The sequence below is a fragment of the Plectropomus leopardus genome, chromosome 18, assembly GCF_008729295.1.
Source record: "Plectropomus leopardus isolate mb chromosome 18, YSFRI_Pleo_2.0, whole genome shotgun sequence".
NCBI classification, from domain to species: domain Eukaryota; kingdom Metazoa; phylum Chordata; class Actinopteri; order Perciformes; family Serranidae; genus Plectropomus; species Plectropomus leopardus.
Window position 1 is genome coordinate 19,793,513 of NC_056480.1, and position 72,089 is coordinate 19,865,601.

The 72,089-nt window shown below is 38.8% G+C and overlaps 3 protein-coding genes across 6 annotated transcripts; all 3 read right to left on the reverse strand.

Moving 5' to 3' along the window:
* Positions 1-285: 285 nt before the first annotated feature.
* On the reverse strand, positions 286-46,133 carry spire1a (spire-type actin nucleation factor 1a). Of its 4 annotated transcripts, XM_042506288.1 has the most exons (19): positions 45,584-46,133; positions 40,596-40,627; positions 20,679-20,951; positions 18,017-18,142; positions 14,300-14,374; positions 14,025-14,189; positions 13,692-13,778; positions 13,059-13,188; positions 10,243-10,290; positions 8,643-8,797; positions 8,371-8,452; positions 8,122-8,264; positions 6,170-6,193; positions 5,406-5,435; positions 4,335-4,472; positions 4,153-4,223; positions 2,622-2,649; positions 2,308-2,471; positions 286-2,090 (listed from the first exon to the last, which is right to left on the reverse strand). In XM_042506288.1, the coding sequence occupies exons 1-19, from the start codon at positions 45,927-45,929 to the stop codon at positions 1,823-1,825; spliced, it is 2,385 nt and encodes a 794-aa protein (XP_042362222.1). In that variant the 5' UTR covers positions 45,930-46,133; the 3' UTR covers positions 286-1,822. The 4 variants fall into 4 exon arrangements, with proteins under 4 accessions (XP_042362222.1, XP_042362223.1, XP_042362225.1 ...); XM_042506289.1 differs by lacking the exon at positions 6,170-6,193 and having other exon boundaries at positions 45,584-46,131; XM_042506291.1 differs by lacking the exon at positions 10,243-10,290 and having other exon boundaries at positions 45,584-46,129.
* A 2,803-nt stretch (positions 46,134-48,936) lies between these two features.
* On the reverse strand, positions 48,937-53,328 carry si:ch211-215i13.3 (brain and acute leukemia cytoplasmic protein). The gene is made up of 3 exons (XM_042506016.1): positions 53,051-53,328; positions 51,983-52,107; positions 48,937-49,105 (listed from the first exon to the last, which is right to left on the reverse strand). Exons 1-3 carry the CDS (start codon positions 53,175-53,177, stop codon positions 48,980-48,982), a joined length of 378 nt encoding a protein of 125 aa, XP_042361950.1. The 5' UTR covers positions 53,178-53,328; the 3' UTR covers positions 48,937-48,979.
* A 1,496-nt stretch (positions 53,329-54,824) lies between these two features.
* On the reverse strand, positions 54,825-67,243 carry atp6v1c1b (ATPase H+ transporting V1 subunit C1b). The gene is made up of 13 exons (XM_042507147.1): positions 67,072-67,243; positions 65,222-65,402; positions 65,071-65,138; positions 64,812-64,897; positions 64,297-64,391; positions 64,025-64,116; positions 62,979-63,077; positions 61,504-61,572; positions 59,944-60,036; positions 59,417-59,510; positions 57,304-57,401; positions 57,020-57,143; positions 54,825-55,697 (listed from the first exon to the last, which is right to left on the reverse strand). Exons 2-13 carry the CDS (start codon positions 65,351-65,353, stop codon positions 55,599-55,601), a joined length of 1,149 nt encoding a protein of 382 aa, XP_042363081.1. The 5' UTR covers positions 65,354-65,402; positions 67,072-67,243; the 3' UTR covers positions 54,825-55,598.
* Between the last annotated feature and the right edge of the window lie 4,846 nt (positions 67,244-72,089).

Below are 72,089 nucleotides of genomic sequence, written 5' to 3' on the forward strand. Positions count from 1 at the left end.
AATGTTTTTTTTCTCAAACTTTTTTCATTTTTCCATGGACATTTTTCCTTGTCTTTTTTAAATCTAATTTTGCAATTTGCTCAGGGTTCAAGGTTTAAATACTTGAAAGTTTGTTGTCTGAAAGTTGTCTGAACACAGTGCAAGAAAAGCAATGCCATGCCAGGTTTCAAAGGGTTAATAATATATTTTCCTTGAATAAACAATGGTTGAATTTTATGACAGTTTTAAAACTAAGATTAACACCGGACTATCCATTCTGCAACAGAATATGTAAGTGAGTCAAAGTAAGAATCATGATGATTTTATTATAATTTTGTTGATAAAAACAAACAGATCACAGTACAGCATGCATACATTCCTTACAGAGGTCTAAATTAAAACGGGTCGGATGGTTTCAAAGGAAAATGGCATCGTTATTGAACAGGCTGGCTTCATGTTCATTTGGTAACAACTGTCACAAAACACACTGTATGAACATGTGTGTGTCTGGGTAAAAGTCTGTTGCAACACATTCATAAAGCATATTCAGTGACAGTTAAATACTTGCCTACATTCAAAGAGTTTTGTATTAGCCATATTTCCATTCTCGCTAACAACCTGCAGCCATTCACACACATTTTCATTCATGAGAAACTCTGGGAAATGGCACTATTGATCCCCCAAGAGGTGAAAAACACACCATTTTAATAATTATTAATTAAGACAAAAACCCAACATAAACAATAAATTGGTCCAATAAAAGTGCGATTTGCGATTTAGAGTCTTAACACTGAGGAGTTTATAAACTAGACAATAGAAATAAAATCTTGATATTACATTAACACAAATATAATACACTAATAATAAAGGTTTAATTTCAAATAAAGATACTCCAGAAGCAGACATCTTAAAACATGGTGAAATTATACTTCTACTTTGTTTTTTTTATATTAAATTTAAATTTGGAACAATTAAGATGTACAGCATTTACACATTCATAACCCTACATTTCTGTGCTTCTGTTGCCCAGCCTGGAACATGGAAAGGGCAGGAAACCAAAACCTTGGATTTACCCTAAAATGTCCCCCGTTGACTTTATCACACATATGTACAGTAGGTCCGTGACTACAAAGGCATTCAAATAAAGAAATTTTGGCACCAGGCACAGAATTGAACAAACATTAAAACCCAAACAAAAAAAATAATCTGACTATTCTCACCCTTCAATGTGTCGTCCTTAAAACATGACAGAACAGTGAATGTGCATTTAAACTGGCTAAAAAATGAATGATGTACATTTGGCATAATTGTTGCTGGAAGAATAAGAGAGAGGGGGGACAGGGCAGGAGCGGAGGTCTACCCCAACAGACCTGACGGGAGGATCTACAGTGCATTTCTGTCAAAAAGACAATCTGTTGTTCATCCTGAGTGCTAGAAGTAAACAGGAACTGGAAATAGCTAAGATTAGGGGCGGGCCTTTGAACTATTTACACGTTTATCACTGTAGCTTTTGGCTTTCTGTATCACCCGATCCTGCTCAAACATACATTCTCTTACCTGGTTTACAATAGCAACATCAGTAACTTATCATTTTAACCCACCGTGTCCTGAATTATCTCTTTTATAGAAACATGGCTCTCTTTTGTCTGGCAGCTACCGCACAGTCCTGACCAGTCACGACCAATCACAGCGTGCCAACTTTTCCTGAGACAGGGTAAGGTATTAAAAACCTTTACTAACTTTGGGAAGGGATGGACAAGCTTCATTCAGGGGATTTTTAAAAAAAAATTGAACGAGTAAGCTCTGGGAGAGGTATGAAAAGTGCACTGGGCGGTCTGACTGTCTATACCTCGTTGATGGTGCGCTCAGAGGGCCTGAAGTTGACCGAGTTAGATGACGACATGTAGAAGGACTGGGTTTTGCGATTGAGACGGGCACGTTTGGTGGCCACGCACAGGCTGCGCTTGCTGGAGGTGATGATCTCTGTGATGAACTTTTTGCAGTCTACGCAGATCTCCATGGTGACCCAGTCCTCGGTGAGCTCCTTGGGGAGCTCTGGTTCGTCCTGTGATCGTCCGTCTTTGCTGCTACTGCTGCTGTGTTTAGACAACCTGAGGACAGGAAGAAGTAATGTAGTATTGTAGAAGTATTTTTAACAAACTTCATTTACTTGACACACTTTTGGACCATGACCCACCAGGTGGGAACCACTGGTTTACACTACAGTTGACCAAATGGTTTCTTCTACTTTCACTCAGGAGCAAAACTCACCCTTTTATCTAAAAGAAATAATAATTTGACAATTTTGGGGATCTACAAGTAACGTACTTGTAAACGCTTCTGCGTAGGCTGTGTCGACTATGTCCAGACCCAAATGGGTTCTTTTCTGGCTCAGCAGGGGCAGACGCTCCACTCGCCTCATCTTTAGCAGCAGCACTGGGGCCCAAAGAATAAATGGGCAAGGTGGAGTAGGGCTTAGATGGCAGCCGCATCTGAAGTAAAAAGATAAACAATAAGGCAAAAATTAAAACAAAAAAATGCTTTTTTAGAGGTACTGTTAGTGCCAACAGTTGTCAAGCATGTCAACAAATTCTAAAGTTAATGTTCAAAAGTGTGTTTAATATATATCAATATCCGCCTACCTTTTTAGAGCACTGGGAACACACAGGCCTGGGGAAGATAAAAAAGAGCGGTTATGTTACTGAACAGATGCTGCACTTAAAACATGCCACGATTTACACTGCACTGCTATCATATTGTCTAACTCATGATGACAGTTCAAGTGAGGTGGAAGTGGATTAGAGAAATGAGAGATAGTGAGCCCAGCAATATTCCCAACTTGAATGAATTTCTGGAAAAGCTCTTTTGATTCTGTCTAAAGAAATAAATCGATGACAATGCTGATAAATCTGAAAGAATTATATTTTGGTGCTCATGGCTTACATAAAATAAACTGCACAGTTGAATAGTGGAGAATCTAACCAATCTAACCATGTGTGACATGTCCACGTCATAGACTGTATGTGGTATAAAGATGGACAACATGACCACTCCCCATAAGTGAAGCCACAACACTGCAATCACCCCGTGCAGGTTGGCTGCTGTGTTAGTTCTTGGGACATTGACCGAACTAAAATCTCAAAGGACATGCTAAATACATTTTTCTCAAAGACAGTTTCTGTCATTTAAGGTAGTTCTCATCACCCTGATGTTTGATCAGGCGTTAATTTTTCTGGTGTTTGGTTTTATCTAGTTATTTAATGCTGTAAAAAGGGGATTTGGCGCCATGATTGACAGCTGTGTGAGCCAATCTGTGTGCTCAGGAACAATGCCGCTGCTCGGGGTGGTCAGACAGGTGTTTGGGCAGAAACTCCACTACCACAGAGATCGCTACTGCACAGACTCTGGCTCCAAATGATGTGAGCAGCACAAGGTGGCAGCGGCTGTATCTGAGACATTTTGGCTTCACTTTTGCATAGCGGGGTTAAGTGTTTTTATCTACAGTTTATAGTCCATATTGACAAAAGTTTAAATCTGTGTTGTCATGTGCAATCCAAGACACTTATAGCTCTGATAAACTGGTCACCACCAGGCATTACAGCAGCTCACTTCACAACAACAAAATTACTGGCAACAGAATAAAATAAAAATAAACATCTGAAACATTATTAAAAATTATAGTAAATTAAGCAAGAACACTATGTTGTATTGAAGTGAAAAACAACTTGACAACAAGACGAATTGAATTTGTAACAATTTTAATTACCAGGTGTGTTGGGTCCATAAAATACAGAGGGCCTCGAGTCTCTCTCCTCTTTGACGTGTACGGGGGTCAGGTCTCTAATATCGTGGCCAGCTCTCATACACAGTTGGGTAAATGCGTTTTATTAAAATGATCATGTCCAGTCTTATGTTGGAGCGAATTCCTTGGGTCCATCGTTTTGGACCAGTGAAGACCTTTAGTCTTCAGAAATAACCGACGCCGAGTCAAGTGACATCACTTGAGGAAATATTCCAGATTTTATGCAGCTCTCTCTGTAGCCTCAAAAGTCTTTATAAAAACCTTTTTAACACATGCAGTATGATTTCCTTACTCCTGCAGATGACTGATGTGTAAAATAAGTAGAGTTCTCCTACAAATTGAGTAGTTCTATTAACGGTGACCCAACTTACCTTTTGCAGAACTGGCAGGTGTAGGACCAGGTAAAGAGAGAGAACCTCTTGGTCCGACAGGAAAAGCAAACCTAGAGAAAGCACGAGGTGAGGTGAAGCGGGTTCACAGAATCTGTTGCATTCAAATGACGACTAAAGAGTATTAGCACTGTGACGCCGAAAAATCGACATTTGTTACAGACCTTTCCTTTCTTGAGGGCGGTGTAGATGTCTTTGTACTGCTGAAACTTCTCCAGCTCGGCCTTGACCAGAACCTGCCTGATGTGCATCACCTCCTCCACTGTCAGAGCCAGACACTCCACCGGGTAGCAGAACTCCTCCTGAGGGAAACAACACATCACATCAGTAAACTACCCTTATATCTGCAGATTGGGAAAACGGTAACCCGAAACTGTGCAACAGCAAGAAGGGATGATATCAGCTGCCAATAAGACTGACACCCACTTAACCATAAAAAGCAAGCATGCGATGTAGATAATGAAGGTGAAAACACCAATCTTCTTTGCTCTGTGCCAACCACAGATGATGCTTTCACTGACATGACAGTTTGGCAACGAACAGAAGATACTGTACAGAGCATGCTGGTAATGTCCCGTCATGTTGGTGGTCCACAGCTTTTAGCTATCAATTTAAAGGTATAGTTTGGGGTTTTTTAAGTGGGTTTGTAAGGGGTAATTATCCATAGTCTATTACATGCAGTAGATGTCAGTTGGCAAGTGAATTTTTTCTTCTTTTGCAATTTTACTTTTGACTTTACTCAGTGGACCTATAACCTTACAATGAATATTTTATAACATTTTTTTCCATGCAACCAATTTGTACGTGGACCCCATCATGATGCAAGCTATGGCCCGCCACAAGATTTGTGACATAGTTGGGAGCCTACTCAACACTTTCAACATCTTTCATCCCAACGTCATAGCTTACTGCACCCAAAGTCTAGTGAAAATTCCTCAGGGAACTTCTTCATCAATCATTTACTCTCAGTGTCCTTCAGTTGACTTGGATTAGAAAATGTGAGACTCTGCTGTAAATCTTTATCATTTCTCAAGTTCCCTGAGCTATTTTCAGTATGCCGCAGATCTCCCTCTCACCCAAATGGTCAGGATGCAAAGTCACATTCATCTACAACAAGTTTGTACACTGGATGGGTACACACACACACACACACACACACACACACACACACACACACACACACACACACACACACACACACACACACACACACACACACAATAACAGTGACATACCGTGCCCTGAGCACCACTGGCGGCTTCAACCTGACCAGCAGACAGAGGGAACAGGACGTTCAAACAGAAGCACGACCTCATAATAACACAAGCTTCTCAAACATAGTACGCTTCATAAAGTTTAATACAAGATGAATCTATTAGAGGATATATTGAGAGGCTGCCAGTTAAGTCTTATTTACAGCCATCTTTCCCAAACATTAATACATTATTTCAAAAACTCTCTTCCTACATGAGCTCATACCATTACTATATCATCTTGTGTGGCATGAAATTAAATTTCACAACAGCATAGCTTCATAACACAGTCCCAAGGCTTCAGTGAGATGGCCACCTTCATATCTCATGATCTCAGGATCACAATCCGAGTCTGATCTCCATCTTTTCCTGTATGTCTATCCAAGCAAGGACATACAGTATCTGTGTAAGTGAAGGGTGTATACAGATTTCATATTCTTCTATTTTTACCCTCTTATTTGTATTTTGTAGTATTTTTATCCTCATTCATTCATCACTTTTTTTTCTTTTTTCCCTTGCTTGACTCTTGAGCAGCTGTAACTTGTCGATCCTGCAAATATGGGTTTAATCAAGTTATATCTATTATATCTTACAAATCCATGCAAGTCTTCCCCCAAATCTTCTTCCCCGTTTCACCCTTATATGTCCCACTCTCAGTATTTCTACTGATCTAATACAGGGAAAAAATGGCATTATGGATTTAAAAATGGGTTGATGATAGATGGACAGAGGGTTGACCAGGTTACCTTGGTGCTGGGATCAGCCATCATCTGCAGCATTATGTAAAATCAGAAAGGACTGCCATTAAATCTTTGGGCCATGACAGCTGACCAGTGTAAACATTTTAATGAGATATGAGTAAGAGAAAGGGAGGGGAACTGCAACAAAGATCTTACTGTTCTACATCTACTAGAGACACTTAACTCCCAGTATTTATATAAAGGCAAGGCGTGTTTGAGCATATGCTTGTATCGACACAGGAAAAGAAATACGGCTTCACATTTAGGAAAATACTCATTGATTCTATCATGAAAAGAATGACTAGGAAATAAGAGGCTTTTGATTGCTACGATCTGTCATGAAGAAGTTTAATTATTCTCATTTTTAAGGCAAGGCAGGATGTCATCACCAATATGAAAAGCAAGAGGTAAAAAGAAATATATAAAAATGGCGTGACAACTATTCCCAGGGGACTGGTCTCCAATGAGGATTTAAGCATTATTTCTTCTGATCTATGATGAGTAAAACTGGAGCCTCTGGTTAGGCGCCAGAGGCCTGCCATTAAACTAGTAAGTGGTGAAACTGAACCAATTCCATCTAAACCCTCTTCATACAGCGGCCGGTCCTGTGGTTTCAATTACATCCATCAACCTCACTAGAATCATACGACCGGCACAGATTTACTCAGACAACCAGTGACCTCATGGCAAGTGAATGTCCGGTCACAGGACGGGAGTAAAGTCAACAGATATATTGTATGTATCTCCAGTGTTTTTGGCAGATTCAGATCAGAGTTCAAATGATTTGTTGTTCTACAAACTCTGCAGTTCATATGAATGCCTGTACTTAACCACTCTGTACTCTTCTATTATTACATAATATATAACAGCTTAGTTCAAAGCTGGAGTTTGAGACTTTTACATATAAATTAACTCCTGTGACGTTCAAGCTCTTGCCAAACGAGTTCAGACAATGCTGTTAATCATCATCAGGGTAAGCTGTCTGTATTTCACTGTATACAGGAGTTGAGATTTCCCATGCAGGAGCACAGGAAGCAACATGTTTCAAGTCAACCAGCAAGAGAGGGCAGGAAGGGGGAAGAGACCATAGGGACGGAGTAGCAGCAAAGAATATGGCAGAAGATATGCTATAAAATCCTGAGGAGCGTCCAACAAAAGGCTCTGGATTGGATGAACTAGGTAAAAAAGAAAGTCAGTGTTCAAATGCAGGATTTAAGTAAAAAATAAAAATAAAAATAAAAATAAGGATTCAAGAGAGGGCTTCTGGAGGCAGGAGAGGGGGGACAAAAGTTCTGCACTCCAGCTATATTCATCTAACATAAATGTATTTGAACTGATGCCATGACATCTGCTATGCCATTAAACCTTGAAACTTGAGAAAATTGGCAATGAGCAAGACATTTTTTAAAAAATTACAAAAAATGACTTCAAAAATAGCATAAACTTAATTTTAGAAACAGTCAGAAAGAAGAAAGAGCATAAATAAAAAGTAAATAAATGAATTACTTAAGAATAAAAAGAATAACTATCTTTTTATATATTCTTTCTGTAACATAATGTAAGGACTGTGGATATAAATGTATATTAATGAAAATTATATATGCATTTTTTGTTCTAATAATTCATTTTTACTCTTAATCACTTTTCACCTTTTACAAATTTCTTGCATTTTGAGGGCCATTTCTTGCTTAATTACTGATTGCCCTTTTCCCCATATTTTTGACAGAAATCAAACCAATGTGCTCATGTTTTAGAGGTTTTAAATGGTTGTGAAAGGCGTCAGAATACAGAACGAGAACACTTCTGACGATTCTGGTTTAAAAGGGTTGATAAAATGTATTAGTAAATCCAGGTGAGAAGTTGAAGCTCTGTCATTAACCTCAAAGCTTCATTCATTTATTTATTCGTCCAGGCCGTGATGGCTAATCCAACAGAGGTATCTCCCACAGTTGACTTACCAAAGACTTGGAGCTCTGTCTGGATGGAGCTACAAAGGGGCAGACACTGGTGGGGGCCTCCTTCTCGATAGAGTGCCGCCTCTGTGGAGACTGACGCTTGTCTGGCTGCGGGGTGGCAGAGACGGGCAGGAACTTTGGAGGAGCTGGAGACGTGGGACAGAAAAGAACAACGCATGAAAATACGGCTGAGGAGCTAACATTGCAAGCACAACTTCCATATGTTTGTAGGAGTCACAAAGCAGCTTTTACCTTTCTTCCCTATGACAGGCTCAGGTGACGTGTCCTCCATCAAAGACGGGGACATACTGGAGCTGCTCCGCGTGGGTTCCTCCTGTCAACCAGAAGATTACGCTTATTTAATCACAATATATTGATAGCTTTGGATATTCAAAATATTGCATGAAAAAGCAAAATGTAATTAGGGTTTGACTTTCTGCTTGTGGATTTTTCATGCGGCTAAACTGGAACTGGCTTAAGGGGGCAATGATCATCTTATGGACACAGACAAAAAGACATCTCACATCAGATTCGGAGCTGTCCAGCTCAGCCAGCGTGGGCGCTCTGAGCAGCCTCTTCCTTTGGCTAAGGGGCTGCACTCCACCTTGATTGGGTGCCAGGGTGCCACTGGCCAGAGACTGGGTGCTGACAGCCAGTTTCCTCGGTGCATCAGGAGTGTCTGTGGGTGAAAGATGTGATTGTATGATAAGTGAACTATAAATTCTAATGAATCACCTTCTTATCTAACAGCTGGCCATCATACCTCTTGTGTAAACTATGGGTGTCTTGGGTGTATTGTTACTAAAATACCAGAGTCAATTTGCGCAGGCCACATGGTGACCAAGATAAGCCCCAACTATAAAGATTTCTTCCTCAGTCATTTCATCTAGACAAAAGAACTTAAATTCCTTCAATGTATTTTGTTGCTAAGGTCAAAATGTCCAAATGAAACACACACATTAACCAAATTTTCAGAAAAATAATTCATGTGCATTTTCAGTCCACTACTGTAATGCCAATATTTGGAGATGGTTCATCAAAATAAGCAGGTGAAGATAAATCTTCAGTCAGGAGAAGAAGAAGAGGAGGTCACAACAAGATGATGAAATTAAAAGAGCGCCAATCAAACCTCAAACAAAGAGATGTATGTTAACAGAGCACCAGTGTGCTTACTTGTGCTTGTCTGAAGTCATCCAGACGATTCTGACGGCGTACAGTTGCTTATGCAATGACGGTGCGTCATGACTGTATGTCACCATTTATTCGTTAAATCTGTTACCATTTCATTGATAATATACAAACTTTTTCACTTCCCCCAAGCATAAAAACATTTTTGCATATTCATATTGTACCCCATTTCCATAACTTAATTTACTTAGTTTAAAACAGGTTGGCCTATATAAAAATACAGTCCTACATTATTTAGCACATTTCCAAGGCATCTGACTGACATCTATACATATTTGGTTGGATAACCAGGTATCATTAGCCTATGTGTTGTATAAGAAACCTGTTCATCACTAACCTTATCTATGGGGGAGATTAATTTGGAGAGGACAGTGTGATGCTGCTATACTGTATGACTGTACTCCAACTCAAGTTAAAATGAACTATGACCCGCTGCACAGCAGCTTTTAGGCATTTGCCGGCCTCTGTCATTATGTGGTAGCGTGTTTCTGTTCCCAAGAAGGGGAGCAAAGCAAAAGATGCTGATCTGATCCATGTGTATCATGTGATGCTAGTGATGCTTCACTGGTCACTTGTTTCACATGATACTTATGACTATTGCACTACAATCAGTACTACAGGGAACAGATTTTGTGTAATGTTAAGACATGTTTTGGGATTTTTATGAACATGTTTTAAACAACAATCAAAATAATGTATGTTTAAAACTTTTCCAAAACATTCTATCAATTCAAAACTATTCCCAGGCCTGGAAAATATTTATTCTAATTTCATATTTTTTCCAGGAATTTTATGACCCATGGAAATTCTACAATTGTGAAGTTTTCTTTTTTTTGTGTGTTTTGTTTTTTTGCATTTCCACACAGGTTATTTTATGCCCATATTCAAAATGCGCATAAAAAGAGGTGGATGGAAATGCGCCTAATGCTTCTTTACCTGAGCTGCGAAACAAGTCCTGAGGAGTGCTGATGCTTTTCCCTGCACCTGTAAAGGAATTAAGGGAATGTAACCTTCGGTCAGACCACACACACATTCATAATTTCATTCCTGACACTAGACTTGTACCACAGGGAGGACTTGACAGCAACAAGCATCTGTCAGACCAGGTGTGAATTAAGGGGATGCTGTGTAGTTGTGGGCTACGCTCAAACAAATATGTTGTGCACAGCTGGAAAGCATGGAGGGAGGGGTGAGTAAAGGGGAAGTGCCGGGGGAAGCAGAGAACGACAATGAGTGCAGCCACGGTGCAAAAGGTTATTCTCGTACATCCATGTGGATTATGGTCATCCTGTGAAAGTGTAGTGCGTCATTCAGACGGTCATCTCCCATTCAACTTTTCATCTGAGGTAGGCTGTGGACACCAGTGTTATGTAATGTGTCATATTCCTCAGTGAGAGCGGATTAGGGTGACAAGCAGGGCAGACTGGCTGCAGGGGCAGAGTGATGATGTGTAATCTCACCCTACTGGCTCTGGCTCAACGGCTATCCCTCTTCACCTAGACTACAGATGGCCCCTGTGAGTCACTACTACATCCAGGGCACGCAGTCAAACTTATATCATTCATGGCATGACTAAAATATAGAGTACATGATTTGAAGCTGTTATGTTTTTAATTCTACCCCTCAGCAAACACCAAGGTGACTATTTTACACATTGTGAGATTAAGGCAACGTTCAGAGTTCAGGCAAATCACTTTTGTTTCTGAAATCAGGTCATGATATTCCGTCTGCCCTGTTATTTGGAGTGTGAAGAACATAGGCGTCAGTAACTCCGTAGTTACGTGATATGGTTTTTCACCTAGGAAGCATGAGAAATTATGCTGTCATTTCACCCCCTAAACAATCGCACTGTCAAGTTCTGGTGCAGATGTCCTCTGTCACGCCAGATAAACACAGTGAAGGAGGAAACTGGTAAACGTTGCGATATTCTGTGCTAACGTCATGGCAGGCTTCACTGTGCAGAGGTGTGGTGCTAACCGTCACTCTGGATTTCATATTGTTGTTGTGTTGCTGGTGACAGAAGAAACACTTTGCTGCCATTTACACCTCACATTAAATTGTGTTCCATATCCATATTGTATCTAGATACGATTGAACCTGATTACATTTACACCTGATATTAGCATGCGTCTCAGGTGTCCACTTTGACATTGATTGCTCTGTCCAGAACCTTAATGCATTCAAAAACCCGCCTGTCAACAATATTCGTTGATTATAATAAGAATTAAAAACATTTTTTGAAAATTTCAATACTGATATCCATTTTATTACCTGCATTTTCAGAAAAATACTGGCCTAAAAATACAACAAATACTTTTTAAAACACATTTAACACATTACATAATTGTGTTGTGGTCACAATGCATTCCTGACCACCTCCAGTGGCGTCTGCAGAATCGGATCACAGTCCATCCTAATATGTTTTGAGTACATTTGGTCAAGCACGATCTGATAGCAATCAAATAACCTGAAACGAATTTTAAAGCAGGGTGTAAAGGGGGTCTCTGAAAACCAATTTGAGTGACCAGAGTGTCCAGACTGAGAAGCATCTCTAAAAATCCAACTGGAATCGCATTTCATTTTTAATTTATTTTTTGCTGTCCATACTTTCTAAAATTAATCTGGATTCAATCTGAATATGCCCAAAACAGATTTGAGCTAGCAGTCTCAACAAGCCCCATGTTGATCCATCTTTTCCTCAAGTGCAGTTGGTGTCTGTAATCACAACAGCCAGTAAGTAACAGTAGTGTGTCATACACACACACTTGAAGACAAGCACCAACTAACAGAAAAGGGTGTGTGTGTGTGTGTGTGTGTGTGTGTGTGTGTGTGTGTGTGTGTTAGCAGGAGCTAACCCTAAAATAGCCTGGAATGAAGCACACGGTACAACAATGGGAACACAATAGGTGACGTGAAACTTTACCTGATGAGTCAAAGCTGTAAGACATGCTAAGAGGTCGCATGACTGACAGATATGCCCATGTTTGAAATAAAAGAAAATGGGAGCAAATAGAAGAAAAAGAAACCCATGAGAGTTCAAATGGATGAAAGTCAATGAATCATCCATGTTTATAAAACATATTTGCAAAAATAGACAGTTTCTGAAAATCTAACATTAAAAAGTATGGAAGTATGTTAAGGAAGGACCTAAATAGCCTCCCATGTGTATGATTATGCAAGCGCTGCTCCATATTACCCTCTTAAATCCCCTACAAAAGGTGTCTTGTGTAGCACTGTGCAGTAAATGCTGACAACATATTTACTGTTTTTATCTGATTAAAGCCTTAAATAGTTTGAAATATTACATCAAACCGACCAATTATGATGGATTATTGACCTCCTATGCACCGCTGGCTTTTTATCATATTTTTAGTTAGTTCACAACAAACAACTTATCAGTCCAAGAGCACATTTCTGAGTAACCACAACATTTACTTTAGCAGTGCAGGTTTAGCAAACAACATAAAGCTCACAGCTGCAGTTAAAGTGATCCTTGTTTAAACACTATGACACTTCTGATTAAGTGAACACATCAATGTAGGAAGAGGGCTGTTTAAATAATCATGATGGATGTGGTTAAGCCATGGTTAATGGTTATTGCCCTGAGTGGAGGGGTTAGGCTCATATGGCAGCAAGTTAACACACATACTCTCACTGATTAGAAACAGTCGAGGCGTATCTCCAGATTTTGTTTATTGGCTATTTGTGCATGCATGCATATATGTCAATGTGTGTGATTGTTAGCAGCTTACCCAGGCGGCTTCTGCGGATCATGTCGGGGGAGACGGGCCTGAGCTTCCTCTCAGCTTTGATGTCCTCCAGCAGTCGTTCGTGGAGGCTCCGGGGACGTGGCGGGTGGGGTTTCAGTTTACGGGCTGCAACCTGTCATGACAACCACCACATGAAGTGAATATTCAACATTCAACCACAGTGAGATATTTTCCCTCTCAAAATATCCCAAGAAGGAGTGCACGCTTTGTAATTCAGGGTTCCCACGGTAATGGAAAACTTGAAAAAGTCATGGAATTTCACAATTTTCCAGGGCTGGAAAAGTCATGGAATCATTGAAAGTTTAAGAAAAGTCATGGAATGTTTTTTGTGTGCATGAAACTGTTACAGTAATCTTTTGTGGTAACCTTTCACATAATGAAACAAAATGGAAAAATATATTTTCTGTAGCTGTCGACATAACGTGGCTTTAATATGCGTCAGTGTGCGACAGCATTTTGTTACCATCAAGTTTCTGCATTTTCTTCCCACATTTTGTCTCTCTCTTAGTGTAAGCTGATATCAGTACGACATAGTGAATGCAGCACTTTTGTGTCACAAATGTTGGGGAATATATCATCTGACATGTAAGCGGCACCATGCTGTGTACTACTTACAGGGTTGAGAGGTGGTCGCGACCTGATGAATTCAAGAATGATTTCATGCGCACTCTTCTTTAACCTTGGTGGGATGTCTCCATTCACCTGAAATAACATTGTTAAATATGATGAGATTTGATGTCTTTGTTCTGAAGTACTTGCCCTGGGGAGATTGTTGCAACCTGCAGAGATAATTGATATTGCAGCATGACAACATTAAGTATCGTGATTATTATTAACATGAAAGGAAAAAACAAAAACATGTCATGGCTGAGTGTTGGTCTCGAGTTATTCCAAATAAAGTGAGAAAGGCTCTATAGAAATAAACCCTTATCTTGACTTTTCCCTCACCATGACTTTTCGCAGCTTGTAGCGTTTGGAGCGGATGTCATCCATCAGCATTTCGTACGGTGTGAGCTGGTATTCGATGGGTAATGGGTTATACTGACGCTCCTGAACCTTCTTCAGTTTAACACCATCTCGTAGATCTCGCATCACCTGCACCCAGAACCGAGCCTGGCAAGGAAAAAGGAAGATGTAATATGATAAAATACTACAATGCATTAGTTATGCACTTTCTAACACATGGTCACTGGTCTAGTTTAGTAAGTAAATATTCTTTTTACCCAATCTGCATTTTGTAGCTCATTTAGGTCTTTAACAGGTTCCTCCCGATTCTCGCCTTCCATTCTCCGCAGGTTCTAGACAAGAAAAGGGACAGAAAAAAACATAAAGAGAGAGGAGAATTACAGCAAAATTTAAAAAGTATTTGTGATACTCAAAAGGTGTACAACTATATTTACAATGCTTTTTTCCAACTATTTTTATTTGCTATCAAAGCAGAAATGGTACAATATTTACATGTTTATTTATCACCATATTTTTTCTTTTACTGTTATAGTAGTAAGTAAAATGAATAGATAAAGAGCATTTACAGTGCTGACTTTAGCTGAGTTGAGGTCACTGGCAAACTGCCCATATTGTCAAAGCAGTCTGGTTAATTAAATCAATGGATGTTGTTTCACATGAGCAGGTCGATATCAGTCTCATCCTATATTGACAGAGTACCAGCGAGGTAAAAAAAAAAAAAGGGGAGCCAATAGTCGACTAATGGCTGCTATTAAAAGCCTGCCTGCTGGATCCTCTCTAAACAAACTAGTGACTGAAGACTGGACCAGCTCAAATGTCAAACTGGGTAAGGTTAAGGTTTGCTCTCCTTGTTTTCAGCTGCATGTGGCGAGTCTAGATGTTGTAAACAGTTACTCTGCTATCACACTATCCTTTCAGTTAGATTGTTTTCCACTGAATGTATGACTCTGCGCCTAATGAGAACAGACAATGTAGCTGCCCAGACCCGATAGACAGGAGACAGAGTGCAGTTATAGCAGCTCCACCACTGAAGGAATACAGACACTTTTAGTGTTCATTTATCACAAACACAGTGAAATACACATATAATAAATACAAATCTGAATTTAGTTTTTCAAAAGTTGTTTCAGGCCACATGACTCTAGGATGATCAACGATTTCCCTCTCAGATCAAAAAACCATAAGCCTACAGAATCCTCTGCTGACAGTTGCTTTCTTCTTATCATCCTCACATCTATTCATCCACAACCGTGTTTACTGCAGAAACACATTCCCTCTTCCCACGTATCATCTTTTTTCCCACCTATCTGACCTTTCCCTTTCTCCCCTAATATCCTAACGCATTTCTGCCGTCAAATTACCATCCAAGGACTTTTCTTTCTTTCTTTTTTTAACAGTGACAACATTTAACCTGTCATTCACCGACACCTCTCACGATAAATTCCAGTTTTGGTTTATTTCTAGCCTGGCAGAGCAGACGGGGGGAATCCAATGAGAAGAAGCTGATAAACACTGACAGGGAAGACAGAAAAACAACAACAGTGAGAGAAACTAAAAGAAAGACTCACTGACTGACCTCCTAATTTGTAAGCATGTGTGATGCTGTGTATGGTTACTTATTAGCAACTAGCCAGTGACATTCGGTGCAAAGAGGCCCCTGCAGCCTGGTGGTCCCCTCCTGTAAGCTCCTTAAATAGCAGTAATAAGGTTAAACTTGATTCTATAACCATGTATTACATAAGGTTGTTTGCATGACTCACGCCACTGTATTTGGTGTACATATTGCGCAGCAAGCAAATCAACCAGGAAACACAAAGTTGTACTGGTATGTGTACAAGGATTTCACTTGATGTCTATTTTGAGTGCTTGAGTGGGGTGGGGCAAAGGTTTTTCCCACAAGCTCTGTACTACACTTTAAGTCTTTACAAAGGTTGCCCATTAAAATGTATGCATTATTATTATTATTCTGTCAGCCAGGTGCAAATGTAACGTGTAACAGGACCGACCTATCAAAGAAAGTGCAGTTGTTCTCGAATGAGAATGGAGTCCATATCCAACACATTACACTTTTGCACGAAATATTCACGTCAGAGAAATTTCTTGCAGTATGTATTTTATGCCAATAATTCCTAAAACAAACTGTGATAGTATTTTTTCTTAAATTAGACACACTGGCTTTTTTACAAAATCTGGGTATGCTCAAGCTGCATGTGACATCTTCCATGGTGTACTGGTGTAAAAAGCATTTCTTTCATGCTTAAAATGAAAGGTGAAATGATAGATTATTTTAATTAGGAAGAATGGGCTTATTTGGGATTTGTTTTAGGTAAGAACATAATTTAAGCACATGTTAGGGCTGACATGTTTCTGAATTGTATAATATAAAATTGAAATTACAATAAAACAGTTACTGTTATATTTATATCATATATAAATTATACATTAACTTAAATAAATTAAATATTTACTTAATATATAATTATATTATGTATACATTATATGAAATTATACATTTATTTTAGTTTTCATTATTTTACAAAGCATTATGGTCCTTTAAAATAAATAAAAACTACATTAACACTTCAGTCTACATCAATGCTAGTAATTGGGAACCGTGCCATCCAATAAGCACTGACTGATCACACTATCCATAGACCCATTGTATGCCTGCAATATATTTTGAGCCTTAGATGTGATTGAATCTTTTTTTAAAATTCATCAGTAGTGCGCCCCTCTCCAGTTAAAGCGTTCACTGAATGAGCAAAAACATCCCTTGTATTTTTAATTGTATAATTTTGTATCCATAACTGACGCCACTGAATAAGAATGCTTGTTTGGCAGGAGAAATACCTACAACTCTATACCATGGGGTTTTTTGATTGTTTGTTTGTTTGTTTGTTTTATGTTTGGAATCTGGCGCCCCACCCTCTTAAGACTTTTGTTTGGGCATTCCTCACATAATTCTCTCAACTCTTCTTTTCAGTCTGTGTGTGCACACAACCCTGCAGTCTCATGCCCTTTAACAGGGACTGGCGGGACATTTACCTATGCAAATTACAGCTTTCAGTTTATGAAGACATAATTATAAAAACACAGGCGCAAACAACTCTGCAGCTTAAAAAAAAAACCCATAAATCTGACGTATACTTTTCGTAGGATCTTTCTCATGAACGAATTTAGGAAAAAAAAACTATTGGTGTATGAGGCCCAATGAATTCCAGCATGTCGTGATTAACAACTGATTAATCGCCTAAAGCATGCTGTCTGTTAGAAGCTCTATAGGAGGAATCCCTCAATAATCATACTGAATTACCCTAGTATCAATACCTTACGTACATAAATAAATGAGAAACAGGATGCCAGATCACGTCCACCGAGAGTTATATCATGCCAAGTTATCTACGTAATGAGAAGTTGGCCCGACAAGGGGCTCAGACAAGGACAGCCACACATTTTCAATCCTTCTGGACCATTACTTCTTCATGGGCTGTTTTATTGTTATTGTGCCGTTTCTGGGCACCACTCTGGTATTCTCTTTTCCAAGCGTTAGAGTCTGTTGGCCTAAGAGGTCTTTATTAAACACAGTAAATCCACTTACCAAGCAGAGTGGTAAATGCTCTAGGACAAGAAGGTCTGGTGTTTTATCATATTCTCTTATCTGTTCTGTGCCTCCAAGCTCAATCTCCTCTATCACTTTCTTTCATATTTTAACTTGCTTTGTGACATGCAAATGAGTAGAGTGTTTTCAGTTTGACTCATGGACAAAATTAGCTGACTTTGGGAATATAGATGAGTGACAATTACTAAAAGTAAGTGTAAATGTTACTCATCACTTTTGAAGTAAGTTTAGGTGACTCACTTTACAAGTGTATTATCATGGTAGAAAATATTCAAGTGGGTAAGCAGAAGGCATTGTTTGTGTTTCTTCTTTATCAATAACTCAAAGATATCACATGCCACAGTTTTTTTTTTACCTCCTTGGCACTCTTGATCTTCTCCAGAAAGGTGTGAAGTTCCCTGGTTTCAGCATAGAGAGCACGACACACAGCCTGGTAATGGCTGGGGGCGTCTGATGGGCTGGGAAGGTGGGAAGAACATAACTGTGGAGGAGAGAGGGGAGGGGACTGGTTATATATAGTGGTACCTCTTTGGGCTATATAATTGACTTATCCTTATATAAAAATCATAAATTAAACATGAAAAACGAAACATGTATATATTAGTATCCTGTATAAATGATGCATATAATAGGTTTCTTATATAGTTAAGCAATTAATCACAAAAAGACTCGTACAAATGCATGAAGAAATCATGTACATAGAGACAATTTTTCAGGCAAAATTTTATGGAAATATACACCATTTGGTGGCCACGTCCCAGTGATGGTAATATTATCCGGAACTTCTTACTTGGCTACAATACCTTGAGAAATATCTATATTTGGTTCCACAATGAAAAACTGACATTGAAGGGATACAAGTTAAGTTTTTTTCTTAAAAGATAAATATATCAAGGCTACGACATGACAACTACAACTTTTCTCTTCTTTGTCATTAGCAGAGAACAGCAGAATGACGGCAGTAAATGTTATCAATCAGCAAGAACGAGAAAGCTGCTGGTACCACTGTATTGATACGGTGAAAAATGTGATCTATTAATGCGTTCTGACAACACAACTAGATACCGTGGCTGACCCAAATACTTCATTGCTTCAAAGCGTCAGTCTGTGCCATGGTAATCAGTGTCTAAATTAGTATTTCAGTGCTTTGTTATTTGTTTTGTTTTTTAACCGGTAAACTGGTGGAAGAAACTTATAAGAGGTAGCAAGTGTCAGACACAGATGAGGCCAGTGTCAGCGCAATCATCAACCCCTGCTTCAAGCAATGAAAGTGGCCGGCTGACGAGGAAAAGGTGAGACAAACTGTGGACAGTTATAGGAAATAAACATTTACTGAAAGCGTCATGTCATGTCATGTCTCATTGTGGCCACTGAAGAGTTCTTCAGGTATTTCAGTCTGGACCAAAGTCGTGGTCTTGCAGGCCTATATAACCATGCTGCTGTGGCTAAAAACAGTGCATAGCATTGCTTTCAACAGAATAAACCTGATTGTCCAGCCAGAGTGACGCTGCCTGACTAGCAGCACTTATGCACCATTTAAAGCTCTGACCCTTATGGCATGTGACTGTGATTGTAAAGATAATAATGGCTGCCTAGCATTGTAATGGATGACCTGTCAAATTATCTCCGTGACATGAAAGGAGGAAACCAGATGAATGACATATTTTCATGTTCTCCTGAAGGGCTTGGCTAGCCACAGGAATGACTGCCTCAGCAGTAGGTGTCTTCTTCCATGTCCACTGAAGGAGAATTCACAGGTAATAATGACACCTGAGCAGTGAGTCTCTTTACGACCATGCTTCAAATACCGCTGCATCGGTGGTTTCCATTGTTAGCACTATAAACAATGATAAAGCATGAGCCTTGTTGCAAAAAATGAAGAAAAGCTGTTGGTTAACTGTATGTGGCAATGTCTCAGTTTGGAGAATTTGTTTTAATGAACTTGGCGGCCTCCTTTGTGTAAAATCATTTGTCTTTGATGTGCTATAATTAAATGGGCTACAACCCAAACTCCAGATTGACAGCTTTGGTAAGAGGATGACAGCTCATGCAGCCACTCCTCAGTTCACTCCATTTCACTTGAGCAATGAGGAAACCCATTCAGCACATTCAACGTCTAACTATTACTGTCTTAGTGGGATGCTTCACTAGCAAGCCCTGTCATCTTTTGTCAGCTCCGCATTGGCTGAACCCTCGCCAACCTAAACTCCCCCCAGCTGACACAACAGTAGAGTAAAGGAAGGAGGTCAGCCAGGAATGTGCTGCATTATCTACTCCAGCCATGACATGCCAACATATAGACGTTTACACTCAAGAGAGTGATTGTTGGAGAAATGATGAGCCAGCCGAGGCGAGGCACGCACTGTTTGTGCACTACACCGGGTTCATTATATGGAGGGAACAGGCTGTGAGAGTTTCTAAGCCTATTCCCCAAATACCAGCATGTTTACACAGCTATTATTGTCAGTCTCATATTCGGAAGCTGTTTGGGGAATTTACAGCGTGACGGCCCCCATCAGGGGAATTTGTTCTGAGCCGGAGTGATGACGATGTGTGGATGAAGTGCCCTAATAACAAACCTGATATAGAAGTGGGATAAAGGAGGAAATATTCAAAGCAAAAGAAGAATCTGTACATTTAATACACATATGATAACTTCAGTCATTCAGTCAGATCCCTCAAACCATGACTGAAGACCAGAGTATTGATAAGTGCTGAAGTTATACGTTTTGCTATCAGTATAGGAGAAATGAAGAAAATATTTTTCTTTTACAGTTTTTATCTCACCAAGTCTGGTTCTAATTTGCAACAGGATTAAGAAATTTGTCTGCATGTCATCCCCTCTCTCTCCCCCTTTCACGCTTAAGCTGTCCTATCAGAATAAAGGCAAAAAGCCAAAAAATAATCTTAAAAAACTCCACACACTGCTGCTGAAGGACACAACGCGGAGTTCTGCCAGCGCTATGGTTATGGACTCCAAAAACCTCAGAAAACACAAAAATCAAGCCATGACGTACCGTTATGAGGTCTCGATAGCTGCGAATGCTGCTGACTGAGCTGGTGGGGGTGGCAGAGACAGGCTCCTCTTCCCCCTCTTCTTCCTCCTCACCCTCATCCTCCTCCTCTGTGGCTTCATAGCCCTCGTCAGGACAGGGGTCACTCTCCGTTTTTTCAGGGTTGGTCATCATGTCGATCAGATGCTCCAGTGGCGGGCTGAGTTCTCGCTCCTCGTTTTCTTTGAGGCCATAGTCGAGAGCTTTATAAATCATGACACCCAGTGAGTCAATAACCTGTGGGACAAATGGACAAATGGGATGTCATAGGTTTTAATTGTGTACTGAAAAATAAATATGTACATGTTATAGACTTTAGTACAATAAAAGTAGAGTTTCTACAGAAAAAAGAACAGGACAGGACTCTACTTTAAGCTAAAATTGATATCCCTGCTTTCCACAATATCAGATTTTTTTCATCTAAGCTATATATGAATGAAAAAATTTGAGGATGAATCAGATATACACACAAAGATGTGTTCTTAAATTTGAAAATTAAGTAGGGAACCTAAGACACTTTTCCTATTTAGCAAGGGTAGAGACATTATGTTTTTCCAATCCACTGACACTTGTTTACTTCCTGTAATGTTTGCCAGCATTATGTTCTTTCCAGCTGAGAGACTACACTCAATTTCATGTCGCCCCTGCTGCTCTTTAATTAATGGCACACCAGCACATCCTCGTGGACCAGACCCAATTTCTTACTACCTCTGTCACATACACAACTCTATCTACAACAAACTCACCTAAACAGACATGAAGACAGTTCATGTCCTCGACCCAGATGTGAAACGAGGCCACAGTGTTCCTCCAAACAGCGTGATTATTACCATAATCTGGGGATGATTTCATTTCAGCGCTGCTTCCCCTCATTAACTAGCAGCGGATGACCCATCTTTTTTTTTTTGCAGCTTGTTCTCAAACAACCAACAGGCTATGCTGACAAAAAGTTGTTCTTTTACTTCAGCATGAAAAGTTGGCGCTGCTGCTCAATATCCCCTCCAGACAACTTAATCAAAGCATTGCTCTCAGTTCAACAAGTGTTTGAGAGCAAGAGGAGCTAAATATTCTGCGCTGGACAGCAGCTCACTGAGGAAGGACTCTCGAGCCGCCGGTTCTTGTCAGTTGCTACATGCATAAGTCATTTGGACCTTTGCTGACTTAAAATATTTAGTGATGAAATAATAAAAGTAATGACAAATCTTTTCATTTCTACACTTCATCCATTTTAACTGATACTTCGAGTGCAATTTGTCACCTAATCTTCAACTGACATATCAACTCAAGCCCACAGGAACCGCTCCAGGCTTTAAAGCCAATTTTATAGCGGACAGTGGTGGAATTACAACAATAAGGTCCGTCAAACGATGCCTTAGGCCACAGAAGACTTTTCCCATAGACTTACATTGTGAAAGAGACATCTGGAAATCACAGGATGCATTTCTTTGAGTGTCACAACTACTGGGACTTGATCCATTCAGTCCGTTAGCACGTTGAATGTCCAGATGACACGCAAGATTTATTCATTTTATCCCCATTTGAGTTAGCGAAAGGCTTCACAGGCACTTGGCTAGAAGAGATACAGGCAATTTTCATACTTTTTTTTTTTTTAGCTTAATGCGCCACAGAGCAACTTTCATAGGATTGAATGTGGCCCCGCCTCAAACCATATCCAGCTCTCTTTATACTTCAGCTACTTTCAGTGCTTGAACTTGAACTGCATCTTGAATTCTTTACAGTCATCACAACTGATACTTCGACTTCACTCAGAACTCACTTTAATACTTCACCTTTATTCACAACTTATATTTTAAATGCCATTAAGGTTAAGTTTCCATATAATATTCAGCATTTGCAAATGTCTTGCATTTTCCTGATACAGTATAATAGCTCCATAGTAGCAATCACAGCCTGCAAGAAAACATTCTGTAGCTTGAATCCCTGTTCCTTATTTTCAGTTGCGCAAACAGAGCACCCTTCATTGTTTTCTATACATCCAAAAAGACATGTGTGGTTGCAATCTGTTTGTTTGTGCACAAGGAACACCTAAAAAATATTTCAAAGTTGCGTTTTTGAGGTCATAAAATGATGAGCTAACTGTCCCTTTAAATGTTGCAGACCGCAACACATTGTTGTACTGCGTGTTCTTATCCAGAAAGGAATGGAGTGACATTGTTGAGAAAGGGAGGTGTCCAAATAAAACTTGATGCGGGTGAAGCTGCTGCAGGGTGAGGTGCCAGAGAACAGCACCTGGCTGTGGTGCCTGGGAGTGTACCCAACAGAAGGTAAGGGTGTTGACTGAGCATGTTTGGGATCATTAACTGCAGCCACAGAGGCAAGAAAATCATTACATAACTCGCATGTCACACTGAAGTCAAAGTGGCGCCACAACTTTTGGATAAGTCACTAAGATGTTTCCATTCTTTCCACATGAATTTTTCTTAACCTAATACATTGCTCTCACTAAACAGTGAAAATTGCTCTTGGGTCCTGTCTATTATATTTTCTTCTACCTTTTGGCCTCTCATTCACACAACAGGTAATTTCTTTTAGAGGGCCCGATCACACCGAGACATCATGACAAGTGTGACCACTCCAAAAACGTCTTTGAAGCAGATCTGGACAAACACCTGGGAGCACCTATGGAGCGTGGCTGCGTGTGCACTGCCAAAAGTGACATTGATGAGCAGTGCGACTCCACACCTTGAGCAGAAAAGCTGAAAATATTTTAACTTTTATATATTCCAAAAAAACACCAGAAAAACATGTTGCACAGCAGCAGGAGAGGAACACCAAACAAGTGTGCTGTAGCATAGGGAGACAATGGTTTTACTGGCGACGCTTCTCTAGCGACAAGTCTTGGTGTGATCGGCCCCTAAGGTGCACAAAACTCCTGTTGATTTGCATCACTGTTAATATGTTAACCAGAGCATTGGGAAACAGTGAAATCATTTACTCATGCCAATTGCTACATCAGAATTACTAACCGGGCCTTTTTTTTCTCTTTTTTTTATATGGAAGGGACAATATCAGCTTTCAAAAATATCTGTATACATGTAAATAGAGCCTCAAATTTTAAGTTAAACTAGCATGTGGAAACTTCCACGTTTATCCACATCTTTTCTCTGCATTTACAAGGTGTAGACATTACAGTTCTACCTCGCCTGGCTGACAGGCGGGGGGGGGGGGGGTTGCCTGTCTCTGTTCTATTACAAAGGTGAGAAGCTTTTATAACACTAAAACAGCAGGGTTTGGTGGTGTCATGTTAGTGTTCAAGTCACGACAGCCTTGTGAGAGAAACGGTATATATAAAAACTTAGTGGAAATAATACAATAAAAAAATAAGGACATTTGTTTTCATTCATTTCAGTCTTTTAAACAGAGTAAAGTGCACAAAACGTTTGAGCAGCACAGTGAGTCTATTTCTGAGTTTCTTTCATTACAAACTGCTATTGGATTGTGGTTCTTTTTCTTTATGGATCAAATGCCTGAATTGTCAGTTCATCTCAGCTCAATAGTCAACATCTTTCTATAAATAAAAGAACCAGAACTTAAAATATCAACACCATAAAAGTAGCAACAGCCTCCATTCTTTATTTTCTGACACTAACCTAACCTATTGATCGGATTCTTTTCTGGAGAAAGATCCTTTTTTTTTTGTTTTGTCTTGTACGGTTATCATTTATCAACCATCTCTATGTGCAGCTGATAATCCTGTTCCAGGGCTAAAATAAATATCCTACTCCTTAGTGTCTCATTATGTAACCTTATAATCCATCTGTAGGACAACATGCGCTGTAGTGGGCGGAGATATGAGGGAGTTCTGGAGTGACAGACAGCACAAGGGGTCTCATTCATTGGCCATGGAGATGCAAAGGTTTACACTGGACCGTGTATAATCAACAATCACCAATAATCAAGTGTGGAAAATCTTCCTGTATCCATGTGTAATATAAGAGGTTGCATTCAAATTTGCTATACTGCCAAGGCATGGGTAGATTCAGCAGTTATTGTTTCAATCCAATTTCCTCACCAAAACAAAATAGCTTGTAATAATTAACTGCTCATTGGTTCAACAGTAGCTGCACTGAAGGGCTTAATACATCATTAATTAAAGCACTCTGTACAATAATCTCGTTTATGTTATCCAAGGTTTAGACGCTCCAGAGCATAAATAATGACAGCTTGGACTCAATTCGCCAAATGCACAGTTACAGGGCCAAAGCTAACACCTGCCAAGCACCGAATGCAAGTAGATTTTCCATTTGGCGAGTAAATCTAGAAGGGCTATCTGCCACGGTACTGGGTTAATCTTTGTACTAAAAGAGTCATCTGATAAAAATAACCATGATCTGCCACGTTTTGGTGTGATTCACAGAAACGTTGCGTCTATCCTCCGCTGTCTGTTTCAGAGTTTGACACACGTGCGCACGCAGATACACAAACACGTCTAAACATTACAGCAAAACTGGCCTTCTGAAGCCACTAATTTTGTGGCACTTTTTACTGTATGGCACATCAGTTTCTTTGCTAAACTATCACTTGTCTGAAGATGAGGAGGTTTGGTTTTAGTTTATTTAAATGATTAAGAATCTGGCCACAAAACCTTCAAATTAGTTTTTACGTTTGATCCTTAGGTGCAAAAGACTATATTTTTCTAATATTATGATTTTTTTTTTTTTACCAAAATCTAGTTTTATTTTTTTCTTCAATGTAGCACAAATACTATGTTTATACGTCATAAGCAGTTGATCAATATGTTTCAAATTTTGTTGGGTCCTCTCCTTTCAGTTTTTATTCAACAGAATACCTTATTATCTCAATAAAATGTACCCAAACTAATATATATGTGTCACAAAAAGGCAATTTCTGATTTTGGCTGCTAAAAATATGCTTGACCAGTGAAACTGTTCAACTACTAGACCTTTGGCTGATGAGACAAGAAGTTAATTTCGGACACTTTAGTCCAGATACAAACAGCTATAAAAAAAAAAAAAAAAGCAACAAAAAAAACCAAACAAAAAACGAGGGGAGGCTGGATAAATCCACCCTGTTACTCAACCAACATGGCAGTGTTACAACAGCATTGTGACTTCAAAATATAGAATGACAGTAACTCATAAGTTTATGGCAGGTGGAACGGGGAAGAGGCATCCTAAGATGAAAAATTACAGCTAAGTTTTCTAATCACACCTTACAATCTCATATGAAGACTTGTGACTCAGAGAAATGAGGCACGGAGCCAAAGCAGAGGGGCAGGAGGAGGGAGGAGGAAGGAGGAAGGAGGAAGGAGGGGGGAACAAGTATGCGGATAAGCAGTTGGGAAAGACAGCCAGAAAATCCACCGCTGTGTTTCAGGCACAGGCAGAAATGTTTGGTAGCAAACCACTAATTGAAACCAGGCTCCACCCAGGAAAGGTGGACGCCTGCCATGGTGGATGAAACACTCATATGTTCCCATCGCTGTGGTCTTGGCCAACCACAGGTAGCACAGGATGCCGCCTACATTTTCAAATGCTTATTAGGAAATGTAGCGAGATGAGTCATCTGGGTGTCACAGAAAAAACTGCATCTTATGTGTGTATGTTTGTATCAGTGTGACATAAACACTCTACAAAAAAAATCCATTCAGAATATACTCAACTTTTCTCACGCTCCACAAACAAAGAACGATGCTTATCACTTGTATGACATCATTGCCCATTTTCCAACAATGAGGGGCTTTATAATACGGTATCTCCTTCTCACATGAAGACCAGTGTCAGAGGCATCATCTCGAGACTCAGTGGCCAATAGGAGGAGAATTTTTTACTCATGAATAACCTTTTTCTTCTGAAGGAACGCAGTGTTTCATACAGAGTCTTCATTGCTAGACCTAATTCCCAATAAGCATAAACAGTACAAAATAGCTCATAAACAGCATAATAGTAAAAATTCAAATTATGGATAAAATTGTACAAATTGATATGGAAACAATATCCTCGTGAAGTGGACATTTTTCGACAAACATGACCTTGTTATTGTGCCCACTCAAAACAATTATAGCCGTTTTTTCCACTCAACAATTAAAAATTGGTCAAGCTGTTCACTTAGCAAACACTGGCCTTTTCATGATCAAAAGGAAATAAAGAGGGGCACATAATCAAAAACATCTGTTTGGTCTGATGTGGGGCCAAAAGGCTCAAGCAGGCAAGCAAGCCAGCTTGATCACTCATGAGTACAGATGCTGTCTCAGGCTTAACCTCAAGCAGCCTTTGGCTCAAGGCTGTGTGCTGCTGCCCGGGGGAGTTTTAACGTGTGCTGCTTTCTTACCCAGAACTTGCTTGGAAAAGTGATTCATTCCCAACCTGACAACCCCTAGTTAGATGAAGTTTAAATAAATAAAGTCACTGTACTTTTTTCTGCTTTGTCGTTGTGCTGCATGTTTTAGTTCAGGTTTCCATCACTGAGCCTTTTTTTTTTTTTTTTTAAATAACAAAACGCTCTAAGAGACCTGTTTAATTCACATTGGACAAACTGTGAAGACAAATAATTGAAAAAACAAAATTAGGTTGAAAAATAGACATCTATATTCTCAGTTGTATAAGATGGCTTGACAAGGAGTGCAAGAGAAGCTACCACGATGGGGAAAGCATCAGTGAGTCCACCAGAAAGCAAATGGGCAAAGAATGAGCCGTTTGTGTGAATGCTATGGTGCTCTTTAACACAAACACACGAGAGGAAAAAGTCAGGCGTGAGTGCTGCTGAGTCTTTCAGCACATCATTCAGTTTATACAGAAATAAACAACTACTTACAGTTTTCCTTTAAAGCCACAGTTTGTAACTTTAATTAATAAAAAAGAGTCATATTTAAATTGTCACAATAGTCACACAAAAATATTTTTTTTAATTTAAAATAAATTATATTATTTTGCCGACTTTACTGCCTTGTAGTGCTTGTAATGTCAATCACCTCATGAACAGCTTCAAACTAGGCAGCACTGATTAAAAATGAATCAAGATTCTGTTACTGCATTGCCTATTTCTTGCCTTAAATGTGTTAAGAGACATATTTTTGTGTACTGTTTTGCTGTAAATTCAGAAAGTTGCTCCAGTAACAGAATCTTGATTCATAATTGATCACTTTGCCCACAGTTCTCCAGCAGTAATTGATGTGATTGACAGTGGCATTAGAGACTCCTTGGCTCTGACTGGTTGTTTTTGTTCAGCCGCAGCAGGTTCTAGTGAATGCCTTCAGAAGCAGTAGGAAGAGGAGGAGGGACATGATTTTTCTCATGAATTGCACATCTCATGTACTTTGTATTGAAACAGTTTCAGCTTTTAAATTCATAAAATTTACCAATGGTAGCTTTAATCAATTATCAATTTTTATTAGTTGTCAAGTCGATGTATATGCAAATCTCTAATACCGCTGATGCATGAAATGTGGATGTACATTTTTGCAGGTAATTTCAGAGTTAAAACTAATGAAAACTTTTTTGAACCTTTCTTTTTACAAGTGGGTGGCACGGTAGTGTTGTGGTTAATACTGTTGCTGTACAGCAAAACTATCCCGGGTTCAAGCCCGAGGTGGAGGTTCATAACTTGGGTGGGCAGACCCTTCTGTGTGGAGTTTGCGTGTTCTCCCCATGTGAGCATGGGTTTCCTCCAGGTTCTCCAGCTTCTTCCCAAAGACCAAAGACATGCAGTTCAGGTTAACTGACATCTCTAAATTGGCCGTAGGTGTCAATGTGAGCGTGAATGGTTGTCTGTTTCTATGTGTCAGCACTGTGATAGTATGGCGACCTATCCAGGGTGTACCCCACCTTTGCCCAGTGTCAGCCAGGATAGGCTCCAGCCCACCTGCGACCCCTAAGAGGATAAGCAGTTATGTCTAATGAATGAAAAAAAAGTAATAACAATTCATTTGGAGGCAAAAGTCTGCATTGTAAGTCTGTACATCTTGCAGACTACAACATCAGGTCTGACATTATTGTCTGGGTTGAAGTTAACACGATCGCATGCCTTTGCAGTTGCAGCCCAAGGCAACAGTGTGGCCGTCTGAGTTGACAAAACAGTCAGCTAAGCAGCCTTCAGCATTTGGTGCGGTAGTAGAGTAAAGCCATCAAAACACAGACAGTTACATAAGCAGAGCTAAATCTAGAGGTCTTCCACCGCAGGAGTGGATGCTCTGCCTCCTCCGGGCTGAAGCATCCCTGTTCATAGTGAGACAGAACAGGATGCTGCTCTTTCATATCTGCTGGTCAGTCCGCATTCATCTGTGAAGTCAGCTGGAAATAGCTGAGAACTGAAGAAATGTCCCTCTGGATCAAACTGCCATCACTGACATTATGTGACATCATTTCGAAGTGGCATTAAAAGCTGACACTAAAGATCCAGGTATAGCAAAGATAATTCTTTCAAACAAAAAAACATCTCCAGATAAAACCCCCAAACACTGAGAACACATTTTTTTCAAGATTAAATAGTCTTAGCAACACATGATACACACTGCAGTTATGTGCCAAAAATATTCTCCCAAAAGGACAAACATTATTCATCACCTGCAAAATAACTCTTACAGAGTTTGATCTAAAAGAATCCCCACAGTGGCACTAGACAAATCTGATCGGCAGCAGAGAAAAGACTGGCTTTTGCACAAAACCCATTTGTCTTATTCCAGAAAACCACACAGGACTATCTAGCAGCTATTGCAAAATATATGTGACAAAAAGATCTGATGACCTCCTAAACTTGACAGACTGAAGAGAAAATGCAACTCATCTCTCAGGCCTGACTGAAGCCAGAGAAAATCAGAAATAGATTTCTCCTGTGTTGGATATAAATAGATGAAACTGACTCAAATAGCTCAAACTGCTCAATAAACTGCATCCTTGTGGTTTTGTGCTTGCTGTGGATATCCCTGTATAGGCAAAAAATATAACCTCAGGGGGCTGTAATATGAGCTGCATGGGTGCTTTTAAGTGAAGCTAAAGTCACAAAAATCAATTGACTGCTTAAAAGCAGGATGCAACAATTGGGTCACTGGTAAATGTCATGTCATGCAGGGATAAAACCGGGTGCCAGTCACTCCAAATCAAAAGCTACAGACAACTGATGCAAAAAAACCCACACATTCAAAAGAATCTGCAGCCATAATCAAGAATTATGTAAAAAAGGACATCTCTCCCTTTGACAATGTGCAGTGTGACGTCGGAGCTCACAAGACACAGTCTTTGTAGAGACAGAGCTTATTGCCTACAGTGACTGGTATATGGGGACACACACACACACACACACACACACACACACACACCACACACACACACACAACACAGAAGCCTCACACACAGACACATGCAGTCCCTGTTCAACCAGCTGCAGTGTGGAAGCCAGCACTGTAGTGCAGGGCTGTTTGAGTGACAGGTTGTCTATGGGGCGTTGCTGCAGTCTGAGAGTCAGATCCATCAGTTGCTCCTCCACAGTTCTGCCTTCTTATTTAATTTTGGCCACCTTTGATTAAAAAAATGCAACGCAGCAACCACTGAAATGCTGAACTTTAGGCTTTAAAATAACAGTCCAAAAAAATCAATGGGTGACATCACAGTTGCTAATATCCATTATTATGCACCAGGGATGACATTTTTCTGTAGGCTGACACTCCAGTTAGTATCGCCCTGGTTCCCTTGAGAACAATGGAATTTTTCCACTGGATTATTGCAGAAAATAAGATTTGTGGCAAACAAACATTTATGGTACTTACTTGTGTTGTTCAGAAAGATAATCTCCACAGATGAACAAAGCCTAAAATAATTTTGAAGCCTAAATGCATTCACCAGTAAAAAGTAAAAAGCTAACAGCAGGCTATAGATGAACTACACCACAGTTGCATGACTTAACATCGCCAACAAAAGAAGGCTGTCAAACCGCGTTTGATGTGATGACATACTGTCGTCTCTTTTAACCACTATTTAGCAACCACCTTTTTTGGGGTGCAGAAAAGCTTCAAAGTTCACATGTGGGTTATTTACTGACATATTTTATGTCATAGAACAATACGTGAAACTCTCTTAAGCTTGTGTGAACCACAGACCTTATTTCAGGCGTCTAACCAAAAACCCATTCAAAAATCCCATTGACTTCAAGACGAGGGAACCAGGAGGCGAGTTCGTAAATCCCTTGGATGGCGAAGGAATAGCCCATCGTACTCTTCCTCTGATTGGTTTACTCTGACACTCTTACTCCAACCCTAACCAATCCATTAATGTAACTACTTTTAATTTTTCATATGCAGTCATGCTGACATTAGAATGTCATAACATGTGCCCCATGTAATATCTCATGAAAACATTGGATGAAATGTACTTGCTAGCGTGTCCTGTAAAATGTACCTAAAGTCACCTAAAACACACATCCAAGGTATACCCAAAGTTCTTGTTCCACCTTCTATGTACACATGGTCTAAGTTGAATGGCAACACTAAGGTTTTTCCACCAAAGTCAGAATGTCATGGTAATGGTGCTGATTTAAAATGAGAAATTGTCAGATAATATTTATTTAATATTTTTTTATTTATTTTTTATTTATTTTTTATTTAGGGGGGTGGGGGGTGGGGGGTGGGGGTCGGGGATTATTGGTTGATGGGGTGGGGGGGGGATTTTTTTTTCAATTTCAGGTAACCGGATCACCCGGAGATTACCCTTGTTTGTGTTTTGTTTTTTTGAGGGAACCGGATCACCCGGAGATTACCCTTGTTTGTGTTTTGTTTTTTTGAGGGAAACCGGATCACCCGGAAAAAAACCCTCGAGAAGAGAAAGGATGTTACTCCCCTCTCCTCTCCTTCGCCTTCCTCTCCCTGCTTCTCTTTCTTTTCTCTTTCTTTCATCTCCTTCCTCTCCTCTTCTCCCTCTCTGCTGTTTCTTTCTTCTGTCTCTTCAATTCCTCCTTTTGTATTTTCTCATCTTCCTTTCTCTGTTTTTTCTCTCTCTCCTCTCTCTCCTTCCTCTCCTTCTTCAGCCTTTTTTCTTCCTCCTTCTTCATCTTTGCCTTCTCCTTATCAGTTTTTTTGGCAAGCTCCTGGAGGTTGTTGTTGTCCTGCGTCAGGAGCTTAATTGTCTCATCCATGTGACCGTTTTTCTGGCGCAACTCCTCCTCCTTCTCACTGCTGGCTTTCAGCAGCTCCTGGAGGCTGAGGTTGCGCACCTCAAGGTCAGTCTTGTCCTTTGTCAGGAGTTTGATACTCTCCTCCATCTGGCGCATTTGTCGGCCCAACTCCTCTTCCTTCATACTGCTGTCTTTTTGGAGCTCCTGGAGGCTGAGGTGATGCTCCTGGAGGCTGAGGTGACGCTCCTGGAGGCTGAGGTGACGATCCTGGAGGCTGAGGTAACGCTCCTGGAGGCTGGTATTCTCTTCTGTCAGGAGCTTGATGGTTTTCCTCCATCTGGCGCGTTTGTTGGCGCAACTCCTCTTCCCTCATGCTGCTGTCTTTTTGGAGCTCCTGGAGGCCGAGGTGTCGATCCTGGAGGCTGAGGTGACGCTCCTGGAGGCTGGTATTCTCTACTGTCAGGAGCTTGATGGTTTCCTCCATCTGGCGCGTTTGTTGGCGCAACTCCTCTTCCCTCATGCTGCTGTCTTTTTGGAGCTCCTGGAGGGCGAGGTGTCGATCCTGGAGGTTGGTGTTTTGTTCTGTCAGGAGCTTGATGGTTTCCTCCATTTGACAGACTTTGTTTTGCCATCCCCTCTCTGGCAAAGCTCGCCTCCTTTGCAGCCAGCTCGGTGTTCATGCGAGCTTCCAGAGCGGTGAGTGTTACCGTCCACTCTGCCTCGCTCTGGATGTGCTTCATGTCTTTCTCTTGGAGCTTGGTCTCACACTCCAAGAGTCTGGCTTCAAGAGCATTCTTGTTGGTGGTAAATTGTGCCACTAGAGTGTCCTTTTCCAGGCGAACCTGGCGCAACTCTTTGTCGTGGTTGTCCTGCAGACTTTTGGCTTTGGAGCTCATCTCCTCCACCTTTGCCGAAAACATGCTCTCCCACTCTGCTTGGGAGGCCGCAAAATTGGCTGAGGCAAGTCTCAGTTGTTGCTCAAGGGAGCAGATCAGCTCATCTTTTTCTTCCAACAACTTTTTGGTATCAATCTCTGCCTCCTGAGAGTGGTGGTCTTTCAGTCCCTGAGACAGACTTTGTTGAAGTGAGCGAATCACCTCGTCCTTTTCTCTGGCCAATTTTTTCTTTTCACCCTCGGCCACTTTTCTGATGGCTCGCTCTGACTTAAGAGCCTTCAGGATTTTCTGTTTTTCTAGGTCCATGAGGGTGATCTGTTGCTGCAGAGAAGCAACGTCCATGGGCAGCTCACAGACATTCTGTAGGTCTTGGATCTGTGTGCTGGGAGTGGGAGTGGAGGGTTCACTCACCTGCACCTCCTGAACTGAGCTGTCCTGGTTTTGCATGTTGTACTTAAAGTTACTAAAAGTAACAAACGTGATGTGTGAGAAAAAGTCCAGCCAAAGTCAGCCTGACACTGCAAACTTCAAACTTCAACTACTTGGAAGTAGTGTTTTTTGTCCAAAGTAAATGCGGGCCAGACTAGATCAATGGCTGAAGGAAGGTTTCTCGAAGATGTCGATGAAGAAAATACTTGTCACTGAAGGGATGACAGTCGCTTTGCAAGCTGAGATATCTAATGCAGTACCGGAGTCTTGCCGAAGAAATCTGAAGAGAACATAAGATTCTGAGGGCTAAATGTATGCTGAACATTCCGTTACATCATAAAGGATAGAATGTGATGTCTTTCAACTCTAAAAATATGACATCGCACTTTGACATCACACTGTGACATCACACTGTGACATCACACTGCGACATCACACTGTGACATCACACTGCATGGTCACATGATCTCTCCCACTCCTGGTCACATGACACACACACACTAACACACACACATATATATATATATATATATATATGCAAGCATGCACATATACATATACATAGTATATGTATATATATATATATATATATATATATTTATAAATACCCTCATGGCATACTTTGAAGCTTTTATGTTTCTTTCAAAAGATGGCTGCTAACAAGTGGCTAAATGAAACTTCGAAATGTCATCACACCAACCCGTGCTGAACACGGATTTACAACCTTGTAGTGGCAGTGACATTATTGTAGTGTAGTTCATTTTAGCCGAGCAATAGCCCAACGTAGCCTACGATAGGATGTTTAGTTAGTGTCTTTTAAACAGTGTTACAAAAACAAAATATTATATTTTCTCTATTCTAACCAAAAAAAAAAAAACAACAATGTTTGTGTTTTACAGAAAAGGGTTTGGCCTAAAGCAGACAAGCCTTGACAATGCATAACCAGTTTTTCATGTCAGTTCCATGAGAACAGAATCTAGACAATAAAATGGGACAGGGTGTGTTTTAAGACAATCAGAAAATAATCATCTATGATGAAGGCTTGCCTTGCAGTGAGGTGCTTCACAACTGATGACAATCACCAAAATAATCATTTTTTGTATTATTACCTAGGATTGAGGAATCTGTCTTTGTTTTTTCAGCCCTGTGATGGTCTGTCTGACTGTCCAGGGCCAGCTTGGATTGTCCCCTCATGGCCCGTAAAGACATTAAAAATGGATGAATGGATCAAGGAACCTTGATTGTTAGGTTTTTTTAATTCATGGTATTGACCAAAACCAGAAATGCCAAGCTAGTTATTATGGCTTATTATAGCTTATATTATGGCTTTCTATGGATATTACGATGTCCTGTGATTAGTTTTGTCCACCCATAGCTTCAACACCTTAAATGGCTATTGAAGTGGACTGGGAATATTTTTTTATTGCAGATGTAATGTTAAAAACTATTAAATCAGAATTTTGTATTTATTTATTTAAAAACAAAATTCAAGTTGTAACTTAATGAAAGTGGCTCGAAAACTTTTTTTTCCACCTTGAGTTTAGGATTTCAAGTCCACTCCTGTGGACAAATTCAGAGTGATAAGATTGTGTGTCTGTGGACCTGTCGGCTGAACAAATATGATACAAACTTTTCAAGGTGAGTATCAATTCATTTACATATGACTTCTTCAAAATCAATGAATTTGGGCCCATTCTTAGTTATGATATGACAAACAGTGGACTAATGCAGGATAGTAACTTTACATCAGCTATAGTTGATGGAATATGTTGTATTTTCTACACATAAATAACAACAGACATATTTAGCAGTGTTATTATGCCATCCTGTTGTTAAGTTAAATTGGCACAACTGCAATTTATAATGAAAAAAAGTTGTTTGTTTTTTTTGTTGAATGAATGTATTTCTTAAAAAAAAAACATGAAAAAAGCTACAAACTACTAAAGGAAATCTAATTTGAGCAACTTAATTTCTTAAGTTTTCAACTTAAAAACTCCACTTCATAAACATAATGGTCATTAAGTGCATAACATTTGCAATTCTACTTAAACACCAAAGAAAAGCTACATGGAACAACCTAATTTTGATACCAATTATTAACTGGTAAGTAAAAATACTTTGATTATGGAGGAAAAGCTAATTCCTGTAACTCAATGTCTCAATGTACTTTGTTGGTTGATCCAAAAGATTGCTCTTTTTTGAAACTTTTTTGTTGTTGAGTAAGAACATTTGTTTTTAGAGCTCTGGTGGGGGTCATCCAGAGAACTGCCACTTTACTCTAAAAGATTTGACTGAATAACTCAGAATCTGTGTGGAACAGCTTCATCGAACTTTTTGATCTGTAGAAAAGCACTGAAAGTATTCAAAGTACTGAAAGCAATAGTATATTCTGCCTGATCCCATGTCTATGTAGGGAGATTAAAATAATGAATGAAGTCACTGTTGATGTGCCACATGCATAACATGCACACAGCATCTCTCATATATTGACACATGTATGACTCCTGTTTGATGGAAACAGGTGTTAATATAAAGTCAATGGAAAGACACCATACATGCTGGAAACAAACTGAGCATCGGGATTAATGTTTTTTTTTTTTTGTTGTTTTTTTTCTGTGACAGCAAAACAATGTTATTGGCAAGATCGAATCTGACCCATTATAGTCTCTGGCTTAATTATGTAAAAAGCATTTTTTTCATGGACATGGCAACGAAACGAATAGAATTATTAATTTGTTCTCACACAATTAGTACTCACTGTTTCTCTAGCAGCGCTTGTCAAGAGTGTCTCCCGCTGTGTGTCAGCTGCAGCACATCTAGAGAAACAGTGGCTCACTGATTTTTTACGCGTGATGCGCACATTTGTCAGCAGAAATAAAAAGTGAAAATGGTGTTTTGATGATTATATTGACCATATAACACTTTTTACTGCAGTTTAAAAGTCTCTGTCACAGAGATAAGGAAATACAAAGACGTCTGTTTTACTCCAACTTCCCTACTTCCCTGTCAAAACAAAAGCCCTCTGACAGCATCTCTATGCACAGAATCCAATTCGTTACTTATACAAGGCATTTTATTTTGAAACATTTACAGGACAATGTTGTCGGCTGTGCGGGGGCATTCACGACTTCATAAATGAGGGGTATTTGTGCTTATAAATGTGGAAATACAGAACTAATATCTGCGATATGCAGCAGTGAAATTGCAACAACGCTACATGCATGAACACCACATGAAACACGCTGCTGCTCGGCAAGCCTGACGTCAAACTGAACATACGGCGTTATTTGTCGAAGTAAGGAAACATAACAGAATTTTGTAAAAGGTGTCAACATTTAGTTTTTGAATTGTTTCATATTTGAATTTGTAAGTATTTTTTTATTAAATATTATTTTGACAGCTCAGGGATGTTCAAGCAACCCCCTATTTATGCACTGCATTTTTTGCACTGTTGTCAATTATAAGCTGTTTTTCAGCAAAGTGATGGGAGAAAAAAAATGCTTATTTTCTTATTATTTCTATTTTTTTTTTTTTTTAATCCAAATCACTGATTAATTGAAAAAATAATCGACCGATTTATCAATTATCAAAATAATTGTTAGTTGCAGCCCTACTGTAAACTATTTACATGCAAAAATATGCTCTGCTCCACTGAATCAGAGCCAAGCTGCCACATAAATCTAACCATCTGGAAAAAGGATAAGTGAGAACGATGATGATCCAATTTAAATCTGAAATTTGATCAAGCAGAAAATGTATCAAGCAGCAAATAAGTTGTTTAGGTTAATTTGCGTTACTTGACATGGCATGTGTTTTGGTGCAACAATTAGGCATCGCAATGTTGATGTTGAAAGAATAATATCTTGCAGCCCTCAGCTGACACATATGGGAATTATGTTACGTCAACAGCTAAATTACAAGAAAATACATTTGAAATTATGTTACATAGATGGTTATCCATAGACAATTATTTAACAATTACTTCTTTTTCATTGTTTAACACAAAACAAAATTCCATGTCTTCTCCAAAACATTCAATGATTTTTACTAATTCCATGACGTTTCCAGGCCTGGAAAATGAGATTGTGAAATTCCATGACTTTTCCAGGTTTTTCATGTCCGTGAGAACCCTGCATATAATTGAGAATACAACCTTTAGATTCTTCGCATTAACGACCATTTGCTCACTGCCTCACTGATGACTGAAACTATTAGGATCAATTTCCAAATCCAAGGCGTTACCTCATACGTGATTCTGGTGAACTAATTGTCTTGGCCCAAAACTGAGCAACAGGGACTGAAGTAGACCTGGCAAACTTGAGAAGCAGTAATAGGATACTACAACTAATCTCACCTTAATCTTCAATTGAAGATAAACTGGGTTAAGCTCGTCCTTAAGGATACAACAGAAGGTGCAGGTGTCACACAAATTCTTTTCCTCCAAGAATCATTTACGACTACACATGAAGGTGACAACAGAGCACCACAAGAAAAAAGCTTAGTCATCAGCAGTTTCAAGTAACAAATTAATACTGAAGTTACTGATGATTCCAAACACACGTTCTATGGCAGAAGTGAGCAAAAGTGGGTCAACTCAAGACAAGCTGGTGATTAGCTACGAATGACTCAAGAGTCAAGAGGCAGGACAGGTTTGAGCAAGTGGCCCTGGCTGATTGCCTCATTGGCTGACTCATCTACACAAGGGATTGATACACAACGCCAAAACACGAAGGACGCAGGACTATGACCAAAATGTGACCATGTGTGAGAGGACTGCTGTGTGATATCAATCTAAAGGAAAAAACTGTGCCTGTGTGTTGCTGTGTGCAGAGCACTAAATCAATTTCCCTGAATGATACAAATATAATTAGGTCACGGAAAAAGCAGCGGGAGGATTTTTAGTTCCAGCTGATGTTCTCTCTGAACATTTGTTAACATGAAAGGGATACTTTAACAATTTTCAGCCAGTTGGTATCTTAACAATGTGGGTAGTATGTGTAAATGAAATGTGGCAAACTTCACTTTATCTTACCAGTCTCGTTGGCTCTAGGGCTGTTGCTTGAACTACAGATTGTAATTTGTCACCACCACAGACACAAAGAGTACTGAAGTGGATCAAAAGAGTTGCCCCTTTCTTTCTCAAACTCAGACCAAACTACAGAACTGGGCAGTGCTTATCAAATATAAACCACGACTCTGTTACTTATTTCCTATTTCTAGCCTAAGAGGTAATCAGAAACATATTTTAGTGCATTTTTTGGCTATAATACGAGAGTTTGTAAACAGGAAGCTGGCATCATACTAATTTCTTGTATTGCAAAAACTACACCAATTTCTTGCCTAAAATGTTTTCAGAAACATTTATTCTTACTGTTTAATTGTAATGCGAGATTGTTTATAAGCAGTCAGACATATTATTTTTCCCTGTCAAAATGGATAAGCTTGCACTGCATCACCCACAAGCAGGAGCGTTTATTGGTCTGGTGCTACTAAGTGCATTCTGGTAGTTGTGTTTTTTACCTCTTGAGCAAAAGAATACGCCACAGTTCTTTCCTTTGTTAACTTTTGGTTATTTGGAATCAATTTCAAAAGTATTTGCATCCTTCTACCGCACTGACAGCTCAATTTTTGGAAAAGACCATATTTCCAGCAGTGAAATACTTCTTTAAGCATGCATTTTTTTAAAAACACAAATTAAACAGGGCAACTGAAACAAAGCTATAGTCTACAGCAATGCTATCAGCTCCGCTGAAAGGTTGTTGTGCTTTGAGCTAAATGCTAAATCTGGCATGCTAACATGTTCATAATAATAACGCTAACAATTCTTTGTTTACCAGCTATAGTGTTTACTATATTAGTTTCACATGTTCGCATGCCATAATCAGCATTAAAGACAAAGTACAGCTGAGGCTGAATGTCATTAGTTTTGCAGACTTAAAACTTAAATTAAAAATTGGGTGGACAGCAATGTCATCTATCATGGCAATCCATCCAATATTTTTGAGACATTTCACCAATATATCTTAGACCCTGAATGTCACAGCAATCCATCCAGTAATCGTTGAGATATTTTAGTCTGGACCAAAATGTTGGACCGACCATTGTTTTTTATTTTATTTTATCATTTATTTATTTTTTGTTTGCATGTGACAAAAACTGATTTAGAGAAACAAGCAACTGACTCTGACAGAGAGCTCAGACAAGTGACAAGTAATTATATTTGTGCTTAAGCTATCAATCCACGAGACTAAAAAATATACAAATATAATTTTTTTAAGCAACGTGTGTCCACAAGGCTTGGCCATGCGGTTGATTCTGTGGAAACGTCAAGCTGATGCTCCTAAATAACAATTGGGCAAGATGTTAGGATTTTCCAACAACTCAAACACACCCTGTTACTCACAGTAACATGCAAAGCTAATGATGCAAGGAGCAACCTGGTATCAAATAGCAAAACATCCCGTCAACAGAAGCAGAGGAGGAGGAGAGGGAGAGGGCTGTCAGCTGAGGCAGAGGAATTCCATTTTCAACTAAGCCATGCAAAAACACACACGTACTGTGCGTGCCTGTGATCACATGAACTTCAAGGCAAACATGACAGACGATCACACTGCACACAGTTGACAGAAGACTCTCTGTGTAATTTGTCTATGTACATATAATGACGCTTTGAGAGAAACTTTTCCTCCCAGAACTATGTAATGTACCTTGCCTGACCAAACAAACACTGGAGACATGACCTCCTCACGTGCTTTTGGTGATGAGTGTATAATAGTGCAGGGAGTAATGCATTCATGAACAAAAAGAGATGAAGTTGTGCTCTCTTTTATGTGCTCTTCTGCATCAGAGTGCAGCAAACACAATAACTACGGAACAAAGAAGAGAGTGCTATTTGCAGAGAGCTCACTCCCACTCACTCGTGTTTGGTGCATCACAGGTCAGGGCTCAATCTCTGGTACAAATGCTTGACAGGTTGTCATGCTGACATGTTACAGTTAGAGAAATAACAATTTATTTTCATGTTGCAGACACAACAAGCATATTTCTACTACTTCCTTCAGACTAAAACCGACCCTACACACAAGAAAACACCAAAAGATTTCTCGAGCATTGATAATCTGTTCATGTTAAATGTCTTTCTGTATTGGCTCAATAGAGGACATGTTTTTCTCAAGGCCAGTGTCAACCATATTGCAACACAGTGGCCACACCAGCCTTATTGTGGTGGAATTGCTCACAAGTGGTGGGCAAGCTGTGAAAACAGATTCCGAAATAGTTTTGTATGTGTTAACGTGACTAAGTGAACTAAGCAATGCATGACCAATGTGGCGTGGAAAAAAAGCTGATAATTGCATTTGTTTTAATTGTTTTCTTGAGGGTAATAAAACTGATGGATCGGAAATTATAGCAAACCGCTCTACCGGTGCTTGCTGAAAAGGAAATCTGAACAAAGGAGATGTGATGTGAAACTCACCTCTAATGACGTGGGGGGCGGTTGGTATTTATCTGTAATGACAGAACATTGAGAGAGTTATTCACACTCATAAACACTGTGGATAGTTATTAATTGTGCAAACACACCCTCTGCATTATTTATGTGCACACTGTGTACAATTAAGCAAGACATCTTTAAAGACAGAGAAAACACACACCTCACACAGCGTTACAGAACATAAAATATTAAACTTGAGACTGGAGAGGAGAGAAAATGTAGGGGGAGCGTGATTACTCGACAGCGTTGAATAGGACTGTAAAACTACTGAGTAAATAAATGATTATGTTTTCTCTGCAGTCACTGCACACTGCCTCAGGCAAATGGAGGTGTCAAAACCTGACAATGGTGGCTGGTTGTGGTGATATGACAATTCCTTCATAATCGGGAGAGAGTCATCACCCTCTGTTCATCATTTCCATGGAAACCTCTCTCAAAATGGAAAATAAAAATCCTTAACCTCAACTGTGACCTTTAACATACAATAGAAGTCTTTTCTAAACAACAAAATAAAACACAGGAACCTACATGGACAGGAAAAACCTGAAGTTTCTCTTTCCATTTTTGGACAAAAGATAAAATGAAAGATTTGACAGTCTTATCTCTTGTTCTGTTACTGGCTTCTCCAGCACACTTGTACCTCTAGATTTTTACGTAAGAGCTTAAAGTACAGTCTTTCCCCACTCTGAATAATTACATATAGAACTGTTCCAATACCGTTTTTTTCCCTCCTGGTACCGATTTCAATACCTGAACTTGAATACCAAGTATTGATACAATCCCATTTAAAAAGAACAAAGAAATAAAGAAAGAGAAGAGAAGCAGTGCTAAACCTGTGTGGGTGTTGTTGTATGGTATGGGTCAGGTTAAACCCTAAACTGGATTTCCAGTGTAAAATATTGCCAAATTGCTGATATTTTATGAATGACTAACGTGACAGTATTAAGAGAAATCAGTCCTTCGCTGCTCTAAAAAAGAAGTCACCAATGGCTGCACAGAGCAACATGCTATGTAGGACAGTGATGAAGAACAAGAACAACTGATTTCTGAGAAAACTGCCCTTTTTTTAGGGTGTGACGCTACTAAAAAGTTTGTCGATAAATTATTTGGTATCGGATCTTGCGGACTCGCTGATTTGAGGCAAGTATTTCAAATACTACCTGTACAACTGTAATTACATACACTTTTAACAGCTAATCACTAGTACATGGTGATTGTACAAAGGCTACCTGCAGGTAAATCTAACATTAGGGGTGAAAGTACAAACAGAAAGATATATCTGCAGACTTTATCACCGGTCCAGAGTGTAAAATTAGGTCATTGCACATAAATGAGAAACTTTGACCAGATGTGTCATCTCTCTATATGCAAATATAAGCGCCATTTCAGTTTAAATCCAATTAATTGAGGAAGTAATTGAAAAAATTCTAATTATATGGGACTGCTCTGACTGCATTTTTGCTATGCAGAGGTTAAGGACACGTTCACGGTAAATAATGTTTTCATAGTGTAGCTCAATTCCATGCAGGTCACTATGACTTACAGCTAACAGACGGGAGGAAAAAAAAAATAAACAGCCATGCTCCAACACTCATCTGGGAAACACTGGGTCCTCTGTTTGTCCCAGCCAAGGAGAGATGGCTTGGCCTACAGCGATTAAGTCACAGTGGGCATATTTGGAGCAGTGTGCAGTGTCACCCAGACTATCCTATTCAAAGAAAAGGGTTCACAGAGAGCAGGGTACAGATGGGTAGATGTACGGTTTTTTAACTAACTTGATTTTTCAAAAGTTGCATCTTTTACGCATCACTGGCCTCCATAATAAAGAAACACAGAGCAGACTTTACATCCTTATTTACACCTGTTCAAAGACATAAATAACCAGATAAACTGTATACGTTACACCCAACTTAAAATACTGCATGCACCAAATCAACTAAAAAAAATCTCTGCACTGTAGGTATGAATCATTGAAAATCTTGGGGTAAACAAGTGCCTCATCTTCATGCAGCATTCAGGCTTCATTCATGCCTTAGGCAACATGAAGTGGGAGTGAATAAATTCTTCCCCATGCTCCGTGTGAATTGATCTCACTGCAGACTGACTCTGTGCTGCTTATTAGTCTCATTTTCCTTAGTATGTGTTGGCAAAAATGTACACTTTCTGTCATGTGTGGCTCCAAACAACATCTTGATACAAGCAGTAAGATAGGAAGTGTGACTTGAAGGCCTCAGTGTTGGTGGTCTGGTTGCTGGCCAAATAATGCTGCCTTGTCCCTGACTCATGTACAGGCCATACGTAGATTGCATAAGCACTGATTTTCTGCTGGGGTAGCAACCTCTGAAACTGGCCGTCACGCTACTGGAAGCTTAATCAGTCTCACGTCTCTCTCGTCTCCAGCCCTAAGAAGAATCAGGACAGGGCCGAGCCGTCCCAAAATACCTCAGCCACCAGCCAGAGGAGCAGCAAAGGACTCTCCCAATAATCTCCAAACTCATCAGCAGTCAGACTTCTAAAGTCTGTGCATCTAATCATCACGTTTATGCTATTTTTAGCAGCGGCAAGACTCTCAGCAGCCGCAATCTGTTTATACTGAGAGTGTAATTTCCACACACAGCAAACGGTCGGATAGATATGCTGAGGTGAGGGAGGGCTGGACTGAGGGGGTTTAGGGGAGGGGAAAATATGAAGAAAGGTGGCTAATCAGTTCCCAGGAGATATGGGATATAACCCTGATGCCTGAGGCTATGCTGACAGCCACACCTCCTGCTCGCACACCCTTTATCTCTCACGTATTAATGGAATGCAGTTAAAGGGTTACTTTGCCAATTTTCAACCAGCTTTGTCTCATAACTACGTGGGTAGTATGTGTAAATGACTATGGTAAACCTCCCTCCATCTTAACAAGTGCTCAGATCTCCCTGCTCATTTCTCAGTTCAAATGCGCAGAATGACACAGAACAGATTTTCACTGGCTCTAGGGCTGTTGCTTGAAATACAGATTTTATACATACAAATATTTATGCATTTCCGTACACTTGCTACCCAGGTAAAACTAGGCAGTGCTGATCAAATATAAACCAAGATTCTGTTACTGTATTCAGTATTTCTCGCCTAAAATGTTTTCAGAAATATATTTTCATGCGCTGCTTTACTGTAATATGAGAATTTTTGAAAGGGAAGTGGACGTTGTACTGTTGTAATGTAAAAACGAATCATGAAACTTGGAAACAAACTGTAAAACTATGCAGCGCTGATCAAATATGAATGATTATTTTACTGGATTGCCTATTTCTTGCCTAAAATGTTTTAGAAACATATTTAAGTGCACTGTCTGGCAGGAGGTGGGCGCCATATTTTTCCTGTATTGTAAAAACAGAGGCTGAAAAAGTGGAGATCAAATTTCAAAACTAAGCTGTGCTGATTAAACATGAACCAAGATTTGTTACTGTGTTGCCTATTTCTCATCTCAAATGTTTTTAGAAACTTATTTTAACTTACTATTTAACTGCAATACAAGACTGTCTGTTACCGCCATATAGGTTCCTGTATCAAACCCAAATGCATTCATCTTAATATCTGCATTTGACAAGCTGGTATGAGTTAAACTTTGGCATTTTTGCTTAAAGGATTATCAAAATTTCAGAGATTTCAAGCAGCTGAAACTGCTCTCTTTACAAATCCATTCAGTGTTTATTGTTCAGAAGGTGTTAATGTGAGCCAAATTATTCACAGGTCTTGTCTGTTCTGAAGCAAACTGAACAGGTAATTAAAACCAATGAAACCATTGAATAAAGCAGCACACATGGTGCAAAAAATGTTGGGGTTTATTTCTGCAGCTTATTGCAAAGCGGCTGCTAACTATGGTCGCTGTCACAAAAATGCAAAAGGCGCTAACACGAGCTAGTGTTCAGTTTGTCCATCCTGAGCTACTATAGAAACATCCTGGTCCAACATGGTATTCTCCGAAGTGGAGGACCTGCTCCATATGTACATATAAAAGGCTAATTTGAAGACAAGAAAAAAAAACGGTTTTTATTTTCAGGTGATTATACACCAAAGAAAACATACTTATTATATTATATTCAATTTCTGCCAATATGTACCCCTAATCCTACACACAGAACCTTTAATTAATACTATCTATAAATAAATGTCAGCTCTGAGATAAATAGTCAAGGTGAAACTCAATTGAGTGGCTCTTCTATATGCAGTCCACGTGCATGCTTGCTTCAACCTTGCTATTTTACCAAACTACAACGTGTTTCCACTGTGTTTAAACTCTCTCTCAGGTGCATGCAGCCCACACCAAGCATCTGCTCTGACCCCCACTTTTATCTGTGTCGTTACCTGAATATCACAACAAAAATAATGAGGCTGTTAGCAGCAATATGAGTCATCTATATTTGGCTTTTTTCCCCCAGTATTTCCCTAATGCTGGATATATAGCTTTGCTCTGGACTGGGCCCAAGGTGCTCTGCAGTTTGAATCCATCACATGGTTCATTGTTTACTGTAGCTAACTGACCCCTGCAGGAGCATGATTTCAAACATAAACCCATAGCAGCGTTTCTAAACCAGCCCTGCTAGCACAACCGTTTGATTGAAGTACTAATATGAGTCATGTTTATGATGTAAATTTTAGATTGTGCTGTGAGAACAAACCCTCTCTGTTAATAATTGATAATACAGCTTTCTTTGTATTTTTTTAATCCCCAGCAGCTATGCGGTGATCTGTGATGTATTTTTAATAATCGCATCGGGCGTCTGTAAACAAATTCACCACATGGCTGGAAGCAGAGAGCCACAACAATATGGCCTCTTTGTATGGATGCTCCGTTTGTGAGTGATGTGATAGGAAAAGCTTCATTGTTGGCAGTCTGTTGAGATAGCAGCCTGTCGTATTAGCTGCGTAGTTAGTCAAAATGTCCTACATGTCCAGAATAACCTGTCTGGTTTCGGTTCGTTTACCTGTGCTGTCTTCAAAGTGCAGTTTCACAGTCCCGTCTCTCCCAATCTTCACATCCCCAGGTCCCTCAATCCTCCTCGGACAGCCGCCGTCTGAAGCACCGGCAGACCTGGAGCTTTTCCGCCGATGTTTCTGCGCTAAAGTCCGACAACACTGATAACACACCGCCCATGCCTGCTCCTCGTTTATGGGCTGGTTGTACAATGTGAGGATGTCTTCCAAGGAGACCTCCGCGGCTCCGTCGCCGCAGTCCATGCTCACGTCCCCGGTGTTTAAATCGGCGGAGAAATCCCGGAGAATTGTCGGCGAAGTCAACATCCCGTCGTCAGTCCCCGGTCGCTTGGCCATCCTCACCTCATCATAACCACGCGACTTAAAGATAAAAAACTGTAAAAAAAAAAAAAAATAATAATAATAATAAATAAATGTGATTTTATATTTCAGAGTCCCACGGTCAGACGTTTGGCTTTCACTCAGCTGTTATCTCTCCGGTGTGAACGACGAGCACCAACGGCTCTCTGTGACCGACGGCTGGCTGACAGCACCGTCCGCGTGGCCTCAGTGCCCGCCGGTTAACTGTGCGTGACGTTCGCGTCAGTCATTTTGAAGGCCACGCAGCTTCCGCCATCAGGTGTGTAGTCCAAAATCCATATTTAAAAAATAAAATATTAGAATGTGTCTGAGATCGAAGGGTAAATTATAATTGTAGATTCTAATAGTTTGTGAAGTGGAAAGTAACTGCATGGATGGAGTTGTGTGCAAACGCAGGTGGAGGTGATTTCTTAAAGGAACAGTGTGTAGGATTTAGTGGCATCTAGCGGTGAGGAATGCAGATTGCAGCCAGCTGACACTCCTCCCATAAAGTGCCCCAGTAATGAGTCCTAAAACCAAGGAGTGTCAAAAGAGATGAAGTCATGGTCTCAAATGACATCACACTATTGAGGTATAACACATGCACGTGACACCTGGTCTGCAGTTGCCAAAAGGCTCAATAGATAGATAGCACAATGTCATAGAACAAAAAGGTCTGTGATAAAAGACCATAAACAAATATTTTCTACATGTAAATTCTCTATTGTTATATTTACCCTACATCCGTGTGAGTGTATCTAAAAGTTTTGTTGGGCAGAGTGCACTTAATGAGGCTAAAATTAGTGCACCCACCTGAGCAGACACTGTCCCTTTATTTCTAGCGCCATCTGCTTTAAGTCTCCAACATTGCAGCTCCAGTTGCACCCATGGGATTGCTATTATTTTTAAATCTAGGGATTGGATTTAGGCCTCAAAATTCCTAAAAGTTGGAACGTTTGGTGGCTGAGTCACAGCAGCCACAGGTTCAAGTCCAGCTCACATCCTTTGCTGCATGTCATCCTCTCTCTCTCCCCTTTTCACACTGTTGATCTGACATAAAGGCAAAAATGCCAAAAAAATCTCTAAAAAAAATAATCATAAAAGTGGTGCTCATTCATGAAGATTATCTTGCTTAACAATAACTGTAAGTATCATAAATCTTAGTTAACCACAGAGCTTTGTTTGTTGCCATCACTCTGATTATATTTTTTAAAAATCAAATAAATGCATATCTGCTTTTTTTCTAGGCCTCGTGTGCTGCTTTGGGATTTTCCTACTGGGGATTAATAAAGTTTCATTTCATTTTATTTTATCAAACTTTACAGATTGAGATTTTACTAAACATGGAATTGTTATGGAAGTATAGTGAATTGTTAAAGATAAATCTACCCAACAGTAGAAACAAGTAGGAGTAGTTACGTTTCCACATCTACAATAAAAAAATTGCTTACATTTTAATCCATCAGTAAAAATAATCAATTCTAGTACTAGAATCATAATAATGTAACACCTAACACTCACTCAAATTTTATGTTCTATCACTTACACTATTCTTATTCTTAAGTAAGGTTTTCAATGCAGAATTTTTACTTGTAATTTAGTACATTTTTACAGCAATATTGCTACATTTAATCAAGTAAAGGATCTTTGTACTTCTTTCACTGCTGCATATCATTTATATCAAGTTGTGCTCAGCACAACCGGAGTCTGAATGACAACGGTAAACACATCAATGAGTCGACAGGAATTAACATATAGCGAGACAATAACCTGTTAATGTATATGCTAATTTAATCCTGTTATTGTCTTTGCCTGTCGCTAACGAGAAATGACTGCACATATTACACCTTTCTGGGTTTCACAACTTAAGAAGCTGACAACAATTTTAATTCAAAGAAGAAGAATGTGGTTGATCTTGTGTGTTAAAATGTTGCTTTCTGTCACAAAAGTGGGCCTGTGCAAATCTCAACATTGTCCTCTTGGTTAACTCTTGACAAGCAGCAGTTATGAGCAGAAAATGTAAGATCAGACTCAGATTTTACTGACAAGACACAACTTTCCTCAGATATTCAAGCTCATCAACAACGCCATCTGCTGGTCATAAGTTTCACTTCCCTAAATCACTCTGAATATACTTGTCAGTGCAGTTTTTCTACGTTCATGTGTACTGAATAAGCATACAATTTTATTTATGACAGCTTGCTTTCCATTATGTTTGGGTGAAGACATTTTGCCACCAACACTGAATCAGTTTCAGATTGATTTAAACATGCAGATCAGTGTAAGCCACACAAATGAATCATTACAATACATTGTGTTAAATAATAAAGTGTAACATCAAATAACATAAAAAAAAGATGAAAGAGAGCACATAATACTGAACAAAACTCTTAAAGTAAAATCAGGAGCAGCTCAGATCAAGATGAGTTGTAGGCACATGCGGGTGTGTTTGTTTCTTTATCTTGCAAAGGCCGGAAAACACAGTCTTCAGCCTTTAAGCGTCAAACCTCCAAACCTCCGTGTCTAAACAGCACTTCAGGGTCTTTTAAATTAAAGTAATTTACAGCATCGACTGAGGTTAAACAGCATCGTCATTGTTTTTCATTCACAACAAAAGGAATATACTTGCACAAAGAACCGAAGCAAATTGTTAAGTAAGGAAGGCCCCACGCAGGAAACATTTGATGTGCAGACTGTGATTATCATGTGCATACGAGACGGTCTGTTCTTGTTTTCTTTAAATTGCCTTTACACAGTGACTCATTCCCTGACCAGCACCATAAGCATGGGAGAAAAGCGCGGTGGAGAGCGTGAGCACTGTTTGTGTGATCCACTCTCTGCTTCACTTCACGCATGCATTTGCAATGGCACAAAGATGCAGCATCCCGAGATCTTTGGATGGAGACATTACGCAGGTGCTTATGTTGTAAACCAGTGATAACAACAGCCGAGGTCACTAGCAAACATCATCCTCTGTAAATCACTGTCCCATCTTTTGGTTGTCTTTTCAAAGCTCAGGCCATCTTCCTCTCCACTGAGGCTTTTCTTCATCTTTCATCACACACGTTCCCAGGTTCAGCATCTCCACTGCTGTTGATACTGACGGGCTGCCCATCCTTAGACAAACCACCGGCCTCTTTTGATGCCCTCCTTTTGGACTCACGAGTGGTTTGCTGTGAAAAGAGTTTTGAATGTCATGTCATTTAAATGTCACCACACTGGACGGAGAGTGAGTGGGCAACAATGGCCAACTGAGACCTGAGTCACTGGAGCTGTGCCCATAAGAGGGAGGTTAAATTTAATAAATACACAACAGTCTATCTCTCAGTCACAGAGGAGGAACTGATTTTTTTCAGATCTTTTTGAAATGTTAAATGAGTTTTCGTCCAGAACTAAAAACATTGAAAACTCAGTCCCCGATAATAATCAGTTTAAAACATGCAGATTGAAAGTGCATGTGGTGTTTTCCATCTGTCTCTTTCTTTTTGCTATTTATGAGCATTAAAATAAATTGTAATTAAATTTTAACCAAGTGCAAATAAATATTTGGATTCGGTTTCTTTTGTGCTTTAGCTCTAACAATAAACGATTGGGGGGGAAATGGTTTGAAGAAAATGTAATAGCCATATATTGCCATGAATCCAGAATATTTTTTATATAACTTCTCAATGTTCACTATTTATACTTACAGCTACACACTGTTAAAATCCAACAAGTCGATCTTACTTAAAATAATCTTGGAAACCGCCTTTAAAAAGGAAAGTTATTATATCTATTAATTTTAATTTTATATATATATATACATATTTTATTTTTTATGTTGTAGTAATCTTTATTCTTAAGTTTACTCAAAAATTGGTTTAATTTCCTTTATTTTTTAAAGTTGTGGAAACTTTAAAATGACAAGTGACATTACCTTGTTCTGTCTTAGTTTAGGATTAGTAACTTCAGTAGATCAACCTTGTCTGACTTAACATGATCATCACAAAGTAGATTTTGCCAATGATACATTTAGGAGATCTGCAAGTTCTGTTTTGTTAAGAGAACACAAATATGATTGACTAGTTTGCAACCAGCAGAATACAGATATAGCAGCGCAGTAAACTTGGTTTGATCAAGTTGCTAAAACTTAGAGAGGTGATTTAATTAAACTAGTTATAGTTATATTTACTTACATTTTTCAAGGCAACTGGTTTCCTAGACTTTTTTTAAGTCAAATCAACTCAGGTTTTACAGTGTAGAGGTATAACAATTAGAGATGAAACAGTATGGGAATTTCATATTATGATTATTGTGACCAAAATGATCATGGTTATCAGTATGGTTATGACGTGCTGAAAATGTCCTCATAGAAGCCGACTGATATACACACTCATGGGCAGATACTGAGACCATGGGCCCCTGGGAACAGGTATGCGTAAGACCCCATCACCCCTACTACACATGAGCAAGACACACAGAATTTGTGTAAGTTTGCCTCTTTTTTGTTGTTTTGCATGTTGTTGGTATGCATCTTTTTGTGGTTTTGTGTCTCCCTGTGGTAAGATTGGTCTCTTTGTTGTCATTTTACATCTCTTTGGGATAACTTTGTGTCTTTTTTTATTTATTTTGTGGAGGTTCGTGATTATTTTGTAGCAAAAATTGTTACTGTTACTGTTACTTTGGGCCCCTGGGCCTGTGCCTGGTTCAGTAATCCATTCATGCAGACATTATGCAATGCACTATGCAATACTAAGCATTTTTTGTTTGAATGAACATTAAAATAATAACATAGCCAATAATTCATGTAAACATATGAAAACCATATAAATTGTTACTTAACATTAAGGCTAGCCTGTCTTTTAAATGCTTTCTCAGAAATTTGTGTCACTGAGGACAAGAAAGAGAGACCAGTCCAGGGTTTGCCTGCTGCTCACCTACTCTGTAAACAAGGGATTAGCAAAACAAACCCACTTTGCACACTGCACATGGTAACTGTGTCTGGGAGACTGGTGCTATCTTTGGTTGATGCTGGTCAGTATTTACTGTGGTTTTAATGACAAATACAATTTCAAACAGTAATACTAACATCGGGAATTTTACCGCAACAAGGATATTTATGACAATGCAATGTAAATATATTATTTCCATCAATAAATACACATAAAATTTCTGTAGGTCTGCATCTAATTATCATAGCTGATTAATCTATTGTCTAGCTCAGTCTTGTTTTTGTTTATTTCAATAAAATGTAAGACATTAGCAAAAACTACATCATTTCTTTTGTTCTAACTTGTTTCTTCGATCATCAGCCCAAAATACCAACACACTCACTTTCGTTTACTGACTCACCAGGATGTAACAGCCCACACACTCCCTCAGAATGCAACTTTCTTTTTCATTATTGATCAATGTACTGTTTTGTTTTGTTTTGTTTGGGTTTTTTTAGCATTTAATATTTTAGTTTAGAAAATGTCAGAAAATACTCACATCACAAATTCAAAGACCTAAAGGAGACATCAAAAACACAAATACTGTCATTTACAGTGGTGTAGTGGTAGTTGAGGTTTTAAAAGGATGTTTTAAACTTTTTGTTTCAGCTCTATACCTTTATCTATAGTCTTATACATCTATATGATATATCTTAAACCCCAACATTACATGGTAAACAGTGACACTGACATGTAGAATCTACAGCGTCTATACTGCTTGACTTTATTTGTATTTTCCTGAACATCTTTCCTGGAGTTCTCTGTGAATAACTTAAACTTACCTTGCTTCATCTTGCTACAAGATATACACCTATTGTCTGTCCTTCTTTCCCAAAAGCCTTTATGTTTTTCTGGCTCCTGTCACTTGGAATGGTTCAATAAAGAAAGTTAAATTGAGAAAAACAAAGTAAAACTGATATAAGGAATATTAAACTGGAGTCATATTGATATACATAAAGTTGATTCAGATTCTGCAGAGCACCTTGCAAAAGGGCTGCATATGAGAAGAGGACAGGTACAGTTTGTCATCCTCCTGGGTCTTCCAACATCACCATGTGTGCAAAGACAAGTGACACCTACTTCACTCAAGGAGCGTCTGGGTCTCCTCTGGTGGTTGGAGCCAGTAGATGTGAGGGCCTGCTTCCCACACTGGGTGCCTGTGTTTACCATCCTCTTCTCCCTCAGACTGGCCTCCAGAGCTTTACCTTTAGACAACAATTGAGAGTTAAGGTCAGCGATACTCAACTTATGGCCCACGGACCAAATCTGCAAAAACAGCATCAAAATAGAGGTTGTTAATCAAATACAGTGCTAGTCAAGGATCCCCACACAAAGGTCACAGGTCCTGGCTAAGCCCCCAATGTCCAAAAATCCTAGAAACATGCTAAAATCTTAGAAATGTTCTAAAATCCTACAAATGTCCTAAAATCTAGAAACATCCCAAAGCCAGAGGAACATAAACCTACACCTAAATAACCTAAAATCCTAGAAATGTGCTGAAATCCTGCAGCACCGGGTGGCTCAGGTGGTGGAGCGGACACCCCATATTCAGAGGCTATGTGTCTTCTTCTCAGCGGCCCTGGGTTCAAGTCTGACAAGTGGCCCTTTCCTGCATGTCATCCCCACTCTCTCTCATCTCCATTTCCTGTCATCTCCCTAGCTGTCCTATCAAATACAGGCCATAAAAGCCAAAAAAAAATAATGTAGAAAAGTGCTAAAATCCTAGAAAAGTCCTAAAGTCCCAGAAACATGCTAAAATTCTATAAATGTGATTAAAAGCTATAAATATGCTAAAATCCTAGAAACATCCTATAACCCTAGAACATCTTGAAGTCCTAGAAACATAGAAACTGGCCCCTGGCCTCCTGTCATTTTGCAAAAGTGTCCCCCAAGCAAAGCAAGTTGAATAGCTTATTTCTGGTTTATGTTCTGATATGAAACACAACCACATTCTTGCCTTCATCCAACATTGAGACAGCAATAAAGATAGAAACGTGGTCTGTCAGGGAGTTGACACCTGGTGTTTTGAGTGGTTCATTTGCTTTCTTGTGAGCCCTGCATGAATTATTTCCTCATGTGCACTGTGGCCTATATGGTTCATGCATTGACGGATCTTGCAGTTGAAGCAGACAAAACGGAGGCTCTTACTGTTTGCTACTGGCAGAGAGGTCTCCACGTCCGTGTTGGTGAGCCACGTCGATTCCGTTTCTCTGGTCCAGCTCTCATGGTACCTCGGCTCGATGATCGCGTCCGCCCGACTTCCTCCGCAACCCATCGGGAAAACATCCACGGCAGATGCAGCTGACACAGGCTAAACACGGCTTGGTTTGTCTCACAGCAGCCGCAGCATCCTTTCTAATGCATCTCTGCTACTGCAGCTCCATCAGTGTTTCCGCCTCCATCGTCAGTCCGAGCTGCTGCTGCTGCTGCTGGGTGATGCTGCTGCTCTCCACAGACAGCAGCTGACCAGCGTTAACATACACTATCTGCGTCATCCACCTACACCCACTCTGACCGCTGATTGGCTGAGAGGGACATCAACTTCAGATCATCATCATTATTATCATCATGCAAATATGCACTCATACCAATCACAGTCACTCTAACTCTTTAAGAAGCCTACCTCCATTTAGCATTCAGAGGCAGGAGCCACATAAAACAAATCCTTTTTTAATGTAGTTTGCAGTTGTTTGTAGTTATAACTTGTAGTTATGAAGTGTCTTACTATATTATAATTTAATTTGTTTTGTCATGCCAGCTTCCACTTACAGGAGTTGTGGGTGTTGATACATAGGCTGCATTCATAAAAACATACACACTCTTAGAAATAAAGGATTTTTCCCAATGGAGAACCCATTTTGGATCTTTTTATTGAGGTTCCCACTGGAACACTTTTAGAGGGAACTACCTAGCATATAATATAAAGGATAATACCTAGAACCATCTGTGAAAGGCTCCACCTAAAACTCCCTATGAGTGGTTCTAGAGAAAACCCTTCTATTGTATAATAGCTCCACCCAGAACCCTCTCTGGGGGTTCGATCCAGAACCTTAACATCCTCTTGCTGACAAAAACCTACCCGAGGTTCCACCGACAACCCTTTAATATTTCAAGGGTTTTATCTACAACCCACCCAGTGAGGCTCTAAAAATAGTAACTGATTACAGATTAGTTAAAGCCATAAGTGAAAACAAGCTTAAGGTTGCCAGGTTGGGGAAAAAACGTTTTTAAGCCATCTGTCTGTTCTAATAATGCAGTTGTAAATACTGTTAAATCTATAATAAAGGGTTCCTTTTTCTTATAAGCCATAATCTGCTTTTGTGAAATATTAGCCAGTAATTCAAAGTGTATATTAAAGATGATAATAAAACATATTTACTTCGCACTTAAATCATTGACTACACTCTACAAAAGGACAAACACATATTCATACACAAAATCATAAAGCAATAGAAAAAAAATCAAGTTAATAGTGAGAGAACACTATAAAAAAACTTATACCAATAAACTTGTATGTAAACATTGCCTACACATACACACACTTCAAATTATGAGAAAGTGGTTTTAATTAAAGCGTTAAAAAAGAAGAAAGCATGTGTAGAGATGGATAAACACCAGCCAAAAATATTTTTTTGTCATGAATTGGAAATATCTAAGTATAATGGCTCATAAGTGATCCATTATATATATTTTTATTTTAATGTATGTATTTAACCATTAGTCTCCTAGTGGAGAAATACTAAAAATAAAAACTCTTAAAACAACCTCTAATATCACCCAGGCAAACCATTTCAAAATGAAATAATTTCCCTTGTAAAACCTTATTAATGACTTTTTTGTCTCACATGGGATTGATGGGGATTTTGATGTTGGTATAAAATCAGCCCAAAACGGTTTATAACCTATAATCAGCATTAAAACATGACAGTTGGCCAAACTGAGATACATGTCACATAGAGTATTTATTTTTCACATTTATTTTAAATATATGGTGTAATTTTCAGTTATACTGACAATACAGTATTTGCACATAGACCTATCATTATTTTTTCTCAAACTGCTTAATATACAGAATTAATAGGAGCATACAATCAGCAAACATATTGCTTCTTTAAAACGATCTGTCTCATTTCACAGGATTATAGCTTCAGCCAGGGGGAAACGATGGTCAACATCAACTTGTAAACAGACATTCCTTACATGGAGCTAAAAACACATCACTTTCAAAAACTGAACAAACAAAAACATATTCACTGATTTTAGAGGCTTTAAATAAATACTATATTTAACATACATTTTAGTTTTCCCCACGTGTGTACCGTTTTGTTGCTTGAATAAAGTAGGAAAGGAAAAAACAAAAATAAAAATGCAGCATTTTACATGTCATTCGATGGGAATGTCAACCATTTTTCTGGGTGTAAACTGGGAAGATATTCACTTTTACAGTGTGGTACAAAGAGGAGACAATAAAGAAGACGGCCGATATTTGTCAAGTATATTAGAACAGAGGTTCCAACAACTTATTCAATATGGCCTCAGGAATGTACCAGAACCTTGAGAGAGGAAAGAGGATGAGAGCACAAAAGGTGAAAACAAAACAGGAAAAACAAGTTGGAGATAAATTAAAGCTTTGGGACGTGAACATGTCACATCAGAATATTACCGCACAGAGAGTGAGATGATGACGCCGATGTGTTTAGACTTTGAAATCCAGCAGGTTGCAGTCGATCTTGTAGTAAACGTAGGGGTAGTACTCCTGCTGGCTCAGGTTCAGCCCTGGGATGTCCATAGAGGCCTGCAGGCACGAAAGAGTCACAGCAAGAATTACACACACTTCATTCTTGTTTCTATGCATATTTCAATACATATTTTAAGTTTCCATGGGAGTTAAATGATAGTTTGTCTTAAATATTTAAGGCAACCAAGGTGATATCTCTCAAACAAACAGGAGGGAGGATTTGGTGCAAAGTGGTGATAACACCATCTAGGAGCCTGTAGGAGCCTCTTTGTTTCAGGGAATATAAGAGTTTACCCTTGTATGGTGAATGGGGTTATGTTTTCCGGGCTTCTGGAGAAAACTTCTGTGATGTCTGTTTACAAAAAGCATTTTGCATGCCTGAAACATGCTTAAACATGAAATGACATTCTGCACTGGTGAAGAAAAACAACCATCACTGAAAAATGTTTTATTGTCCCCAAGGGAAATATTTAGTGCTGTAACAAATGTAATTTTTTTACATTCAAAGCTTCTAGCAGCCCTTCACTATGCAACACAAAGTGGCCAATCACAGCGTAGCACTGGCCAGCTCTGACAATAGTGCAACAACAAGCTGTGTCCCATAGACTCTTGTGTATGAGTTTCAGATTTGCATTATTTTCAGGCTAGTTTTGCAGATTTTGAGCTAAAAATTGTGACTGGGGCGCGTGTGATAATCATACTTGTTACCTTGTTGCAAATAGTATAATACTAATAATATTAGTGTAGCCTATTTTTTATCCACGACTTTGCAAAAATACAGGAATTAAACAAAATTAATAGGTATGAGAGGGAAAAACTTGCACAGCATTCAAATTTTGATTTACAATTCGAATGTCAACGTTATGAATGAAAAGTTCACAAACATCCAAACAACAAAAAGGCTAGGTGCTGGACAATCGATATTACGAGAGAAAAAAAAACCAAAGTCTGCACACTAGATTATGCTCCCATGAATATTTAACATAATTCCTAATCAGACTAATCTGATGAAGAGCACGTAGCTTGAAACATCACCTCAGTGGTAATTATATAAAGTGTGGACTTTGTTTTTTCTTCTCAACATGAATGAAGCCTTGTAGCTTCAAGCTACTTGGTACAGCCTTAAAAACATTTGTTTTTATGCCAGGTTCAGACCACTTAGGAAAATGTATGTTTAACTATAGCAACAGACATAAAAGGTGCGTTAGTCCCTCCATCCTGATGCAACAGCCAGGCATCAGTTGCTAAATCACCCTTAACAAGGTTAACAAGTGATGATCTCAGTCTTTCTCAGGACCTTCATAGCAGAAAAATCAGAGACCTGCCTTCCTCCAATAATTTCACTTGCCACTTTATTTGAGTGTGTCAAAGAGACTCACATCAATGATGGCGGCGCTGCTGTCCAGGTGTTTGTACAGGTCGTACAGCACCTCTCTCAGCTTCTTCATGTTCTTCTTGTTGGGCTGCAGCAGCATGGCCTGGAAGTTCACTGGTAGCCCATATCTATGAGACACAAGAAGTCTGTCGGGCCGTCTTTCATCTTTTAACAAAAAAATTACATTGAGAGGACGGGTGGACGGATGACCACAGTATGGAAAGAGCAGCAGACTGATGAACTTCAGTGAGGGCGGTTCATGGCACAGCTGGGTCTTCACTTGCTTACCTGAGCACCGACTCCACAAACACACGCAGGGCTTTTATGTGAATCCACGCAATGAAAGCTTCACTGAAATTCACTTTCAGCCATCGTACCAAAGGCCCCTGGTTGGATAGAAAAACATTTTTAAATTATTTTCAATAAAGAAAAATACCTGTTAAGTAGCTGAAATGGTGCATTCCCAATATGGATGATTTTTTTTCCATTATGAATTACCAGTAAGCACTATGACAGATTAACTATACAATAATCACCTGGTTTCACCAGGAAAAGTAAAGGCTTGTCTTCTCAAATTACAACATTAAAGAAGAAATGAAAAAACACATCTCCAGCCAAATATCTATAAAGTGTAGCTTAGCTTTCATTGCTCGAAGGGACACTTCACATTTTTTGAAGTGGCGTTATATGAGGTTCGTATCTCTCGTTGTTGCATTGGTGTATATGTTGGTCAGCTTGTTCCTGAGTTTGGAGAAGCAGGCAGAAGTACCACCACAGAAGATAAGCAATATACTGCTGTGGACAGGGGCAGCAGCAAAACATATTTTAGACACCTAAACAAAAAATCTATTTTTTCAAGCATATATAGCATATGCTTGATATAATATATATATATATATATATATATATCTTTACCTTGTCAACAGACGGCCCTTTCCAACGGGGAGCTGAGGCCCTTTTATTGCTCTCTTCAAAGCCACCAGACTCCACTGACAAAAACAGTAATTTTACCTCACAGAACACTGGAGTTGCTACTCTACACTGACTTTGGTGAATTCAAAGTAACCTTTTAAAATAAAAGGTCCCACTGAGGGAAGACACATCACAAAAATCAATTCAATTTAAGTAATTTAAGTAATTTAATTTAAGTAACCACTTTGCCTTCAGTCAGAAAGCCCTTCATGACAAGAAACTTAAGTTGTTTTCCATGCTCTCTTCAAAGCCAGACTCCATTGACAAAAACAGTGACTTTACTTTGCAGAACATGGATTGGTTAGCTTGTTTCTGTTATTCTGTGTCTTTGGTGTTTTAACCCTCTGAAACCTGAGCAAACTGGTTTGATTTTTTTTCAAATACATGGGGAGAAGGTAAGGAGCAACTTAACAAGACTTGGCCAAAAAATGAGCACAAAATAAAGTAAAATAAAGTTACAAGAAAATCACCTGAAAATATGCACACACCAAAAAAAAATGTAAAAAGTGCTAAAAATTCTTTACTTTATATATTTTGTTATTTTTTGTGTAACATTATTTGAGTTATAAAATAACTATAAAAATAGCATTTTTGAAACAATTGTTAAAGATATTCTTCTTGACACATTTTTATTAAATTGTTGGAATTTGTGGAACATTTCTTGCCAAGTTGCTTGTGTTTTATTCCCCATGTTATTAAAAAAAACATCAAACAAATTTGCTTTGTTTTCAAGGGGTCAAATAGCTTGTGAAAGGCATCTGAATGCAGCACAAGAAAGCTGATGTCCATGCAGGTTTCATAGGGTTAAAAGGTTAGTTTAGATTCACCAAAGTCATGATAACACAACAAACTAGGCAGTGGCAGAGCAGCAGCTCCTGTGTACTGTGTAGTAAAATTATTGTTTTGCACAATTTATTGAAATATTATCAAAATTGCACTATGGCTAAGTGCAAGATCAAAATTATAGGAGCTGCAATTATTTGATAAAGATAAAACATGCCACATTATATCATAAATGAAAGACTGTGGTGCTACACAGATTCCTTGGCCTATAAATCATATTTCAAAATTAAGGGAACATGCCTGTTTTGTACAGACCCTAACAAAAATGCCATCTTTTTTTCTGGGGGGTTAAAATTATGCAAATAAAATTATTTGTGTCAGTGGAGCTTTGAAGAGAGCAATAAAAGTGCTTCCGGTCCTTATTGAAAGGACTGTCTGACAGGTAAAGAGGGATAAATATTCTAAATATAGTGTACGCTGAAACAGATTTTTTTTTCAGGTGGCTAAAATACATTTCCCGCTTCAAAAAAATCCCAATTATCCCTTAAAAAAAATAAATGAACCCTCTTCCCCGATACACAGTGAGCTCCATTAACCTTCCCTACTTAGTGAGTGTAACTGTTTATGAAGAAAACAGCAGCCGTACAAACTGTTTCTTCTTGTCAGTGGACAAACGTGTCATCTCTTCTTTGTCTGCCTTCATCTCCTCCTCATTATACTGGAAATCACGCACTGTAAACCTAGGAGAGGACACACAGCAGAGAGCTGGCAATCAGCTGGCAGCGAACACACAGATGTGCAGCAGCACACACACTCAAGTGCACTCGTGAAAATGGCCACATACAAACTGGCACGCGGTGCATCAACACACACGTTGAGATCCGTTGGTCGTGCTAATTGGAGACTGACAATTACAGACAATTTGTGTCTATTATAGAGCGGCTGTCTTTTTTTAGACCATAAAAGAGTTTCTGCATTTATGAATGAGCAGCCCACTTCAAAAATGATCATCATAACAGCCATCGGTGTTTGATTTCCCAGAGGACAAATAAACATGATTCTTGGAAAACACACAAAAAAAACATAATATGCAATTCATAATAAAAGGATCTGCCAAATGGCTAAAACGGAGCTAAAGCTTGAATGGAAATCCTGAAAAGGAAATGAATTTACTTGTTTTCTCTGGCCTTGTGCTTGAAGTCATCTATGGCCTTCCTGAAGAGAGTGACGCTGAACAGGCCGCTGTCGTTGTCTTCAAACAGCAGCCTGCAGGAGAGGAGATGACATATGAATGTGAGAGCTGGATACATATGGCACGTTTCAGACATTTCAGCAGGTTTGCACATACAAAAGATTTTCCTTGTGAGAAACATGTAAAGTGTAAACTTTGTACACAAGTCCCACTGTTCATCTCTAAAATATCGTTATTCCTATGCAGCATGGGCAAGTGTCCACATTTTCCTTACAGGTGATTTCCAGTGTTAATTTCATGCCAACAAACTTCTACTCCACAACTTTGTCAAGGCAAATATATATATTTTTTTATTCCACAATATATATTTTTACAGCTACTGCCAAATATAATCAACTAATATGTTAGTTTACCTATCCGGCACTACGTAAATATGTTCAAATTAGCTCCACCTTCACCAGCTGCAACATTATTGCATTATTGCTGAATTCCCTTAATAATACTCCTTATTATATATATATATATATTCTTGGCCCTTCTGCAGAAAGAGTACTTTCAGTTTTGGTACTTAAGGTCTATTTTGAAACTAAAACTTGTACTTGAGTAAAATGTTAAATGCAGGACTTTTACCTGTAGAGCATTATTACAGTGTGGTATTCATACTTTTTCTGCTTACAAACTGTATAATCTATTTATCTTTGCATAACAGGTAAAATCTCTGGAGGTTGAAAAATTAACTCAAACAAACAAATCCCCTGTTTGTGCATATTCTACTGAAATTAAACTGATTCCCTTCAATACGTATGTTTTCACGAGCTACCTCTTCTTTATAAGAGTCACTAACACAGCAACAAGGACATGATCCCTCACTGGCTTCTCACTAACAAACTCAACATCTGCAATTAAAACATGAAAACTGTCCAAGGTCTGGAAGCAGCTGTTGACAACATAGAGCTTAGAAACAACCACAACACAGTTCTCGCTTCAGGAGATCTTCCCCCTGCCCAAGCTGCTCTAACATAAGATGGTTCCCAATTCCAGACCACGTCGGCAGAAAGTGCTTCATATTTGTTCAGAAAATACAGATTGCCAAGTTACCACACCATATCATACCGAGCCGTGTCCATCCAAGAGCAAACATTAACGCCTCAAATCATCTGGCCGTGTTGGCAAAAGGTTAATTGTTTTCTGCAGGTCAACCACATAACATTCACTATTTTAAAATGAGTTAGCTGCTAATAATCAGAGTCGAGCACCAAACCTGCTCAACCGACTGCAGAGGACACATAAAGGGGAAACTCAGAGCAAGGCTATCTGTCTGCTCGGACACATTCTTCAAGAAAACTACCGTCTATAAGTCAGAAATAACTGACACTGCACTGGTTACACTGCACTGTGGTGCTCAACCCGTCTGTGCACTAACTGTCATAAACGAAAACTACAGAAACATCAAAGAGTAAAAGTACCTCAGTGCTTCCTACAGTTGATCATTCATAAATTTTGGGTAAAAAAAGTTAAGTGGCTCTTCTAGTCATGCTTACTTTGTGGAGCGTGGCACAACCATTTCTGCCAGGGTTTCATACTCCTTCTGCCAGTCTGCATAACTCGTCCTGGTGAGGGTGGAAAAGATAACAGCAATGTGTTTTAAAATGGCATTTAAAGGCTGATACAAATATGGATATTCTCAGGCCAAAACAAGGCAGATTTTCATTTTATTTTAAAAAATTTAATGTGTTGTAATTTGAAAATTTCCATGGCCAGAATGTACTGAGTTATGAAGGTGAGGAAGCCTCAGGGACATCAAGCCATTGGGGGTGTCACGATTCTTTAAATCCGCGATTAGATTCCATTTTAAGGTCACTATTCAATTTAATTTCACGCTTTTGTTTTGCAGCACAGACGCCTCTGCCAATGTCATGCTTGATTTATGCTGCACACATAAGAGCAGCATATGTCCACAAGGCCAAAGTGATGACACACTATCGGACGTTGCTCTTTAGCAAATGTCCCCGGCACATCAGACATTTAGTTACCCAAACGCAGAGAAAATCAAGAAATCAAGCTGTGGATGGAGTTTTTGATAGACTGCCCCCTACAATTTGGAAGAATAACAGGTTGCTGTGAGGAGAAATCTGCATAGTATAAAAAATCCAATAGTTTCCTCGTCATGATTTCGCGACAGCTCATGTCCGTACGACCGTCCGTGTGGAGAACAGAACTGAAGCTTTAGACTATCGAGTCTCAATGGAGTCTTACTGAAGAGCAGCGGATCATCTGTTTTTATTTTCAAGTTCTTCTTTAGAGGTGTTGAGACAAAAAAATTTTAAAAAATACTGTGAGAATCGTAGATCCTGCTTTTAATTTTGAAAATCAAATGCTAATTTCAATAGATTTTCATTTTAGAATCAAAATTGGGGCGGCTGTGCCCCTGGCTCACAGGTAGAGCGGATCGTCCTCTAATTAGAAGGTTGGGCGTTCAGTCCCCGGCTCCTCCTCTCAACATGTCGAAGTGTCCTTGGGCAAGACATTGAACCCCAAATTACTCCTGATAATCCCGACCATCGGAGTGTGTGTGCGTATGAATGGTTACTATGAGCAGGTGGCACCATGTCTGGTAGCCTCGTTCACCAGTGAATGAATGTGTATGAATGTGTATGAATGTGTGTGAATGTGTGTGTGAATGTGTGTGTGAATGGGTGAATGTGACATGTAGTGCAAAAGGCATGAGTGGTTAGAAGACTAGAAAAGTGCTATACAAGTACAGTGCATTTACCATTTACACCCGTACAAATCAAAGGACTGAACTTTGAAACAATAGTGCACTATCATATAACTAAAACATTAAAAATGTAAAATAAATATATTTGCAAAATAAAAATCAGTTACTCTACTGTTTTTTTATGTAAAGCGGTGAAAGGGGAACCCCCATCTTACTGTATGTGCTATGGATACGATGGCATGGACATTCTCACTTCACCACATATTGACTTACAGATACAGATGCAAGTGGACTTACTTTGGGACAACCACCAGCATGGTAATCAGGTACTCTGAGTCCAGCACAAAGTCCTCTTTCTTCACAATGTCAGCCAAACTCCTGGTCAACAAGCTCCCCCTAATGGACAAACATGTGGTGAGTAGATTGTCAGACAGCTTGATTCTTTCTCAAAAAACCAAATATTTTTGTTACAAATATTCCAAGTGCACAAAATGCAGAGTTATCAGACCCATTTAACCAAACAGTTTCACCCTTTGAAACCTGATTTCTTTCAAAAACATGGGAAGAAGGCAATGAGCGACTTAAGAAGAAATGACCGAAATGAAAAAGGCGTTGATAAAAAAAATTCTTAGAAAATTACCTGGAAATTAGTACAAAACAAACCAAAAAACAACAACAGAAAAGTAAAAGAAAAAGAAAAATAAGAAATTACTTGTGGAAAAAATAGCTTAAAAACAATATTTCTGTCACATAATTTTAAACATACAGTTATGATCATCATAAATATAGTTTTCTAGCTTTTTTCCTAGCTTTTTAACAAAAGCTTAAAAAATCTAAAGTTTCTTGCAATATGTGAAACATTTCTTGCCGAGTTTCTCACTGCCATTTCCCCTTTGTTTTCGAGATATAGCAAACCACTTTGCTCAGGGCTCAAAGGTTGAAATACTTGTAAAAAAGGGTCTGAATGTAGCCCAAGAAAAGTGATGTCTGTCCAGGTTTCAAAGGGTTAAATAATTCAAATATTTCAATCCCATCTTCCTCATTGATTCTGTGATATCTGTTTTCTAACTACTGTGTGTAGCTCGTGATGAATATTTGCACAGAGATCATTTTCTTAAATGGTTATAAACTCAAATGAAAGTCTATATCACATGTGGACTAATTTTAATGTAATTCTGTTTTATTTTCTGAAGGAAAATAATCAAATATAAAAACAATAGCTAATTAAGTGTGATCGAGCTAAAAAGTGCAGCAGTATTTGGTTTAAGACGCTGCGGTAATCAAATTACAAACAACATGCAGAATGTTATATAATCATTATTTGTATTATTTTTATCACTCACGCATTCTTCCTCTCCAGGTTTTGCAGGTTTCCCTTCAGGTTGTTGTAGGCTGAAGCTCTGGCCTTCAGGTCGTTGTCTATCTGAGTCGCTTGCTAGAGAGGAAGAAGAACATGAACACTACTGAATACTTCAGGGAGATTTCCTGCACCAAACCTAAAATACTGAAGAATCCATGTGGAAACATAGGAGAGGGCAAAATCGAATTGCCTAATATCCAGAAGTGTTGATTAAGATGTTTTTTGTGTTACTGGTGATGGTTTTTTTCAGCATACCTTGGAGATGATCTCAGAGATGTTTTTCAGCGACTGTTTGATTGGATACTTTGCCATATCCCACTGAAATCTGGTGATGTAGGTGACCAGGTCAACTGCAGAGAGTGAAAAAAGTCATTTATCACTTTATAGGAATGCTTTTCCTTGTTTTATTATTTAACCCTTTAAAACCTGGATCGACATCAGATTCTTGTGTTACATTCGGACGCCTTTCACGAGTGCTTAAGTACATAAATGAGTGCTTAAACCTTTGAAACTTGAGCAAATTTGATTTCTTTTGAAAACATGGCTAAAAGGTAATGAGCAACTTGGCAAGATGTGTCCTGCAAATTTCAAGGAGTTAGAAAAAGCGGACAAGAAATGCATTAATTATTTTACAATTTTGTTAATACTATGACATAGGGCATATCACACTGAATTTCGCTCTCTGCCAGTTCCTTCACCTTACATCTGTAAACTCCTACAGAGAGTGAATGTTTGGGCACCAGTCTGATGATTAAGTTAACAGTGATTACCTCCATTAGCAAGGAGGTTCTCCTGGACTTTGTCTCGACTGTCCTCCAAGACATCGGCCATGTACTGAGCGACCTTCTTCACCACACTGACACAGGAGAGGGGTTAGAGACCAACACAAAGCGTCATAAAGAAACACAAGAGAAGCAACAGACGACAACAAGAGGCAGAACTGCATTATCATCTGTAAACTGTCTCTTAAAGCCCGATAAGCACAGAGGGAATTTTTATAAAACTAAGAAATAACACATAGAAGTTCACCTTTCCACAAAAGTGTCTAGTTTAGCCAGTTCATCTGACAGACCCACTAAGACGTCAAGTGTCCCGACCTGTTCGAGACAAAAACACACACAACATTAACCACCACTAGACTACAGGCGGGTGGAGACTATGAGCGTCTGCTGCGTTTGACCTTGAGATCAGGGATGTTGAACTTGTTGTTAACAGACAGGTTGTTGGTGCGTGTGGTGGCCACCATCAGCTTGTCCCAGGTCTGCTGGCACGTCTTCTCGCCCGGAGCGGAGATCAACCAGAATTCTGTCATGGCTGCTGGTCAGAGGTTTGTCCACCGGGCCTTTGGTGAGAGGAAGTCACTGAGGGGGTGAAGTAAGATGCGGAGTATTAATAGAGCTCTGTTGTTGCGACTTGTTCCAGGGATGAAAATTTCTGGGTGTATTAAGCCACTGTGGTCATTGTTTAAAATAACTGATGCCAAGTCCTTTTGCACCAATATCCTTCAGTACTTTGATATGTAAGAGATTTTTTTGTCATTCTTGTTTGTTTTTTGTTGTGTTTTTTAAATAAAAAAAGTTTTTCTACTGAATATTACAGTATATTTTACAGTACAGTATACTACATTACAATATATTTAAAATTATATAAACTGACAAGAGAGAAATGAAAATAAAATAACATATGATGATGGAGTTCCTAAAATAATCAATTTTTTTTTTTTTATTTTATCTTTTTTTTTGTCTGTTTGTTTTTGGGTTTTTTTTGTTTTATGTGCCAAGTTTAGTTGCCAGTAGTTTGTATACTGTTAGTATTATTGTTCTGTTTTGTGTTTTCTTTGTCTCCCCTGCTTTGTAAAAAGTTCAATAAAAATATGCTGAAAACATATACATAAATATATTATATGACATAATGTTAGTTTTATCCAGATTTCCCCACTTCCATATGTTATCAAAAACACTACCTAGACAACTTAAAATAAAGTATGTCTTCTATGGTGTATTACCACCTGAAAAATAGAATTGTTGTGTTTTTGTTACCTTAAAATGAGCATAAAAAAAAAGAAAATTTAAATTAAAAAAAACAACAACAATAAAAATAGATCCTCAAGGTTTTACAAAGTAGAGTTCCTCCCATTTTGACAATTTATTTGCACTTTTTAATTAATTAATTTCATCGGCGATCATTAAAGTAAAACACAAGTACAGATAATCGGCAAAATGCCAAATATCATCCTGAATAACTGGCCAGGGTGATAATCTGATGACCCCTACTACACGTATATGGCATTTGCTGCTTTTTTGGATGTTGAGATTAAACAAAACACATGATAAACATATCACAATCATGCTTTGGTACACATAAACCACCCTTGGCTGATTACAACAAATTTATATACATAAAGGATACTATAATTCTGAATAATAAGTGCTTTTGCTAATATTTAATTTTCTTTTGCTGACAATACAGTACAGTGCATGACTTGTATATCACATGCTGTTACTACTTTTGTTAAAGTAAAGTATAGGAGTACTTTTCCACCACTGAACAGATACACAGACATGCAAGTATCCCTTCATGAATCAGAGTCATACTATGAAGCTCCTTATTCCTCCTTTTGACTTCTGTTTTGCGTCTGATTCATGAACTCCCTCACACTTCCCCATGATTATAATATGGACACTGCACACACACTGATTGATTGCATCAGTGTGTGTGTGTGCAGTGGAGACAGAGACAAGTCTCCCAGCCTGCTGATTGACTGTCATATGATCAGTCTCTGCTGTGGAGGACATGCTAAATACTGACCCTCCTCATCAAACACCGTGAACAACACATGACCAGGGACTGCTGCTCTTTGTGTTCGATGCGTCAGTATTTCCTCACAAAAAAACATTGAAAAACATTATTCGCAAAATACACCTGGTTCTATATGGTTAATTCTGTGCTAGCTTGCTGCTGACACGAGCTTGTTTGCATCGCAGTCTCACGCTGTCACGACGTCACTAATCGGTGTATTTCCGTACTTACCGGCGTGTTTGACGGCGTCAGTGTTTGGTCCACGCGGTGTAATTCAGTTAAACAGTCGCAGCTTCCCATACATTGCGCGGATAATAACAGCTTTTTGATTCAGAGGTGCTTCAGCACAGCATCTCACTCACAGTCAGCTGACCACAGTAGAGGTTGTCTGCGTCTGCGCAAACGCTGCTGCGCACTGGACTGCCTTCACGTGACCAACAAGCCCTCGCGAGCGGAAGGCGTTAAAATGGTTATTTTACATGGGGGTAACACATGTTAAACACAATATTACTTATCATATTAAACATACTGTATTTTTATTGTTTTCTGTTTTGCTTTGTGACTTGTCTGTTTCTTTTTTTCTCTTTTTCTTTCTTCAATGTCTTTTACATTTCTATTCTTATTGGTACTTTGAGATTATATATTTGGTTAATTTCTTGTCTGATAAATGGAAAGGGGGGGGGGGGGTTAGTTAGCCAAAGGTAATGGGGAAATGGTTAATATATTTATACTAAAGCAATGGATGATATGATAAGCTAAAGTAATGGTCTAGTTCTGCAGTTATCATTCTATACCCTGATTAATATTTTGCACAAACTGTACAGCTCTGTTATTCCGAACCAGCCATTTTTTAAAAATAAATTTTCTATTCTATAATTATGTTCTTGAATGTTGCAGTACTTTTGTGTTCCTCTTCATACATTTATTATATTTATGTTTATTGTATGCACCAAAAGCCAAAGCAAATTCCTCGTAAGCAAAAAAAATTGTTCATAATAAAATCTTATTCTGATTCTGATTGCCACTGTATATAAATTTGATTTATCTTTATATACTGTATACGCTGATTACTAGAGGTAACAGTACGAATGCAATGCTGGTTTGGGCTGTAGCTCTTGATTTACTATGGAAAAATAAGATATAGGTATTTGCGTGGTATTATTATTATTATTATTATTATTATTATTATTGTTGTTGTTGTTGTTGTTGTTGTTGTTGTTATTAATTTTTACATTGATAGTAGTAGTAGTAGTAGTAGTAGTAGTAGTGGTAGTAGTATATTTTTATCATTATTTCTTTACTTGGGCCTATTCAGCTTTTTGATAAAACAGTAATTACAGTATTTCCAATAGTCCTTAAAAGCGGCATGTGTGTTTGTTTTGACAGCTCAGTCTGTTCACCTCATTGTCGCCCTCCTCTGGTAAAATGTAGCCTAACTACTGCATTACTTAACAGTCACTGCCTTTGGGTGGCAGTAAACCGACAGGTTCATCCTACAATCCCTGTCTATTTTGTTAGAAGACCTAAACGTGAACGTTAACAGCCTGAGCTAATGCAATTGATGCTATTTTGTACCGTGACAAACCAGCTGTGTGCCTTAAAAAAGTATAACTATTATTTTTATCATCTTTTATTGTTTGTAATCTTATATTTTCTGAAAACTTTATTCATTTGGTACTTTAACAGTCTTTTGAGCTCAGCCTGTATTATCACTTTTATTCCTTTTATTTGCTTTATTCTTGTTGACCTTTTGTGTTCGTATTTTGTCTTTTTAGATTGACTTTTCTCTGTTTGGCATGCTTGTCAATGTTTATTTTATTAATCACTGAGTTCCTGCATTTGCTTCGTCTGTTAAAGCATTTTGTCAACATCTCTTTTTAAAGGTGCTATATATAAAAAGTTATTATAATTACTAAGACTATGCTGAGGTTGTCTTGACAGATATTTGCTTATCAGCTGTCATATATGCAGCTACTAATAGCCTGCATATATGCGATGAGCGTTGAGTATATCTGTCAAGACACTCTCAACATCCCTTGGATAAATTGTCTCACTGATCTTTTCATTATTTGGAAACATTTATTTATTAACATTTATTTTGGATTTGTATGCTTGGAGTGTTCAGTAGTATTTCAGCAGTTGTTTGTTGATATCTTTTACTTCTGGCAACAGACTGAGTTTCCTTCCGGATGACAGTCATGGCATTTAACTGAACCTAGTGGAACAGAAGCACAAAATCTAATTTAGTCCTGTCCTTGTGAACCCTGAAGCACTTTTTTCCCTTTTTTTCTTAACTGTATACTTTGTTGCTTTGTTGGAGATATTAAATCAACAGTAAGCTATATCTTTTTAGTATATAAACATGGTGTCTTTACCTGCACTGACTACTATAACTGTGCTGTCATAATCTAAAACTCTGTTACCTAAAATTGCAAAGAATTCAAACATTTCTCTGAAAAGAAACATTATTATGATGAACATCACTTTACTGACAGAATATTACATGCTTGCTTTTATGCACACCTTGTTTTTATTGTCACCAGTCTGTGTTTATGGCCCTGTTAAGCACTTTTTCTGTTACAGATAAGCCTTGACCTGACTGTACCTCTAGTCCCAATTAGATTTAGAAGCCAGTTCTAACTAATACATTTTATCTTATCCCAAAATGTGACCTGTATGGCCCAATTTGATCAGCTGTTCCTGTAATATCATAGCCTTTAGCATGACTGTATTGCATGAATCCATTAGTTTAACCATGTTGCTAGGTCTCTACACACAGTAAAGACAGCCAGCCAGCTGAGAGCCTCTAAAATATCAAAGTGCTTTTGGGACGTTCTTTGTTGTTTACTCCAAAGTTTTCTAGGCCATGCTGTTTTGTGGACACAGTGTCCCTCGGAGTAACTGTCATAAAACAAAGATAACAGCTATAGGACAGCCAGACAGCTCTAGACACAGTAAATGTGCTCCAGTCAGAAGTCATAAGACTGAGGTGGCTGCAGGCTAAGTTTTTGTGCCAGTCATTCAGTGTTGTACTGTGAACTCCTGACCACCGTGCATAATCAGACACATCTCTCCAAATTAATTTCTTCCTATTAATTTGAATTGCGTAAAACAGTCGAATTTCACAGTTGAAATTAGGCTAGAGGCAAGTGTGACAGAGGCTTAAGCTCTAATCAACCAAATATTCAATAAGCTCTTGGATCTTAATAATCCCCCAGATTCCATCAGACATGAGCAGGAACACAGTGAATGTCAAAATATCCACTATGACAGAGGCGTGTTTTCTGTGTTTTGTTTTTTTCAAGGCCATAATTTTACATTCTCAGACAGACTTGATTAAAGAGATTAAATTAGGACATTACAAGTTTCCTCAAAGCATTTGCGCATGTCCAAATGCGACCAAAGACAGGTGCAGGAAATGCTTAGTCATGGTAATATTAGATGTCATATGTAGGACATGAGATTAAAAAAAATATCCTACAGTATAGATTCAACCATCCAACAGTTTATATAATACTTAAAGGAATATTCCAGATATACACTGTCTAAGCACCCTATAACCCCACTTCAAAAATATGAACTAGCCATTTAAAATGAGCTCCACCTCTACCAGCTGTAATATTAAAATGCTCCTCACTAAAGCATCAGTAATAATATTTTAAAAATAATGGTTTCATGATTTGTACACACTGGTAAATTGTACACTTGTGTACATATATTATACAGTGGTGGAAGTACTCATATCTTTTGCTTATATAACTCTCTGAAAGGGCCCCTCCAAGCAAGCAGGAAACATTCCCACAACATTAGCTAACGTTTTCTTCAACTTCTAATAATGTTATTAAAAAAAGGTTTTAATCAAATGTTTAAAGAAAATTTAAGGATGGTTATAATTTCAAATAATGTTTCACTGAGGTGAAATGTTAACTAAGACGAAACGTTTTAACTGAAATATTCAGAGGATATTTTGGTGATGTTGTTGAGTCAACACATCATAAAATGCTCTTTTATTAAAAATTCCCACAAGAACTTTTAAGCTACCTTTTAAGAATGACATTCTGGGAACTAAAATTTACCCTTGAAAACATTATAAAACAAGTTTTAAGAACCAAAAATTGCTAGCCGGGATTCTGCTAAAGTACTTTTAGTTTAATACTTAAAGCACATACTGCTGTTAATGCTTTTGTACTTTTACTTTTTGAAACCTTGAATGCAGGACTTTTACTTTTACCTGAGTATTTCCACAGAACAATATTGCATTTACTTAAGCATAATGCACAAACAGGCCTACTTCTTCTACACAAATTTGCTAAGTGCCACTTGTGAGTAAATAATGTCAACAGCAACATTTTGTTTACCTTTAAGCTGAAAGTACATGTTTACAGCTGTATGTGGACCATGTACAAATATCCTCAAAGCATCTATTAATCCTCAAACGTGTCTAAAGTTTAAATGAGAACCACCTACACCAGTAGAAAAATTAACCCTTAAATCTGAGCAAATTGGTGTGATTTCTTTTAAAAACTGAGATTCAAAGATTCAAAAAACTTTATGTCTATCATATAGTGACAGAAAATTGGCTTAAACAACATGGAATAATCAGCACAAATATATGGAAAAATAAACATAATAATAATAAATATAGTTTCTCAATACTTTAGCTTTTTATGTTGGTACTCATTGCCTGAGGATAGGAACTCCTTCTGGGCCTCTCAGTGCAAGTCATGTGTCTGTGGTACCTTCCTCCCCACCTCAGTAAATGTCCTTTAGACAGCGAAGAGCACTGCCTTTAGTGTATTCAGCTGAACAAACCACGCTTTGCAGGGTCTTGCGGATCTGTGTGGTGTTGTTTCTGTACCAGGCTTTGGTGTCTAAGGTAAAACAATCTCTTCTTGTCCTTTCTCCCCACTGAGTCAGTGTGCAGCAGCCAGGTCAGGCCCTCTGTGATGTGGACACCAAGAAAGGGGAAATTGGGGTTGGTTTCTACAGCGTTTGGTTGGCACACAGCTTTTTTTTCTGGCTTTTTGAGGGTTGCAGAAACAAAAATGATAGTTAAAAAAATTCTTCACTTGCACTTATAAATTAAAACTTCTAAAAGTCACTGGCTTTTTCAGTGAGGGTGAAATTTCAGTTTAGTAGTATCAAAAGTAAAAAAACTAGTCTATGGACTAAATGTACTGTAAAACTGTGTTAGATAGAGAATATGGGAAAACTGTTCTTTTGGATAATGGCTTAGGGATGGCAGTGTT

Excerpts from the sequence above, each read along its gene's own strand:
- spire1a (XM_042506288.1), bottom strand. The coding sequence starts at position 45,929 with ATGGCCAAGCGACCGGGGACTGACGACGGGATGTTGACTTCGCCGACA. Across the intron at positions 40,628-45,583 it reads GCACTTTGAAGACAGCACAG|ATAAATACCAACCGCCCCCC; the intron begins GTAAACGAACCG and ends CTGTCATTACAG. Across the intron at positions 2,650-4,152 it reads ACCTGCCAGTTCTGCAAAAG|GCCTGTGTGTTCCCAGTGCT; the intron begins GTAAGTTGGGTC and ends TATCTTCCCCAG.
- si:ch211-215i13.3 (XM_042506016.1), bottom strand. The coding sequence starts at position 53,177 with ATGGGTTGCGGAGGAAGTCGGGCGGACGCGATCATCGAGCCGAGGTAC. Across the intron at positions 52,108-53,050 it reads CTCTCTGCCAGTAGCAAACA|GTAAAGCTCTGGAGGCCAGT; the intron begins GTAAGAGCCTCC and ends TGTTGTCTAAAG. Across the intron at positions 49,106-51,982 it reads CCAGACGCTCCTTGAGTGAA|CAAACCACTCGTGAGTCCAA; the intron begins GTAGGTGTCACT and ends CTCTTTTCACAG.
- atp6v1c1b (XM_042507147.1), bottom strand. The coding sequence starts at position 65,353 with ATGACAGAATTCTGGTTGATCTCCGCTCCGGGCGAGAAGACGTGCCAG. Across the intron at positions 64,898-65,070 it reads CTAGACACTTTTGTGGAAAG|TGTGGTGAAGAAGGTCGCTC; the intron begins GTGAACTTCTAT and ends CTCCTGTGTCAG. Across the intron at positions 57,402-59,416 it reads CTGACAAGAAGAAACAGTTT|GGGCCTTTGGTACGATGGCT; the intron begins GTACGGCTGCTG and ends CTATCCAACCAG.